We start from the raw sequence: 71100 nt of genomic DNA on the forward strand, positions 1-71100 counted from the left end.
CAGGCTAACTTCAGAGACCAGGCTTTCTCTGTTTGCAATTAGTAACATGCTTAGGAGGAGGCTCCCTGCAAAAAGAGCCCCTCCCTCCAAAACCGCTAAGCAGGTATCAAGAAGAGTAGTGCTGGGGAAAACATATTGAGTTTAGCGAGAAGGTACCAGAGGATCTTGGGAAAGATAGAGCCATAGAGACACCTGGACTGGATAGGTAGGTGACAGCGTCCTCTCTAGGAGAGCTAATTTATAGCGCCACCTATAGTAGCCGGGAGAAATGGGGTGCAGCCAAACGCTGGGATGGGGGTGGTGGTGGATGACCCTCCAGAGAAGCCCTGCAGAAAGAACCGGGGAGCAAACCCACCTGGTCCATCCCACCCCTGTGGACACTTAGGACCTTAATAAAGTTCAGAATGTTCAGGGCTTAGGTGTAATTAAAGCCAGGAGCTGGGTCATTGCATTTCTTCTCAAGTTCCACCTTTTACCTTCCCCCTTCCCCACATACATCTTTTACAAAAGACGTTGAACCACATTCTGGACTTTAGATAATACCTCCACTTAAGAGATGGGCTTAATTCCAGCAAAAGAAATTTAGAATAGACTTTAAAAAGGATTTCCTTAGAGTTAAGGTTGATAAATGCTAGAGACATGAGAAAAGTTGGTAGAGAAAAGAGACATGATAGAATCTCTACCAACTTAAACTCCCCATGATGCACACATACACACGCCAGACAGGAAAGCGAAAGTCCTCCCTCTTGACTGCTATTCTTTTCCTAGGGGATCGTCCTTCAGGTGATGTGTCCCACATCATGGGGCAAAACACAGTCTCTCTAAACATTAGGAAAATAACCCTCTCTAACCCTTAGTTCCAGGAGAGAGATGACTGTTTCCCTCCCCAGGTCATGGCAAACACACTGCAGTATTACACAGCACATATAGTAAGAACCCCACATGCAGACACCTAGTTTGGTGTCTTCTCCCTCTCCTGGCTTATCTCAGTCTCTCTACACCTCTCAGTGTCCATTCTTTGGATTCACCCAGTGAACCCAGTCCTAGAGGAAGGGAAAGAGTGGAAAGGCAGGCGAAAACAGAGCCCTGCTCTCTGGGATATAAGAAAGGAGACACACAAGACAGCAGAGCGAAAAATAATAAAGCTTATAAGTTAATAGAGTGTAAATAGATCCTTCAAGTGCTGAGGGGACCTATGACAAGAAGAGTGAAAATAGAGATTGAAAATGTGAAGCAAGCTCAGAGGGAAGTAAAAGCCAGGTTTAGGGGCTAGAGAGGGTACAAAGGGCTTGGGAGGAGAGAAGCTAATGTCCCCAGCAGGTATGGAGAGAATAAGCTAGGAAGATATCAAAGATGAGGATGAAGATGATATAAAATGCCTAATACATTTAGATTTATAAATCTTTACAACTGTACACAGTTATTTGCATGAATTTCATTTTACCCTCAATAACAAGCCACAGAGCAGGTATTAGTATTGTTGTTTTATAGATAATGAAACTAAGACACGGAGAGGTTAAGTAACTTTCCTCAGGTGGCAGAGCTGGTAAGTAGCCAGGAATCAAGTTGCTCCATTCTGGTGCCAACTCCTGCAGGTTCTGGGAAGCAGCCAGGATTGGAGCCTAGTTGTACAGGAGAGATTACCCCCGAGGGCAAGAGACCTGCCTCCTGGTGCCCTTTTCACCATGTTCTAATCAGGAGACCTCAAGTTGGTTAGCTTGTCTAGGCCTCATCAGTGAAGTAATACCTTACCCTCTGAAGGTAGAAGGCTAAACCAGATAATTTATTGACGATTTTTCAGCTTTAAAATACATAATTCAATCTAGGAGAGGTGTGAGTAAAGGGAATAGCCAGGATAGAGGTCTCAAAGCCTTCCATCTTCCCACTACCCCCTCCCCATCCCCACCTCTGTCTCCCTGTCTCTCTCCCATTTCTGTCTGCTGACCCCCAAAGGCCTCTTCCCCACATTTCATAGCCTGAACATCTGTCTCCACCCAGCCACGGTTCAGTGGCCCATGAAATCCAGGCTCATTCATCCTCATACCATAGGAAGTCACGTCAGGGCCAGGGAAGTCAGCCTGTCTTCCCAGCATCTTCTCACCCAGCTCAGGGTCACTGTAGAGCCACAACAGTGAGACATTTTATATTGCTATCCCATACGTCCACCACCACTGCCACCCCATCACAGAGGCCCTCCAGTCCTTCTCAGTCCAAGCTCTCTGTTGCAGCCCAGCAAACCTGTGCTCCCAAACCCTACCTCCTCCATCCCTCTGCCTCCCCAACACACAGTACCATTCTCCCTATCTTCTAGGAAGCCTCCTGGACTTCCTCCATGTTTTCCTCCATCTTCCCTCCTTTGGTCATTCCCAGTATCCCTGCTGAAATCAAAGTCAGTCGGTTGGTCTTGGGTACCAGCCTCATCTTGCCATCAGCCCAGGAGCTCCTGCAGGGCAGGGCCTGTGCTCCTCCTCCTAGATCTCCCCTCAGTGCCCAGCACAGTGAGCAGCAGTGGAGGAAATTGATCTCCAGTGTGGTATTGCTATTGCTTTGCTTTAGAAATCTCAAAGCGCCTAGGATGTGTGGGTGTGTCTCAGATGCATGGAGGGGAGAGCAGAATGAGGGTATGAGGTTCTAAGAATCTGGTTCTTGTCTGTGAGAGCTGGATTCCCAGACCCACTGCAGCCTCCAAGAGGACACAGTCCCATAACTCCAAATGTCTATAGTGGGTGGCCAGGGCTGCTGAGGCAGGACCAATGCATGTTGGACTTTGGGCATGCCCTTGTCCCTGGCTTGTAATCTGCTCAATCTGGTATACTAATCCACATGGTTTCCTTTGCTCTGTGGTTGAATCCAATCCCCATCCTCCTTTCTTATCTGCACTCACCAGCATTTCCTGTGATCAAGAGCTTAGAGCATCTGTTAGGTTGAACCATATGAAATTCCTGATAGTCAGTTATTTGGGGCCTATAGCGTCTATAACTTTGGGTCTTCTCTCCTGAAAACACTTGTGGTTGTTGTTGTTGTTGTTGTTGTTGTTGTTGTTGTTGTTGTTGAACTCCAGGCTGCAGACTGAGGAGCAGAAAGCAGTAATAATAATAACAAGAGCTAATATTTATTGAGGACATACTATGGTCCAGGTGTGCTGCATTCTTTATCACAGCGCTAATTCTCACAACGGTCCGATGACGCATCTAAAATTACTTCCTACAGGAGAGCAGCCCAGGTTATGAGGCCACATGGTGAGGAACAGGTCTAGGATTCAAACTCAGCCCAAGCCCAGCTGCCACCCACAACCAAGGCAGGCCCGGCGGAGACAGAGCCAGCGCGCAACGCCTGCAGCTTCGAAAAAAGAAGGGAAAGAAACGAGCCACACCAAAAGTCGCCGGCTCGGTCCACAAGAACCCCGACTGGCAGGGGGCAGGGCAAAGCCCAGGGGTCACACCAGAAACCTAGGGATAGAACGGCCAAACAAAGAAGGCGGGCAGAAAGAGACAGAGGGCGGAGAGGGGGCCCGGGAGGCTGCGGCGGCGGCGGGCAGAGCGCGGGCGAGCGGCAGGAGGACGTGCACGGGAGCCGAGTGCTGTGGGCAGAGAGCCGAAGGGCAGCGACGCGGCGGGACCCGGCCGCAGAGCTGGCGGCGCTAAACATCGAGGGCGATGACGGCGGCACAGGGCGGAAAGATCGAGTCGGGGCCAAAGTCTAGAAACGAGAGGGGGCGGGGAGACCCTCGTAAGAGACCTGGGGACTGCGGCAAAAAGAGGAAATGGGGGTTAGAGGCAGAGAGGGGGAGCTGGAGTCAGCCGCAATGAGAGAGGAGGAGGGAGGGAGACCCTAAAAAGAGAGCCAGAAGCTCAAACCGGCCGCTCCGGTGTGGGGAGGGACCTTCATCTCAAGGACACTGAGAAAAGCAGATGGATGGTGCAGAAATGGGGGAGCGGCAGCCCGGTGGGGCGGGCACCGGCCCAGCCGTGCCGCCCCGGACGGTGCTGTCCTCGCCCCTGGACGCCCCCGCTCCGCGCCCTGCAGACCCTGAGCTCGCCCCGACCTCCACCCCCACCCCATAGCCCAGCCCGGCCCGGCCCGGCCCGTGCTTGACGCTGGCATGAAATTGGCTGCAGCCGTAATGAGTCCGCGCTGCGCCGAGGAGGCTGAGGGCCCGCCAGGGAGCCCTGCGCGCCTCGTTTAGCTTGTTTATTGTTCAGGCCTAATTAAAACGTTCCACCGCGCTGCGTTTACATCCGCCCCCCGCTAATGAATTCGCCGCCGCCGGGCGATTTCGGAAACAGCCGCGGGCCGGAAGGGGGTAGGAGGCGGCGGAGCTGGGGAAGGAGGAAAGAACGGGACACCCCCGCACACACACCCTTCCACGGCCAGAGGAGCAATTGACATCCTGCGATTGGCTCCGAGGTCCGATTCAGCGCCCCCAGCCCCAGCGCCCCAAAGCCCGGCAGGCGTTTGGAGGTGATGGAAGACAAGGCCGCAGGGCTCGGAGGAGGGGCGCGGGGAGAGAGGTCAGGAGCAAGCGTGTGTGTTCTGTGCGTGCGCAGACCTGTGTGCCGGGGAGGGTATATGCGCGTGAGCGCACCTGCTCCGTGCAGCGCCGCCACAGAGCGGCCTGTGCGCGCAGACTCTGCCTGTCGGTCGGCTCCGGCTGGTTATGCCAATTTTTCACCCGCAGGAAGAGAAAACTATATTTCTGGTCTCTATGGCTGTAACAGTTTGCCTTTTTGCTGTTTTCCTCCTTGTCACGACCTCAGCGAGGGCAGATGGAGCCAGTGGAGGGAGAGAGACAGACGGCGGCGATGGTTGGGCAGCCAGGGCTCCCCCGCCCGCTCCACTCCTCCAGCAGAAACGAGCATTCACACACACACGCGCACTGCCTTCCGCTGCACATAGCCAAATAAAATACACAGAAAGCAATCGAGATACCATTCACACATGACCACATGGAAACACACAAATGAACAAATGTGCTCAGGAATAGTCACATGCCAATCACACACACAGATAGAAAGACAAGAGCCTGGGGCACAAGAGCCACATGGCACAAAGCCACCTGGATGTGCATGCCCCTACACACACACACACACACACACACACACACACACACACACACACACACACACATACAAGACATGCCAACTTGAATACACACCTATCCAGACAATTGTGTACACGTGCTCTCTGCTTGACACATGCAGGAGCACTCTCTTGGCAAATTCAGATGACCCAGCCTGCCTTCAAAACCTGTGTCTTTCCCCTTCGTGCTGGCTCCCAAGCCTAACTCTATTAGAGGCTGGCAAAGCTGTCCCCAGCCTCACTTATGGTTTGCTCATTCTGCCTCAGAACCATCAGAAAGAGGTACTCTTCCTCTTTTCCAACTCCATTCCATGACCTGTTGGGTTTCTCCTTCCAGACTTCACTCACCACTCCCCTCCCCCAGGCAGCCTTCTCTGATAAACTAGTTCTGATTCTGAATTTGCCCTAGTCATTTGCACTTGTTGGTCTGTGCTGTGGTGAGCGGCACGAGGTTACTTTGCACCAGTAAGCATTATGTTGACAGGGAGGGGGACTGTAAGCTCCCCCAAGGGCAAGACCACTTGTGACCAAGTATTTCCAGCAAATGCCAGGCCTCACCCCTCCAGTACCAGGCTGCAAATGCTCCTGGGAGCACTACCTGGTTTTAACAGACAGAAAAATGAAACTGGGCCTCAAGCAGCCACTAGAAGGTTTTCTGTCACAACCCGCAAGGTTCTCTTTCAGAATGGCCTTTGAAAGGCGCTTTGGAGGAGGGCATACCCTCTGCTGTGTCTTCCCACATTCACCTTGTTCTTAACTGGAAATACTGCTCCCAGCTGCTCCCTCACCTTATTTTCCAGACTTGATTCCTAACACTTGGCTGTTTTCAAAAATTAGATCCATGCCTAAAGGATAAAAATGTGTCTCTAGTGAGGATGCTCAGAGCTGTACTGCAGGCTCTAAAGGTGATCCCCAAAGTGGAATTGCCAGGAATGACCGGGGCAACTGCAGCAGCAGCTAAAAGTGCTACTTCGAAGGAGATGGCATGCATCGGAATAGGTTCTTTGTGCTAATTAAAAAAAAAAAAAAAAAGACAAGGTCACCCTTAAAAAGAAGTACTCATTGACTGTCTCCCCAACTCACTGCAGGGTTTTCAACCCAGCCGAGAACCTTGGGGAGATAGGTGCCCTGCCTGCTTCCCCTCCCCATTTCCCCTTAGTCTGCCTTCCTCTCAACAGCCACCTCTCTCTGCACGCCCCTCTCACCTTCCCTCTCCGTCTTTCATCCACATATGCTTTGCCTCCATCATAGTTCTTCCTCCACCTCTGTCTTTCCCTGACTGTCCTATCAATTTCTCTACTCCCTTTTTCAATATTAATTTCTCTCCCTCTGATCTCTGTTGGGGCTCTGCCATTTCTTTTTCCTTCTCAGTCTTTCTCTAACTTCCATCTTTTTTCTGTCCTCTCCCCCATACCCCACCATAATTGCTCTGAGCGATCACTGCAGAGGGAGGGAGTGTGAAAGTTCAGCACCAGAGGATTCTGGCATTTTGAATAGGGCTCGGAATTGCTGTGTTCCTGCCCACCCACACACAACATACACACTTGAGATCCTCTCCTCCCACCTGAGTCCCAGGTCCTAGAGGGCCAGAAGAGCCATTGACCCAGAGTCTCCATCACACCCTCTGCAACCTCTCCCTGCCTCTTCTCACTGCCCTCCCCCATTTCCTCTCTCTTCTGACAACCATCATCTCCGTTCCCTTCTCTGCCTTCCTCTCTCTATTTCTGTGTACACTTCCCCCGATATCTTCTCAGCCCTGGCCCTGGGTTGGTGTGTCTTTGATTCTGGGTCCATGGCTTTCGGTTTCCCCAGATCTGGGTCTAGCTCATGTCTCTGAGTCCATATCTGTGTCTGCTATCTCTGGTGTCTCTGTCTCCGTGTCAGTCTTCGGTCTTTCTAACTGCTCTCTGAATGCCCCTCTCTCTTTGCTCTCTCTTGTTTCCGGATCTGTCTCTCCTTTTCTACACTGCCAGTGTCTGTCTCTGTTCACTCTGTGTCTCCATCTCTTTCCATCTCCGGGGTTCTCTGATCACTGCCCTATTGGTCTCACTCTGTCGGTCTTGGCTTGAATTTAGTGGATCTTCCTTTCCCTGTCTGTGTGTCTGTCTGCCCCCTTCTCTGCCTCTTTGCACTGCCCTGCAGTTATGGGGATGGAGTGGGGTGGCTGGCGCAGAGGGCTTCGAGCGGGAAGGGGGCGGGCGGCCCTTTGTGTGGAAGATTGACGGCTGCGCGGCGCAGCCTCCGCGGCGCTGATTGGGATGCAGCGCGGGCTCCGACTGCAGCATTCTCCTCCTCGCCGAACGTTCTCCACGACACCAAATGTAGGCCCCTCCCGACTACTCTCCGGCCTCTCAGGGTAGTATGGCTTACCGCGCCCCCCGCCCCGGTTCGTCTACTGGGAGCCACTGGAAATTCTGGGAGGGCACCCGAGGGCCCCCTCTCTCACCCAAGTATCTACACGGCGTGCACATTCTAAGAGAAAAGGAACGAGGAGAGGTGGGAGACCCACTGGAGGTGCTTTGCCGGGAGGGGGATGTGTGAAGAACAGAAGTGTGCCTGAGGGCATTGTCTCAGCGTCCCCAGCCCGGAGTCACCAAGCAGCTCCTTGCACCCCTCTGGCAGACACATGGAGCGAAAAGGCCAGGGAGGAGATGCGGCAGATATTAAAATACAGGAAGGGAAGCAGGAAATGTGTGGCGTGCCCCACTTTTATCCCCTCATAGCACCTATAAACCTTCCCTGTTTATATAGTAAGCTCTTAATAAAATTGTTGGCTCATATTTCACCAGTTCTCCCCAAATCGGTGCCTAAATCAATGGAATTCAATTACCTTAAATATGGCTCCCATTCCCCCCACCCACTCACCCCAGCAACTCAATATCTGCTCCCTGGACAATTTCCCCTACCAAGCCTTCCAAGCACCCCAGTGATCATCTGACCCCAGCTCTACATCCCAGTCATTCCAACCACTACTCCTCCGTCATCTACCCGGTGTCCCTCCCTCACCCACTGGGTTTCTCCCCGAACACAGTCACTAATGAGCATTGAGTACTAGGAAGGGAGGGCCAAGGGCAGCCTGGTGGGTGGGAGGAGATTCCAGAGCTAGCAAATAACAAGCCCTGTCAGCATCTGTCAAATATGCCATCTCCCTCCATCATCCCTGTCTCCTGCCTCCTGTCTCCTGCCAATCCATCTCCCTGCTGATGTGACAGACTGAGCTCAGGTGCCCACACGCACAATGCCTGGTCTGCCCCAGACCCATTTTCTCCAGGAGTGTCACCAAATCCTGATTTCTTTGAAAATTCTCGGCGACCCTAGGAATCTAGGGTTGCAGATGGAACCCAAGAAAGAAGAGAAATTGCCCTTTCCATTCAGTCTCAGCCACTTGTCTCCATCGCCCATTTCCCAAAACCAGAACTTAAAATTTCAGGCAAATATATAAAGGGTTAAATCTCAGGAAGACCTTTCAAGTTTTAAGGAAGTCGTGAATCCCTCCAGGAACTAGGGAAACGACTGGGAAAACAAGCGGTTGTAAACTCAAAATCGACTCGTGTAATATAGGCAATTTCCACCAGGGGGCAAGGGACGCAACTCTGAGGACTTGAGCAGAATCTTCGCAGCAGTGACCTGCGAAGGGCTCAGCAGCCACAGGAGGGCGGCAGAGAACAGCGCTCCCTGCAGAGCCAGACAGAGGCCCTGGATGCTGTCTGGGATTGAGTAAGGCCAGGTGGGCTACCCAAGCTGGGGGAGTCTTTAGCTTGAGCGAGAACCCGTGAATTTCGAATTCAGGAAATCCTTGCAACCCTCTCCACTGGCATCACTTCTCAGGTCTCTATCCCTGAAATGCCATCACCCACCCCAGACCACCTTTTGTTTTCTGGTCTCCCAGCACTCGAGCTACTGGCATAGAAGGACCCTGTGGCTTTTCTTTCATCGTACAGCAAATAATACCCAAGCGCAAAGAGGTGACGCTCCCTAGGGTCCCAACTGACAACTGGAGCCATAACAAAAACCCAAGTTTTCTTGATTCTCAGTGCAGGGGTCTTCCCAGTGTGCCAGCTGCTGCTCCTGAAATAAAACCATACTCTATAGTCCCAGTGGGAAGCCAGCTCACAACCCTTGGTTTAAAATTCCGATGCCAAAGCTTCATTCTTCCTCATGTTTACACATATAACTGGAGCATGTAGGACTTAACCCAGAGCACAGAGATGCACACTGTAAGCACCTTGCTGTGTACCTCTTCATCCTTAGGCACACGCACACCCCTGTCCCTCTCTTCCTACTTCCTGAACTGTAAGAGGAGCTTCTCTTCCTTTATAGTTTGCAGTTTTCAGTGTATTTCCAGAAGCTTCTTGAAGCACACAGAGAAACTCTTTCCCAGTTCTAACCTTTGTCCTTCCTACCACAGCCCTTTACAGATGGAGGAGAGGGGCTGCACAGGGTCCCCAGCTCTCTCTTCCCAGGGATCGTCTCTCCTAGTCCCTTCACCACTCCTTGCTTCTCCCCTCCCTCCACTAACCTATCTAATCCTCCTGATTTTTCTTGCTGCCACTGGCCTTCCTCTAACCTCAAAAGCTTAGCCAAGAGAAAAGAAAAAAGCTGAGAAAAGAGAGAGGAGGAAATGTAGGAGGAACTGAGAAGGAAACCTGTCTACAAGCCAGGGGAAGACTCTGTCGCTGCTCCCTTTATCCTCAGCTGGGAAGCTCTACCTAGTCCTCTGGCTGATCCTTACTTCTTCCATTCTCCTTGGAGCTAAAGAGCTAGAGAGAAGGTGAGAGTAACTGAAAAGAAATGGAACTAGTTGTAGGGGGGGCAGGTGTGCGAGCTCATGGGCTGATGGGCTGTGTGCATACACGCATGTGCCACACACCACCCTTCCTCATAGCTTCACACACACACGTACTTCATGCCATCCCCCATCCAGGGCTCTTCCTTAGAAGACAAGAGGAGGAAAACCTCCCACCTTCTCAGACACCTTGTGCTAACTTTCAACCTCTAGGGAAAACCTAAAAAGACAAAAATCTCACTTTTTCTTTCCCCCTCCCCATGTCCTTATCCCCTCTGGTTTCTGAGATTTCTCCCTAGACCCCTGGGGTGCAGCCCCTACACACCTGCCCCAGGTTCCAGAAGGCACCAGAGCCTCCTCCCTGAAAAGGACTGAGACAAATGCCAATCACGTCAGGGCCTCTCACAGTGCCTATTCTGCTATGAATTCCCAAGGTCAAAACCATTCTGGTGTTATTAAAAACATAAATGTTGCATACCAGGCAGCAGGGGGAAAAATTATAAGGCAGCCAGACGAGAGGGAGATGGAGGGGCTGGTAATTGTCTTCGTCTTCCCAGAGTCAAGCTCCACAGGGCTGGAGCTGCACACAGAACATTGCTTTTTAATTTAACTCAGTAAGGTCAGTAGCAGCCAATGAGGCGGGGGAGGAATGGCACCTCAGAGGGAGGGCGCCAGGGCCTGCAAAGCCAGGGCTGCTGGCCAGGGACTCTAAGAAGTGCCAGGGGAAGCAGAGGGCAGATGACAGGGAGGATTCGGTGACTCTTAGCTCACGAGGGAAGGACCAAGGTGGGAAAGGGGGTGAGTGTGTAATATAGAAGGTTCAAGAATCTTTGTGAGAGCTTCTGAGGACATGGGATTTAAGTGGAAGAAAAGAAAAAGGCTTCAAAGGAGCTCTAAGTGAAACCAGAAGGACTCAGGCTGATAGGGACAAACACTCCCATCTTCTCTCCCCACAGTACCCACTCTACAGACGAGAATAACAAGGCCCACAATTGGAACTCAGAGGTTTCCTTTCCCCAGCACCTGTGAATCCTGAAGCCCAAGTGGAGAGAATTCTCCAGTGAAGTGGATCATTCTGTCCCATCCCCTTCATCTTCAAGGATGCAAGAGGACAGGGGAGAAGAGGATGGGAGGAGAAACTTAAGCAGAACTGCCTTCCCTCAGAACCTTTCTCTGGCCACTTTCCCACTTTCTTAGGATGCCATCTTCCCATCTGCAGCTCTGCTAGCTATATGGTGGCTCTCTCCATTTCCTGTGCTACAGGAAGGATTGGAGTTATACCAGAGAAGGGACTTCCCAGATCAGCATAGGCACAACCCAGGCTGGGGTAGGAAGGCTGAGGAACCCGGGATTTTCTGAACAGGACCAATGAACTGAGCATGATGACATTGAGGAACCTGAAGAAGGTTGGAGAACTCACTGAGGGAGGGTGGGAGAAGTTTTGAAAAAGCTGTGCAGCTGTTGGAAGCAGTAACATCCAAATACACTGTGGGACTTATTGGGATATTCTACAGATCAGACCTCAACTCTTTCTGCTTCAGCGTCAGATGGATTCCTTTTTAGGGTTTTGTTGTTTGTTTGGTGACTGGCCAGTGTGGGGATCCGAAACCATGAGCTTGGTGTTCTAAGGCTGCAGTCTAACCACCTAAGCTAACCAGCCAGTCCCTTCTTTTTTAATTTTTTTTTTTTTCTTTTAAGGGAGGGAGGATTAGAACAGTAGGTTTGAGACTTATCTCTCTCCATCTAAGTGTCCTTGCTACTTGGCTTTCCTCCCTGGTTTCTACTCCCCTGTCAGTTAGGAATTCGGAGGCTCACTGAGAAAACCTCCAACGTCAGTTAGGAAGTCTGAGGCCGGCTACCCTCATAATACACACCCCTGCCTCATCCCTCTCTCCCTTTCCAGGAGGTCCCATTCTCTGCACTGGGAGCCCAACCCTGCAGTTCTCAGTATCTGCCACAAGGTGGCGGCCAATGCATCGATTGGTACAGAGCCAGACATGGGGCCTTGCAGAGCTAGGACCCTTGCCTCCACCCAGATCTCCACTCACCTGGCCTCCCTCCCCATATTGGGGATACCAACCCCAGGTGTCTCATGAAAGGTGGAGCTTTCTTTCGGGTTTTGGGGATAAATGGGCTGAGTGAGGATTGGGTGGGAGAAGGGAAGGGAGGGTGGAAGGGAAGCCCGAGAGAGAAAAGCAGCATGAAGCTCTCCAATGGGGAAGCAGGTGGTCAGGTGTGCTGTGCCACCCAAATCGAGAAATCATAATGGGGCTGCCTGCCACTCTGCACACCAGGCCCAGTCTCCCAGGGGTTCCAGTGCAGCAGTCTAGAGGGTGGGCCACAAGAGGCTGTTTACTGGGCCAGAGGCAACCAGAGCAGGAGGAGCCCCAGGAGCTGGGGGGAGAGGGAGGGTTCTAAGCCAGAATAAACCCCCAGGATAGGGTCAGGGAAAGGGTCTGCACCACCACCTCCTTCCTCAGTATGGGACCCAGTTGGACACCATTATCCCCGCCATTCCCAGAAAACAGAAAAAGGGGAAGGGTTCAGCCAATTCTCCACTGCAATCCTGATCGTCCTGGTGCGTGGATAGGGGTACTGGGAGAGAGGGAAGAGGAAAGAAGGCAGATCCAGAGGGAGGATAAAAAGCCCTGCTCATAGGGAGGTGCCAGTAGTCCAAAGGGTGGAGGGGGACAAGGACAAGGCACACAGTTAGGAAAGAGAAGAACAAGCAGAGGCCTGCAGGCACTTTGGAACTGGTTTAGAAAGAGAAAGTTTGGGATCCAGAACCAGAAGGATTGGTCAAGAAGGGCTTCCCAGAGGAGGAGAGTCAGGGGCAATAGAGTTGGCCCTCCATATCCATGGGTTCTCCATCCCTGGAGTCAACCAAATGAGAATTTGAAACATTCAGGGGAAAATATTGCATCTGTATTGAACATGTACAGACTTTTTTTGTCATTATTCCCTAAACCACAAAATATAACAAGTATTTACACAGTATTTACATTATATGAGGTATTATAAGTAATCTAGAAGTGATTTGACATATACAAGAGGATGTGTATAGGTTATATGCAAATGCTATGTCATTTTATACCAGGGATTTGAGCATGCATGAATTTTGCTATCCACAGGAGGTCCTGGAACCAATCCCCCCCAGATACTAAGGCACGACTATATTGCAAAGGCTGAGAGATTTGTCTGAAGGAAGAGCAGGAGAAAAGATGGTTCAGGCTGGGATAGACTATATGAGGATAGGAGAGGGGGAGAGATGACTAAACATTGGGATGGTTGCCCAGATGGAGCTAAGAGACGAGGGGCACTTCAGAGGGAGAACGGGGAGTTGAAGGAATAGGCATGGTGGGTGAAAGGCCTCAAGGCCCAGCTGGGAAGGACTCATTGCAGGCTTTGGTAAGAGAAAGGGGGGACAGCACCCCAGCCTAGCTGAAGTATTCCTCTCTCTCTCCCATTCCCATAAAGCCAAGAGAATAAATAGGAACAGAATCTAGGGTCCTCCAAAAGGGGCACAAGAAGGAATCCTAGATGAGGAGTCAGGGGCCTGGGTTTTTCAGGGGCAGCCACCAAGTATAAGGGGACACTGGGTGAGTCTTCCCACCTCTGAGGACTCTGTCTCCTGCCTGTAAAGTAAGAAGGTTGGACCTGATGGTCTCTGAACTCCTGAAACTGTCCTTTTGATGACTGCTCTCCTAAAGAATGGTTTGACCCATCTGTGATCCACAGGCTATACTCCAGACCCACTCCCCCATCCAGAAGAACCATGCTGGGGGTAGGGAGTGCAAGGTTCCGACTTCACAAACTTAGCCTGGGTTGGTTGGGCATCAAGTATAACAAGAATTTGAGGTTAGACTGAAGGAAGAACTTCCCGGCACAAGTGGCTTGAAAGCCCCAGCTTGAGTGAAATTCAGTAAGAATATATGCATGGCCTGGAGCTGGCTGGTTAGCTCAGTTTGTTAGAACACAGTCTTATAATATCAAGGTCAAGATTTCAGATCCCTGTACCGGGCAGCTGCTAAAATTAAATACACACACACACACACACACACACACACACACACACACACACACACACACACGGCCTTACCAGAGGCCTCCATGAGAAAATTGTTTTGAACCTCTGGGTAGTGCTAATGAGAGAGAGAAGTTTTCACTGTGGTTGTGATCCTCCCAGAGTCAGAAGGTTTCACACTAGGATTTCTGGGGATTCTACCACTGTAAGGCAGAATGGGATGAGCGTAGAGTTAGGAACTGCAGTCTGGATAGAAGCTAATTCCCAAAACCTGTGGAATGAGGGGTAAGGGAGCGAAGAAAGTAGGCCTGAATCCTCCATTGTCTGGGCACCCTCCCACCCTGGCCCCACCTCTTCATCACCCTCCCCAGTCAGAGCACTCCCAATCCAAGCCCTGAGTGAAGGCCTCAGTACCCAATCTCCACCCAGGCTCAGACCCAGGACCTTGATGCCACCCACCTATGACTGGTAGAGCAAAGGCATCCACTGCTCATGCTCCCCAATCCCCCACATCCCAAGTAGAAACACACTTCCTCTTCTGGCCTCCCATATACCACATCCTGGAACCTACTAGGAATGTCAGCAAATCAAAGACATCATCAGCTAAGTCTTCAGGATCCCCTGGGACACCACATGCATGCACATACACATATGCACACATTCATCTGCATGCACACAGATCCACACACAGATGCACACTCATAGATACACACACATACCCTCAAAACACACACTCATACATCACATTCTCACACACGCAACACAGACACATACTCATAAACTCATACATTTACAGACATGCATTCAAACTTACACATGCTTATACACTCATCAAACACACTTGTACACACACATATACACACATGCACACGGATGCTTCTACTCCTTTCTGCTAAGAATCAAAAGCCCAGGCTTCTAGATTCTAGAGGTTTACAATGTCCAGGGGGACACGTGTAAACCCAAAGGAAATCTATTTTGAGTTTCCTGGCCCAAACTGGCACCCCTTTGCTATAATCCCTTCCCTGCCACCAGAGACCTGCAAAGATAACTCATTTGTTCATACAACAAACATTTATGAGCGCCTATCTGCATCCCCTGTGCAGGAAGCTGAGGTAGACACATAAAAGTGTAAGAAGGCCCCACGGTGTGGTGGAAAGGGCAACAGCTCAGGAGTCAGGAACCTGAGTTTAGAAAAAGAAAAAAAGAACCAGAGTTCATATTCTGCCTTTGTCTCTTAATAAGCTGTGTTACCGTGGGCACATTACACAACTTCTCTGAGCCTCAGTTTCACCTGTAAGGCGAGGTTAATAAAACTTACCCAGTAATGCTGTGAGGGATAAAAGACAGGGAAAGCCTCCATCAGTAACATGCCCACCCATGAAAAGCCACCCCATTCCCTTCCCTAGCCCTTGTGGTGGAGGTGGGAGTAGAGCCGCTCCCCAACACCCTCCCAGTCTGCAGTGGCTGAAATAGAAACCTAGTCTCCCTCAGACCCCCTAGGTGCTCACACCTTGGGAAACTTGATCTCGGACTTGGCCAGCTCGATCTGACACCCCCGCCCTCGGCCCCCGCCCCTCCTGGTCCATCATGCCTCTCGCCCGTTTGCAGGTCGCGTTTTCCGTAATAACCTTTAATGCGGCTGGCCACGGCCCAAATGTTCGCGATGGAGCGCTGGGCCCCGCGCATCAGATGGACGATGAAGTGTTAATCATCCCCCAGGGAGCCGTCCCGCGGAAAGTCGTCATTAATTTCTCTGAATTACACCAATTCCGAGACATTCTTTATGGACAGACAGTGCGGGAGACAGTTATATGACAGGACTTGCTGTGCTAAGCAGATGTGGGAGAGATTGCGTCGCCCCATGAATACTAAACAATCGCTCCGAAGAAACCCCACTAGCTCCTGCGCTCAGAGCTGGGAATGGCCCCAGCCCGCCCTCCACCCTGATGGGCACACCCCTGCAGGTGCCTTGAGCTGGGGGTAGGAGGGGTAGCATCCCCATCCTGCTGCCTAGGTGGCCTCTTCAGCTCCTCTCCAGACTCAGGCCGCAGCCTCAGAGCGGGAAGTGGCCCTAAGGCTCTCACCCTCACCTTTTGGGACCCTCCAAGGACCCACAAACACCCTTGCTTTTCCTACCACAGCCTTTCCTCCCTACATTCCTTCTAGGGCCTGAACTGCTTGTGAATGGCTCACTGTCTTCCCCTGTCTCCCACTGTGATCCTCCTCCAGCTCTCCATGCAAACAACGCACCACCCTGTTCCTCTCTGAGCTTCCATCTAGCCTTGCCCCATCCTGGTTCTCCCACCTCCCCGACCTGCCCCATTTCTCTATCACTCCACCTTCCTGCACCCGTCCTCACGCCACCCCCCCACCTGCCCCACCCGCTTCCCTCTGACCCCCTCTTCCTGCCTGCCTGCCGCTCTGCTCACCTCCCCCCAGCTTGACAACTTTTCACCCTACCCACCCTGCCTCCTTTCCCCTCCGCCAATGGGCTTCACCTTCCCATTTCCACCATCTCTCCAGCCTGCTGCACCCTATTTTGCCCCAATTCAAGTCATTTCTTCTACATCTGCTTTCACGCCTCCCCCGCTCTTCAGAATCCAGGTGGGGGGGAGGCTGAGGTTCAGAGCAGAATGAACGCAAGGAGGCTTGCCCCTTTTCTCTCTTCTCATGACCTCTGCCTGCCCTCCTCCCTTCTTCCTTTTCGGATACTGGGATGGCTGGTAACAGCTGAGACACCTCTCCACAAACAAAGTGGCGGGTGTCAGGGAGAGGGGGAGAAGGGAGAGGGTGAACAGGGACAAATGCGGCACACTCGAGGGAAGCCCCCCCCCCCCCCGCAAGCCTCGCCTCTCCCCAGTGACCTTGGGAGCCCGGCCCGGCCCGGCCCACAGCTCGCCCGCGCCCCAAGTTCGAAGGGCCCGCTTTGGCCGCCCTGGGACCTCGGGAGGGCCAGGTTTCCTGGTCACCCCCAAGCCACTGCCCCTCGGGGGAGGACAGAGGCGAACGCTGGCTGTTCTCCATGAGATCGTCCCACCACCCCCGCCTGCACACCCGCTGGAGGAAAGACCCCCCCTCAGCTGCGCCTGGTTGGGGGAGAGGAAAAGTGCGCCGCCTCTGCGTCTTTTCTCCTCGCAGGTAATTTACGTCTGAGAGCGGAGCAGATGGCGGGTAATTTAGCAATTACCGTGTGCGGGAATGGGACTCGCGCCTCCACATGGAAGCCAAAGATTCCCTGCCGCAGTCCCATCTTATTTTCTGCCTTTCTCTATTTCGTCTCCCCTTCCCCCACACCTTGCTGAATCCCAACGCTCAAAGGGAGAGGATCTCCTTTTAGGGTTCCCTTTTCGTCCCGATCCCTGCCGACATCAGGCATAGGATTTCTGCCTCAGAAAATAAGTAGAGCCCTTCTGCTCACTGGAAGTTCTTCCTCTCCTCTCGTCTTAATCTTTCTTGCTGCTGTAAGTGATCATACTGTCCTGGGAGATTGTGAGGACCGTCTCCTAATCTTCTCCCCTCCCCCCACTTCTTCAGGTTTTCCATGGTATTTCTCCCAAATATCTGGGTTCCAGATCCCAGGTTTCAGAAGAGGCTTCTGGACTCCAAGGTTAACTGAGGGCTGAGGAGTCTGGGTATTTTCAGGGGCTGCAAGGGGAAAGCAGTGATTATTAAGGTGAGAGGGGTCCAAAAGCCCTTTGGAGCTCTGTACATACAGTGAGTGTGTAATAAGTGTGAAAACGGTTCATTGAGAAGCTGGGCTTAGTAAGGTGACGGAGGGGAGACGGAACAGGAATGAGGTTGGAAGGGTGTGAAACGCCTCCTCCCCATTCCACTCCCTTCCTCTCTGGGCCACTTGGAGAAAGCGATGCTGTAAGATAGGCCTAGAGCCTGGAGACCTCCCTAAGCTTGGAGGGTGTCCTCCGCTCCATCTGCCTCTACCCAGCTCAGCCCAGGACACCCAAACCAAGAGGCTGTACCCAAACCCTCTCTTCAGCTTGAGCTTCCAGATCTCTGGCCTTCACTCTATGACTCCTAATCCTGCACTCTAGCCTGAATGCTCCCATTCCAACAGGACCTTAGGTGACCTCTAGGCTCTGAAGAGCTGGCCTCTCGGGCTTTGAGACACCCCCACCATGATCTACCCCCAGCTTCTCCTCATTCCTCGACACCAGAGGAGCACTAATTAATTAGCGTGTGCAACCAGCCATGGGCATGATCTCATTACTCACCACAGGGACCCGCCGTTAACATACCAGACCCCCGGGACGCGGGCACACACCAATTACACAGCCAGCAGCTCGGCTAATCACGGCTCCTGGTGACACTGTGGCTCAGAGGAATCCCAGCTTCCCTCCCCCCACCTCTCCTTACACTCCTGCCTCTGAAAACAGGAGGCTGGAAAAGAGGTGGTGAAGACCGGTTGGGGGAAAGTTGAAACTTACTGGAAAACAGCTCCACAAAGGAGCTAAGGGGAGAGTGGGAATGAAAAGTTAGAAAGAGAAGCAAATTTTTCTACTAATCACTTTGGGCCATTAAAAGCCCCTATGAAGTTAGTGAGTGCAGCAAGAGGGACTGCTGGTTAGACTACAGGAAGGACTTCCTGGTGAGGTGATGCTAGGGTAGAATTGGACCTGAGAAAGGGCAGCCTTTCTCCCTGCAAGAAGGAGGCATGAGAAGGCCACTGAGGTAGGAGAGGAAGGGAGAGAGGGGCATTCCAGGAACTCGGGTATCTGGTGCCATCCTGTCCCCTAGCTGCCGTTCAAGGGTACAGAGAGGAGGTGGCAGACACAGATAGACAGCTTCCCTCCCACACACGTCCCATTGACTTTGCCATTCTGCTGTCACTCCACAGCTTCTCCGAGATTTAACATATTGACTCTCCGAGCTGCAGAAAATTGAATTTTCTTCATTACGACTGTCTCCCCACAAAAGTAGCTCATAAATTCTCCATCTTTTTCAGGCTTCGCACCCCCTCACTACCCAACATCTCTCCAGGGGATTCACATACTTGAACATACAATTCACATGGATATAGAGGCAAAGCATGACCAGCACTACCCACAGACACACCATTCACTAAGACTGGGCGCTCACCCCCATCCCTCACTACCCATGCATAGATCCAGTCTACACCCAGGCCTGGGCCATTGCCATCAGAAACCAGGGTACATGTATTCCACAAGCAAGTCGGTCCATGTATATGGTACTCGTGTGCCATAGAGCAGATACAGTTGGTACATACTGGGGGACCGAAAGGTCCCATGCCTCAGCCCATGCATGTACTTCTCCTGTACCCTAATAGCAGTCTCACAGATGCCACTCCTACATGGGACAGATTCATATGTCCTCAGATGCAGTATTTACTCTAGGTCCACCTTGGTGCTGCCTGGGCACAGCTCCCCACCGTACTGAAATCCCTGCCCACATTCCCACCTGGGGATATGCCCACAAGTATGAAGCATGAGCAAGTCTGCATGCTCTGCACAGACATGGAGGGGAGAGAAAAAACATCTCCTAGGACCTAGTGAGGACTCTTCCTTCACACCATAGCAACCGCTCCTACCTCCTCCCAACACTCCCCTGCCCCATACACACACTAAGCAGCTGGTCTTCCTCCATGGATTGTAGCCCAGGACCTCAGTAGTACTCCTCAAGGCACAGACACCCCCTTCTACCATCAAGGGATGTTGGCCATGATTCCCCACCCCAGAATGTGCTCTCCCCATCTGACTCTTTGCCACTTCAGCCTCAGGAACAGAATTGAGGGAGGGTAGAGGCTAGATCTTTTGGTACCTGTGCCAGCCTGGCAGCTGAGGCTGTAATAGATGGGCAAGCGGCCAGGCTGATGGCCAGCACCATGTGGCTTGTGCCCAGGGCCAAATTGAAGAGGGAAGTGGTGGGCTAGATGCCCAGGCACTCCACCCTCCAAAATGCCACACAATCTGTGAGTGGAAAGAGACAGAAAGAGGGACCCAGATAGATACAGACAAGGACACCCCCTGAGTCCAAATTAAGCCAATCTCTGGTTCCTCTACAGCTGCTCTCTCTCCCACTACTCTGACCCAGGCACAAAAGGAAGTCACCATGAACAGACAAGAGGGAGGCCAACCAGTTATTTTCCTTTCAGGTATGACCAGCCCAATCTTACACGGAGTTAGGGATTGTGGAGATGCAACCAGGAGAAAGCATAAGGATGATTCCTCTATTAGGAGAGGGGCTGAGACTTGGGGGGGCGGGTGGGGGGTCTCCATGCATTTTTATGTGAGCTAATTAATGTGCAAATGTTATGTACGATGCAGATGGATATCTACTGTCTTTGCAAATCCAACCCTGCTCCTCACGGTACTAATACATACATACACACACACAATCTTTACCTGTGATTGGCTCCCGTTTCTCCCATCACCTGAGTTTCTAAACCATCCTGCATCTTCTCCTTTAAGAGCAAGTTTAGAACTAGGGAAAGATGGCCAGAGATGTTGAGCGCCACAGTGCAAGGTTACTTCAAAAAGTTGATAGAAAGATTTGTATTCTTTTCATTCTATTTTTCCACAAACTTTTTGAAGTACCCTCGTACAAGGAATGGCTTTCTGAAGGCTTGGTGATACTTCAAACCCTTTTTGTCTGGAAGTAGAAGTACAACCTCCCCCATCCCAAATCCACCCAGGCCCACCCCCAAACCTACTCCTTCTGCCAAGGCCTCCATCTCAGGGAGAATCTACCATCCACTCAGGTGCCTAAGCCAAGAACATGGAATCAGCCATGACTCTTCCTTCTCCTGAGGTTGGAATGGGACAAGGGAGCCTGTTGCGTGTATTAAATGACTTAAGTGATTATTTTTAAAAAAAAAAAAAAAAGCTAAAAGTTTAACTTATTTTAGGGTCACGTGTCTACAGGCATCAAAATGTCCTGCTTCCTTCCCCTTCATCCCCCACATCCTGCCCATGCCACCTTCTAAATATCTTTTGAATCTATGCACTTTGCTCCATTCTCTCTAGCAGATGATTCGGTTCTCAGCAAGGTGAATGAGCTGCCTCCTTATTGCATTCCCAGCCTCCAGAGTTAACCCCCTCCACCCCCACAGCAATGGGGAGGCCAAGAAAACATAGGGAACATGCCCAGCCACACAGTTGCCCAGAGAGAGGTATTTTGAAACTGCCAGAAAGGAAACAGAACTGCAAAGTACATGAAATCAGCTACTTACGAGATCACAACACAGCTATTTATTTTGTGACGGGGTAAAAATTTTCAAACTTTTCTTAGATAGAATATAAAAATAAAGAAAAACTATATGAATAACACACTCTTGAGGGGAAAAGGCCGCTTCCACAACCAATCAGCCTGTGTCCCGATGCCCCACCAACATTTTGGTGGGCCGGGCTTCAATCTGTTCTTCAGCAGGGGATCTTTGCCTGTGTGTGGTTCACAGAGTTGGTGCTCTGTAAATCCCAGTGGAATGAATGAGAAACAAATAGAGGTATAAGCATGAGGCCAGATTAGAATCACTTAAAGGTCTTCTCTTCAGAGGTGTCTCTTTTCCCAGGACAACTCTACTAATTCTAGAATGTTGACTCAACCCATGTTGATAGAGAGTGGAATGGGCACATGGCTAAATTCTATCTCCAGTCCCTTTGCAACAGGGTGAGACCAGATAACTGGATCTCACCAGTGGAAAATAAGTAGAAGTGATGTATTACTTCCAAGCTGTGAAGTTAAGAGTGGCTGTGCCTTCTCTACATGCTCACTCTTCCCCATCTGCCAGTAGGATGACACCTGGTCAACCTGAAGCCACATATTTAAAATGACAGGTCCACCGCATTAACAGATATGGATTATTGAGTCACCTTTCCACAGATATCCACATTAGACTTATGTGATACATAAATCTTTATCACGTTAAAACAGAGATCTGGGGGTTGTCTGTTGCAGCCGTTATGCCTGCCCTAATCTACGAATCAAGGTAATGAGGCCAAAATGGCAAGAAACCAGGCTTGAGGCACTATGATAGATGTAGAGGGCACAGGAGAGCACTTGGGAGTCAGAAATTTTTTATTTAAATCTCATACTGGCTATGTGACTTTGGTCAAGGTATTTAATATTTCTGAGCTTTGATTTCTTCATGATAAAAATTACATAATAATAATATGACCCACTTCACAGTATTGGTTGTGAGGATCAAACGAGTCCAAGAATGTAAAAGGTCTTTGAAACTAGAAAGCTACAAATGTCACTGGCTACTATTCCAGCAGCTGACCCATAAAGCTTATTAAAAAACCTGTTTAATAAATAAATATGAATTAATGAATGAATGTGAATGAATGGATGGGTGAGTTATCAGAACTGCATCTTGCTCCCTTTTAATAAGAAAGGACCAAGATGATCTGAATATTTTGATATTAGAGTGGGTCTGTAGGTCAACAGAATGAAAAGAGGAGCTGCAGATCTGAGTTTTATTGAGAACTCTAAACCACCCTTTCACCCAGCTTGAGGTAAACGGAGCCAAAGTACTAAGAAGACAAAAGAAGATGAGCCAGGTGCCTTAAAGAAAAATCCAAAATGATCAAAATTTGCCCTAAAATTATGTTAATTTTGTCCTACTTCCCACAGAGTCCACAGTTTGGAAACATCAGTAACAGCCTACGATATCTGATAGAGCTGCTTCTGTGTGTTTGTAAAGCACCCAGAAGAGTGCCTGGCACATGGCAGACACTCAGTAAATACTAGCCATCACTATTTTCTGAGACAGCATCTTGTTATATTGGAAAAGGTATAGGTTTCAGAACAAGGTTGTTCTGAGAGACCATGAGCAAGTTACTCTTAAAGTCTCAGTTTCTTCATCTCTAAAATTTGGATAGCACTTTGCATAGTTATTGTGATGATTCAATGGGTGAACAAGCACTTCTTGCATAGTAGGCACTAAACTAGTGGTAGCTCCTCACAGCATTACAAGAGTCCAGGACCAGCTTCCATTCAACATTTATTATGTATCGGACACTGAGTTAGATGAAGCAATACCAGAGTAAGGACTTTTATAAAAGAGAAAAGAGACATAAAGCTCTTTCCTCAGAGTCCTTCTCAATACATTTCAGGCAGCCAATACCAATAATCTGAGTTTGAAAAAAAAAAAGTTGAAATTCATGTGCTATTCTTATGTGACTCTCTAAGCTCCAATAAATATTTATTCCCACTTCTGTATCTTTGTTTCAGCCTAGAATAAGTTTACCCTTCCCTGTCCCCATATTGCGAGACTATCCAAATCTTATTCATCCTTCAAATATCTATGTTTTATTCTTTCAATAAAATGTATTGAACACCCAGCATATTACCTTACACACATATTTTTTGAATCAGTCTGTTTCACATTACCTTGTGCCTTGCACTGAGCACATAAATGCTGTGAACATCTGTCCTCTGATTAATTAACAGCACTGTTCTTTAGAACAATGAGAGTACCACATATCAGAGTTTCTGGTGTGGGAGTATGGTGTACTGACTACTTGTGCTTGAATCCTTATTCTACCACTTACTAGCTGGATGATCCCAGGCAAGTCACTTAACTGCCTCAATCTCATCATATGTAAAATAGGGATAATAATAGGGCCTATATTAGGCTGTGTATTAAATGGAAGAATTCTCAGCACAGTTTAAACACATTGTAAGCACCCAAAAAAAGGAAGTTATTATCATTTTTAGCACCTTTTGAGACTGAGTTTTCTTACAGGCCTTTATTCTGGTGGAAGACAAAAACCAAGAACACTTGAGACTTGGGTCCTTGAACCTCACTCTTGGCCTCACTCTTAACTCACCCCAGGACCTTGAGCCATCTCCTCATCCAGCAGTTTGTTCTCTAACTCATAAATCCTGACTAATGAGAGACACATCACCTTAATGTTTGTGCAGCCCAGTAACTTATTGTTAAATGCTTGGAAATCTTCAGATGAAATGCACCCAAGGGCAGGCAGTAGACACCTCATTCAGTCATAAAAGCAAAACACTACCAAAAAAACTTGGAAAAGCAGAGACCCCATAATCTGGTGCAGCAGAGAATTAAAGCAAGCACCTAGGAAGAGGAAATCAATCCTTAGGCTGTAATCCCTTAATACAGAGACAAATAATTCTAAATGCCTTTTACTGGAAGTATGGAGGAGGGGGAAAGGGATGCAGGATGCCCAAGTCTTTAACTGACTTGGGGTGTGAGAGGAGCATGAATCTCTCACCTCTCCTAAATAAAAACCGGAGTAACAACATGCATTGTTATCCTAATTAATTTAAGCCAGTTAAAAGGCTTGGGCAAACAGGTATCATAAGTGGCTTGTGACTTGTGACAGGTCCTGAATTATGTCAGCTTCCCTTTTCAACTTCATTCTTTTCATTCCACCCCACCACCACCGCTTCCACCCCCACCACCCCCGCTTCCACCCCCACCTCCCCACCCCCCACCCCTCCATTCCCCCACCCCCCAGCAATGTATCTATCCTCTTCCTAGACCCAGAAGCTCCTCTAGCGGAGCCCAGCCCTGATGGTCTCAAGCTGGAAGAAAATGGTCAGCTGTGTAGAACAGTTTTTACAGGGTCTGTCCCTGAGTTTCAGGAAAATAAGAAACTGCTACCACAATTATGAGTTTCCTATCCCCTAAATGGTGAGTAGCATTGGTGTGTGGTGGCAGGAGCACGTGACGTGGGATCGGACAGCCCTAGTGGAGTTCTACCATTTCATCATTTTGACACTTCAGACCGATTACTTAACCGTTCTGGGCTTTAGTCTCTTTGTCTGTAAATTGCGGATAACAATAATACCTATCTCACAGGTGGTTGTGAAAAGTGAACGAGGGGCCGCACCTGGACGTGTTCTCCCCACTGCAAAGCGTTCTGCAGAAGGCGTTAGAGCCCTAAATCCTCCCCACCCCCTCCCAACAACGCACGTTACAAACCAGCAATCACCACTAATGCTGCCCGCCTCCTCCTAAAGAATCATGGGCCGTGAAGTCCTGTGGTGGCCACTCCTTCGTTTGCTCTCACGGAAGTGAGAACTACGCCTCCCAGGGTGCTGCGGGGACGCCCCGGCCACGGGCTCCCTCTACCCCTCCCTCCTTGCGCGCAGCCTCTTGGGATGTGTAGTCCCAGATCACAGCAGGATCAGCGGCAAAAGAGCGCGGAAGAACCACAAACCCCAGAAGCCCTGGCGCCCACTCTTCTCCCTCCCCTCCTGGAGTCGGAGTGCTGTTTTTGTTGGTGGTGTAAGGTGAGGGGAACAGCTGATCCGTCTGTGGGGTAAGAAACTTGTCCTAATCGGGGGGGCGATCTTACGGGAATCACCCCACTTTCCAGTCTGTGAAAGGATAATCTGAGGGGACTGTAGAAGGGAGATTCAAGAGCGTTTGGGTTTTAACGCTTTCCGTACTAGAGAAGCCACCCTCGCCGTTTTGGGAGTTCTTGATTTCAAGGGGACCCTGAGCAAGCCCTGAGAGAGAGAAAGAGTAACCCCTCATTGTCCTCATCTTCTCTATGCTTTTCAGTAAAGCTTGATAAGCTTAGGAGTTGGCGGGGCTGAAATCTTTGCGTATTCTCTCCCTGGCAACACTTGGCCTCCACAAACCTTATCTCTGTCTCCCCCAAATCCAAAGGCCTTTTACTATGCTGAATTCCTGGGGGATAGGGAGAACTTGCAGACTGCAGAATGTCAAGGCTCTCTAGAGCCTTACAAAGTGGAGGAATGAGACACCTCCCCCATCCCCAACCCCCGCCATGTGGACATCTGAATCTGGCTACACACATACAACTTAGGTGCCAGAACTTTCTTTCAGGCATGGAGAATGTTTGCAGCTGTTATGGATTTTCTTTGTGGAGAGTATTTGGGGGTTCCCCAGGCTTAGATCTTTGAAGACACTTCACCGCCCGCCCCGCCCCCCCCACCCCCCTCCTTTTAGAAAGCCAGAAGAATTGTATTTGGAGAAAACATGGACTAGTTTTAACTAGGGATTTTTCAGCGAGATGAAAATCCAAAGAAATACTCCTGTCATCAGTCAGTATTTTGAGGGAGAGGTTGTTCTTTTTTGTACTGTTGGTCCACCTTTCTTTCTCCACTGAGTTTCTGTTTTCTTTTAAAGTTTCTGTCCCCTGACTTCAGCCTTATGTGGGTTTGTGATGTTTGGAGGCGTGCACATGAGTAGTGGCAATGGCTGATTGGACGCATCAGCTGCGGCTGACACAGGAAGCAGATTAATGGGCTAGAGAGGAGAAATAAATAAGAAGGGCCGTCTCACAGCCCTGGGCTGAGGAGTTCTCTTGATTGTTATTATTATCTGTCCTTACTCCACCCCCATATTTTCCAATTAACTCTCCCCAGCTAACTTGGAACACCCCTTCCTCCCAACACTATCCTATAGCATGTCTTCAACTCCCAATCCAAACAGATGGAAAGATTGAGGCACTTAGAACTGAGGCTAAGGGAAGCAGAGAGAAAATGGGGAGGGAAATACCAGAGCTGGATTAACATCCAGTCAAACTAGCAGGTTTCTAATCCTGCTCTGGGCAAGATCTGGAAAAAGAATGTTAGGTTCTTTTTGAACTATCTCTCCCTTTCCTCAATATTAAATATACATTTCCCCTTCTCAGGTCCCCTTGTTTCCCACTTTCCAGTCTGTCCCCTGTCCAGGGGTGGGGCTATCCTGGCTCTAGGCCCCCGCATTCCATCTCCCCACACCACCACGTTCCTGCTGAGTGTTTAACTCCACCCTTGAAGCTGCCGCCTACAGAATTCTTGACTTCCTGGAATAATGAAGTTGAGGGACAGAACCTGTCTTTCCTTATATCTTCCCCTTCTCTTTGTTTCTTGGATGAGAGCAGAAGCTTTCTGCTTCCTGAGAATTCATGGGGGTAGACAGCTCAGAGAGGGGTAGAGGACTGGGAGCTCAGGAGCCTGAGGATTGGGCTGTTGGTCTCCCCATCACCACCACCACCGGCAGCCATATTCCAGCTCTGGAGACTTAACCATTCCTTTCAGAGATTAGTTGCAGCATTCAGGTGTCATAACTCATTCCTGGGTACAACTAGGTTAACAAGCTTAGGAGTAGTTAAGGAGACCTGATCAGAATGAGAGGGTCCCATACTCGGTTGAATTTTGAATTTAAGAGCCAGAAGGTGTGAGGGATGGGATGGGGAAATGGAGGTGGAGAGTTTGGAATGCCCAAGGAGGTTAAGAGGTGAAAAAGGAGGGACTTGGGGGTGGGGAGCGGAGCCTGGGATACTGAGACTTGGTCAATGGGACAGTGAAAAGGAAGCAGAAATTAGAGATCTTAACTCTAAGAAGGGTCTATAAGCCAGAGAGGGTACAGTGTGAGACAAGGTGGGGATTGGTAAGGCCAGACCTTTGTTCTAGAGACCAAGAGTGATACCTCTAAAAGGTCCTGTTAACCCTCAGGAGCTGGAAACTAGGTATGCCTTCATTTCCAGGTACAGTGGCAGGGGCTGTGGGTTGGTGGAGATGGAGCGGAGAGACTTTATGGTATCAACCCTTTTTCTCTTAGGAGGACAGATATATCGAGGCCAGGATGGAAGAATCATCACTAAGCCGGGCACCATCCCGGGGTGGAGTCAACTTTCTGAATGTAGCCCGGACCTACATCCCCAACACCAAGGTGGAATGTCATTACACCCTACCCCCAGGCACCATGCCCAGTGCCAGTGACTGGATTGGCATCTTCAAGGTATCCCTGGAACCTCATTTGGCTTAGGTTTATGGGCCGTAGTTTGGGTGGAATAAGGGGAATGACTAGGCTCTTGGATTCTCAACCTCAGGTCGATAGAGAAGAGAGAAAGATGTCACAAATGACAGAGGCCATCTGTATAAGCAAATTTCATCTTCTCCCTATCTTAGCCTTCCTCTCTCCTGACATATTAGTGTTCCTCCACTTTCCCTGTCTCTTATTATCCTTGCCACTGTAACTCCATCTTATCCCCCTCATTCAATCCATCAGCCCCTTCTACAATCCATAGATAGTGGTTCCATCACCATACCCCTTTCCCACCTTGGACTTTCACAGGTGGAGGCTGCCTGTGTTCGGGATTACCACACCTTTGTGTGGTCTTCAGTGCCTGAAAGTACAACTGATGGTTCCCCCATCCATGCCAGTGTCCAATTTCAAGGTACAAAAGATGAAAACCTGGGAGGGAGAAGCCAAGGGAGTAGAGGTTTGGAAAAAGGAGTGGGCTCAGAAACATAAAATTTAGGTACAGAGGACAAGGAAAAATAAATGCAAATAAATGTAATTAAACTATATCCAACAAAGCTCAGCAAATATAGAGTCATTGGATTATCACAGAAGCAGGGACTTACAGATGGAAGGAACTTTAGAGGGCACCTAATCTCACCTCCTACTCAAAGAAGGAGGAATTCTGCTTATGGAACTAGGGAGCGGGGAAGAGGAAAATCATCATGTATTGAGAAGAGGGTAATCATAAGATTCTGAAAGACCCGGGTTTGCGTCTCAGCTCTAATACAAGCTGTTTGACCTTGGGAAAATTGCTTAACTTCCCTGTATCTGTTATCTTGACAGTAAAAGGGGATGATGCCTGGCTTATAGGGACAATATGAGGATTTTAACTGATACAGGTAAAGCTGTTAGCACAGTGTCTGGTACATGTTGGGTGCTCAATAAATGGTAATTAGCACTATTATGATTATGACAGAGGGGAGTGGATTTGGGAAAGAGAGGAAGGAGAAGGCTAGGCAGAAAGGAAGGAAAAGAGTATCTCAGGGTACAAAAATAGTCTGTATACAATGAAGAGTCTCGAGAGAAAACACTATACGGAACAGGGAGCAAGAAGCTGGAGCCAGGGACAGTAGATAATGAGTAGCACTAAGGGGAAGGGGTACCTGCTGGGCACATGAAGACCTGGGATCATGTTGGGGTCTTGGGTCCATTCTTCCCACAGCCAGCTACCTGCCCAAACCTGGAGCCCAGCTTTACCAGTTCCGATATGTGAACCGCCAGGGCCGGGTTTGTGGGCAGAGCCCTCCTTTCCAGTTCCGAGAGCCAAGGCCCATGGATGAACTAGTGACCTTGGAGGAGGCGGATGGTGGCTCTGACATTCTGCTGGTGGTCCCCAAGGCAACTGTGCTACAGGTAAGAAAAGAGCAACAGAGTTGCACCCAGGCAAGAGAATGCAAGGACGGCATTGCGAGGGGCCCTTTCCTACTGCACCCTCACCTTATCTGTAGTCTCACCTGAAGACCTCACTGGGAGTTAAACAAAGTCCTGCCTTCAAAAGAATCTCAATCTAACACAGTCATGAACATGTAGGGCAGGAAGACAAGTCACCGACAGGCCAGTGTAACTCAAGATCTCATGAACTTTTTGAGCCTTCCTTCTCCAAGTGCTACATCCTGCCCTGGGCACTTCCAAAAGGTGGAAGAAGGCTACTCTCGGGAACATTCAGAGGAAGGGGAGAATGAGACCCATTTCCAGGACAAGTGAGAGCAGATAGGCAGGGCCCCAGACCTGCACCATCCAGTACCAGAGGCGCTAACCACATGTGCTCTTGAGCATTTCAAATGCAATTAATCCAAATTGAGGTGTACTATACGGCTAAAATACTCACTGAATTTTGAAGACTTAATATTTAAAAAAAGAATGTAAAAGATCTCAATAGTTTTTATATTGATTACATGTTGAAATGCTAATATTTTGGATAAAATATTATTAAGATAATATTAAATATTTTAGATAAAATATTTAAATTAATTTCATCATACCAGCTAGCTGTGCCCAAACATTAATTTCATGTCTTAAATGGCTACTATAAAATTTTAAATTATATATGTGGCTTGTATTATATTTCTTTGGGGCCAAATAGAGAAGAATTAGGGAGTGGAGGCAGATATTAGCAAGGAAGACTTTCTGAAGGAAGGCAAGGGACTGGGCCAGGTGGGAAGGAAGTATATTCCCCAGATAAGAGGAAAGGCCTGAGAAAGGCTCAGAAGGTGAGAATGAGTAGTTTTTCTTGATTTAGACAAACCCCTGCCCTCTAGAACCACAAGTCTAATAAAATACATGGAATCAACACAATAGGAAAAAGATGCTTTGTGGGAGCTCCTACTTTGTGCTCTGTTTTCACGTTCATTATTCTCATTTAAACCTTACAACAACCCAGACTAAAGGATCATTTTACAAATAAGGACACAGAGACTCAGACCTTAAATAACTTGTTCAAGGTCACATAGTAAAAATTGTTTTGGGGATTTGAAGCCAAGTCTACCCAGTTCCAGAACAGATACGGTAAAATTAGGGGAGCCATCCCTTTTGTCTGTGTCCATTGAGAAATACTTGTTCCAGATGAAGGATTCCTGCAGTTGCTAGGTGAGGAGGGGGCCAGCCTAGAATGGGAAAAGGTAGGAGGGGGCTGGGCAGTTAGAGTACTGTGAGCTGGTGTGTCTGACTGGGTGGTGGGCAGGATTCAGCAGCACACCAAGCGTCCCCTGATTCGCCTCTTTACAGCCCATACTGATGTACTTCCCAACCCCAAGGGCATCTGAAGAGTGATGGGGATGGGACCTTAGAGTGGGTGCTTCACAAGCACACCCCTTCTTGCCCTGTCCCTGTAGAACCAGCTGGATGAGAGCCAGCAGGAACGGAATGATCTGATGCAGCTGAAGCTGCAGCTGGAGGGGCAGGTAACAGAGCTGAGGAGCCGAGTGCAGGAGCTCGAGACAGCTCTGGCAACCGCCAGGCAGGAGCACGCGGAGCTGACAGAGCAGTTCAAGGTGGGAGTTGGGCCAGGTAGGGGATGTGGTCTGGCTGCTCACCCAGTGTCTAAAATCTGAACCTAGTGAAGAGAATAAAGGAGAGATGTTAGTGGCCTTCTAAGATGGTTTCTGGTACCAGGGAAATAGGTTTAAGGGGTAACAAGTGGGATTAAATTGATATGACAAGAGACATGTCCCAAATTGGTAATGAGACTCAATTCTTTGAACATAGGAATGCTAGGGTAAGGTGCAGGTGACTATGTTCACAAGTAAGGGAATGTTCCCTTGCCATTCCTTTTTCAAGGAAGGCAATGGGATGGGAGGGTGGGAGCTGCCAAACTCTGTGCTCTTAAGCTTTTGTTCTACCATTTGAGAGATGAGTCTCAACTTCCCTATTCTTCTGGTGAAACCTTAATTCTAGGGGATTTCCCGGTCCCATGGGGAGCTCACAGAAGAGAGGGACATCCTGAGCCGGCAACAGGGAGACCATGTGGCACGCATCCTGGAGCTGGAGGATGACATCCAGATCATCAGTGAGAAAGTGCTGACAAAGGAGGTGGAGCTGGACAGGTGAGGGGACCTCCTCTAGCCCCATTACTTCCCTTGATTCCCCGTGACCCCCGCACTCCAGCCTCCTGTTTCAGGCTCAAACCTGCTCTCTGTCTCACATGGTTTCTCACTCAGAGTATTTCAATTACTGGGGATAGCTTTTTCTGTCTAGCTCTCTTACATCTTTTCTAACACTATTCTGTATTCCTCACCTTCAGAAATAATCATAGTTACCATTTATTGTGCATCAAAAGCTAAGCAAGAGCTAAGAGTGAAGGATTTGGAAGAAGAGAATGGATAGAACAGTCAGCACAAGATAAGAGAGAATGGATTTCAAATTTTACCACAGGAAAAGATAAGATTAGACTCTATTCTCACCATTAAGAAGTGTTAGAACTGGTGTTTCAGAAACGTTATAGAATTTCTCCCTCAAAAGAATGTATAAATCGTAGAATCTTAGTAAAAGAAGAATAGTATTTTGTGTCTTGAAAATTATACAAAATTCAAATCTCAGTGTCCATAAATAAAGTTTTATTGGAACACCCCTCATTCATTTACACATTGTCTACAGCTGCTTCTGCATTGCATTGGCAGAGTTGAGTAGTTGCCACAGAGACCACAGAGACCACATGGCCTGTAAAGCCTAAAATATTTACTGTCAGGCCCTTTACAGAAAAAGTCTGCCAACTTCTGCACTGTTTATTTCTAGATTGTGCTCTAGAACCAGAGATCTTGGGTTCTTGGGGCTTAGAACTAGATCATCTGGTTTGGGGACTTAAGCATCCCAGAGTGAAGTGGAGGTCTGGGCCTAGAAGAGCACATGACAAGAGGTCCAAGTGCTTCATTTCTTCTCTGCGTGACCAGATTATCTGACATGTCACCCCCCAACTCAAAGGGTCAGAGACGCAGTGAAGGCCCTGACTCGGGAACAGGAGAAGCTCCTTGGGCAACTGAAGGAAGTACAAGCAGACAAGGAACAAAGTGAGGTAAGGGGCTCAGAGTTGGTTTGCTTTCTCAGTTGTTCAGCCAGTGTTTATTAGTCCCTTCTGAATTCTGGGCACCAAAGGGGATAAAAATGTAAAGAAGACATTGTGGGCACTCTACTAGGGAACATAAGACATGTACCCAAATCAGGATTAGTCAAAGTGGGATATAATAAGTGTCACAAGACAAATCCAATAAAGTATTATGGGGTTCCAGAGAGGTAGATGAGAGCACATCTTGTTAAAGACATTAGAAAGGCTTTTTAAAAGGGGGCATGAACTAGCCTAGTACTTTCAAACATTTTTAGCAGGAGAACTCTTTCCTTCCACACACCAGTGAAGTTTTACATCTTATATGGAACCTCACTGAATAAATAAAATGGGGGGGGGGGCCTGCCAGGCAAAAAAGCAATTATTTTACTACTATAAATTTATTTTTGTAAATTCAAATGTATGACATTTATTTATAAGGTAATTTTGATGGATACCAAACTTTGAAATTACAGGGTATGGATGACTATTCTGCCAGCCCCAGTGGCTAATGTATTTCTGTATTTTGCTTTAGTTGTACAATATTGAGAACACTTTGAGTCACACACAAGTAGGTGCAAATGATAGCAGTTTTTAAACTGTCCACCTTGCAATCTCAGTTTACTCTTCAATAGAAAATACAATAGAAACCTTACTGTGAAGTTTGCACAAAAATGAATTTACCTGGAAACACATGTCAATGGATTGGTGATCTCTAATGTGTTAACTTGTGAGTTTGTGTGTTGTCCTTCAACATAATTTTTAATAATTTAGAAGAAGTTCAAATATTTGCAGAACCCCTAAATCTCTTCCTCAGAACCTGGGCTTCTGTGGAAGATGTTTTTAAAACTCTTTGCTTGGCAATCAGAATGGGTAGAATTTGAGTAGATACAGTTGAGAGGGACGTCATTCTAGGAATAGAGAAAGACATAAGCAAAGGCTTAGAGGCCAGAAGAGAGTCAGGGAAGCTGAATGTGTGGGTGAAGAGCTTGAGATAAGGCCCAGGTCAAATTGTGGAGGATCTTGACTTTAGTGTTTATTCTGTAAGCAATGAGAGGCATGGATGATTTTAAAGTAGGGGTGACATGTACTTAAAGAACTGTCCTTAAGGGCCGGCCCATGGCTCACTTGGGAGAGTGTGGTGCTGATAACATCAAGGCCATGGGTTCGGATCCCTATATAGGGATGGCCAGCTGGCTCACTTGGGAGAGCGTGGTGCTGACAACACCAAGTCAAGGGTTAAGATCCCCTTACCGGTCATCTTTAAAAAAAAAAAAAAAAAAAGAACTGTCCTTAAAGAATCAGAACTATGCTTAAAAATTAATCTGATTGCCTTGTGGAAAATGAACTAGTCATGAAGTTATTCAGTAGTCCGAGAAAGAAATGACCAGAGCCTGAGTTAAAGTTGTGGCTATAACAGAACAGAGGAAATGGCTGTGGCCAACATGGAGGATTAAGAAGCAATAGGATTTTCTGCGGGCCACTCGGGAGAGAACAGAGCCAGGCATGGCACCAAAGTATCCAGCCTGAAGTGACCTGGGACAGAAATGAGAGTGGAAAAGACTGGGTGGGGTGGAAGGTAGAATATCCTGAGTTCAGGGTAGAATATCCTGGAGCCTATAGGACATCCAGATTGCATTTTGGTAAAAGAGGAAGGGTGGAGAAACAAAAATGGGAAATGGGATACCTACATGTAAGACCCCAGGCTGTGATGCTGGAGACTAGATGTTCAGGATGAGTCCCTTTGAGCTGAGAACCCGGGAAGGGCTAGCAAGAGCTAAATACTTCAGTTTGTGTTAATCTGAAGAGTGGTACCTTGACCTCTCTCATCACAATGGTTCATTTCCCTGGCCACCCCAATACACATACCCTTTTCCTTACCTACTTTCCACTTCCATCAGGCTGAGCTCCAAATGGCACAACAGGAGAACCATCGTTTAAATTTAGAGCTGCAGGAGGCCAAGGGCCGGCAAGAAGAGCAGTGTGCTCAGGCCCAGCGACTGAAGGACAAGGTGGCCCAGATGAAGGACACCCTAGGTCAGGCGCAGCAGCGGGTGGTGAGTGAAGGCCCCCAGGCAACAGAAAGCAGTGAAAGCTCCAAGGGCTGGTTGTTGAAGTCTGGGTGGCCAGAGAAAAGGGGGAAAGACATGCCTAAAGACTAATAACACAATCCTGAGTCTTGATGCAGTGTGGGTGGGGGGAGCCTAGTTACCTCCCTGATTCACTGTTTATTCTCTGGGAACCCTGATCTCCATCTCCTTTCTTCTGAGGCTGAGCTGGAGCCCCTGAAGGAGCAGCTTCGAGGAACCCAGGAGCTTGCAGCCTCAAGCCAACAGAAAGCCGCCCTCCTTGGGGAGGAGTTGGCCAGCACAGCAGGAGCCAGGGACCGTACCATAGCCGAGCTACATCGCAGCCGCTTGGAAGTGGCTGAAGTCAATGGCAGGCTGGCTGAGCTCAGTCTGCACTTGAAGGAGGAAAAATGCCAGTGGAGCAAAGAGCGGGCAGGACTGCTGCAGAGTGTGGAGGTAGAGGGATGGGGGGACCTGGCAGTCTCAAGGCCACTGCCCCCACCTCCATGGGGACTCCTACATGTGGTCAGACCCTCTGGGAAGAGAAGAGGGGTTGAGAACCTTAGAGGATTTAGGAGTGGGAATGGGCTTTGAGGGAGGTATACTTTACTTTCCAGGTATGACCCATACCTAACCAGGGTATCCCAATCCTGATTGCCACATTACCTTCTTTAGTTACCATCCTTGGTACAGAAACACTTACCATCCTAGGCACCAGGCCCTGCCATAATGCCCATTCCTGATCAGTGCAGTACCTTGCTGTCACGTGCAATCCTTCATTCAGAGGGGTATAGAAAATGAGGAAGGCAAGAAGGGGAAATTGCTCCAAAAACAATTTAGTTAAATAATGGAAGGGACACAGTAAGAGATGGCACCGTTGCCAGTGGCATTCCTTTTCTTTCACCTTCATTCTCCCATTTTTTCTTTTTGGCCATCTCCCAGGCTGAGAAAGATAAGATCCTGAAGCTGAGCGCTGAGATACTTAGACTGGAGAAGGCAGTTCAGGAGGAGAGGACCCAGAATCAAGTGTTCAAGACTGAACTGGCCCGAGAAAAGGATTCTAGCCTGGTGAGGCACCCAGCCACCACAGGTCCTGTTCTATGGCCTCCTGAAGCATCAGTGCCCCTTCTCTCTCTGTGCTGGATGTGGGCTCAGAAGTTCTAGGTGCCCACATCTATGTTGGGTAGTATCTCACTTGCACTCCTCCTAGCCCTCATTGGTTTGAAATGTGCAATGTCCCTTTCTGCTCTCAGGGCACACATCTGGGCCTAGTAGGAGTGACTTAGGAGAACTACAGAGTGCCACCTTGGTATGACCAAGGCCTCTGCACCCCAGCCTAAAGGGTATCATCCAGGTCCACACTCTAGAGGCAGAAAGTAGGACTCAGATGACTGAGTCTCCGTGGCCACAATAAGGGACTGATGGAGGAAGAGTGTTGGGGGTTCTCCTGTGTGTGTCAGGGCAGGAGAGGAGCAAAGACCTAAGAAGACCTGGTTCTAGATTGTTGGTCCAAATCCCAGAGCCCAGGTTCTTAGAGGTACATTCCAGGCTCCAGATTCCATCTGGCCCTTTCCCTAAGGTGCAGTTGTCAGAGAGTAAGCGAGAGCTGACAGAGCTGCGGTCAGCCCTGCGTGTGCTGCAGAAGGAAAAGGAGCAGCTGCAGCAGGAGAAGCAGGTGAGAACCCATAACTCAGGCCCCTGGATGTCAGAGTTGAGGATTTGAGGGCTAGAAACTTTGTATCTTCTTTTTTGTCTCTTAGTTTAGAAACTGGTATCTCTAAGAGAACCCAGAGGTAAAAATGGGACCATGGCTACCCTTATTAGCTGACAGGAGGAGACTGCTAGGGGAAGAGAGGGATGGGATGTAAGGGGTAATGGAGGGCTCCTGGGGGAAGGGGTCTACTTTAAGTTGTCCCACCCTTTGGTGAAGGCATCTGATCCTGAGAAGCCAAGAGTTCATCCTGAATGCAAGGAAAGGCTCTGTAGGCCAGCAGTGTTGGCATCTCCCCACCTCTAGCACCTGCCTCTTTCCTCCCCACTTCCAGGAACTGCTAGAGTACATGAGAAAACTGGAGGCCCGCCTGGAGAAGGTGGCAGATGAGAAGTGGAATGAGGACGCTGCCACAGAGGATGAGGATACTGCTGCAGGGCTGAGTCTGTACACCCCAAATCTTGTGACGCCTCTTTCCCACTCACCCCTGTTAAGGAAAGCTCCATGTGACCCCTCTAAGAGCTGCCTCTTCCTTCTCTGTGTCCTGCCTTTTTCCTTCCCAGACCATGGCCCCTGTTTAGTTTAACTGTATTCCTCATCCAGAGGAGACAGAGCTGACGCAACCCTCTAACAACACATCTTAACCTACAGGCTGCCCAGCAGTACTGACAGACTCAGAGGATGAGTCCCCAGAAGACATGAGACTCCCACCCTATGGCCTGTGTGAGCGTGGAGATCCAGGTTCCTCTCCTGCTGGGCCCCGAGAGGCTTCTCCCCTCGTTGTCATCAGCCAGCCAGCTCCCATTGCTCCCCACCTCTCAGGGACAGCTGAGGACAGTAGCTCTGACTCGGTGAGCAGTGAGAGGATCCGGAGCAGAAGCAGTAAGGAGGGGGTAGAGCCAAACCCAAGTGTCCCAGCCTCCAGAGCAGGAACTCTTAGCCATGCAGGGCTCTCTTCTTTTCCTGGGGGAGGGAGGTAGGCCCAGCCTCTCTTCAAGGCCACCAACAGATACTACTCCAAAACCCAATCCAACCCAGTAGCCTCATTGCTTCCAGCACCTGATCCCATACATTCCTTCTCTTTTTATCCACCAGCCCCCATCAAACACCTCTCCTGCCTCACTCTTCCTGCAGCCCCTCTGTTCACTGTCCCAGCCTTGGCTGCTCTTCCCTTACTGTCCCAGTGTGCTGCTCCCCTGTCTTGGGACACCACCCCAAAACCCAACCCTGTCTCTTTGGTGCCCAGGAAGCTGAAGATGAGAAGTCAGTCCTGATGGCAGCTGTGCAGAGTGGGGGTGAGGAGGCCAACCTGTTGCTTCCTGAACTGGGCAATGCCTTCTATGACATGGCCAGGTGAGTGCAATTGGGGAGGACAGGAGGGAGGTGGGAAGAAGTCAGTGGAAAAGGGCATCCAGGTGGAACAGTCACCATGCCCTGCCCCCAAACTCTCCCTTCTTGGTCTCAGCCAAGAAAGGGAGATACAGTGTGGTTGACACAGAAAATTACTCACGACTCCAAATCCCAGGTGCCTTCGGGTAGTCCCTCCCCCTATCTTATCAGTGCACTCAGAGGCCCTGCCTTTAACTGGCTTTTGTGTTGTTCTAGCACCATCTTCCATGGAGCCCAAATTGCTCTGCATTCCCTCTCTCCTGCCCCTACCCCTTCCCTAACTACCAGGTAGGTACCTAGGCTCCTCAGGGGAGGAAGGGAGGTAGCCAAGTCCCCCAGGAATAGGAGCAGAGAGAAAACTGGGATCCAGCATCCATCTAGCTATGCCTGAGATGCTGTCTCTCTTCCCTGACTTTCCAGGGAACCCTTTGGGACAGGAACCTACAGGGTGAGGGATTCAGGTATCAGATTGCCCTTCTGCCTTCTCTTTTCTTCCCTGGGGCAAGAAGTCAGGGCACAGGGAAGAGAGATTTTATCATCAAGCCCCCAGCTTTGCCTGGATGTGAGATGGGCTCAGGATGAGGAGGGGGTGATGCTGTCATCCTTCTCAGCTGGAGCAGGAAGATGAAGGACAATGTCAGACTCATTTTTAGCCTCATTAGGCAGCAAACGGAGATGGAGTCAGGAGAGCAGGAGGTTGGGGGCTGGGCTCTGCACTACAGAGACCAGCAGGGACTAAAGAAGAGAGGACAGGGGGAACTGGAAAACTAAGGTTTCCAGTATTGTGGGGAGAAAGGTGCCATAGGAGAGATTGGGAGAGGGAATTACCACAAAGCTGCATTTGGAACAGGATAATCTGGGAACCCAGGTACGTGGGTCCCGCTCCCTGAGGTCCACAAGTCAAGAAGGCAATGGAACACATTGACCGCCTCCTTTTCCCTTCTGTCTCTCTTTAGTGGCTTTACAGTGGGCCCCCTGTCAGAAGCCAACACTGGGGGTCCTGCAACCCCCCCATGGAAGGAATGTCCTATCTGTAAGGAACGTTTCCCTGCTGAGAGTGACAAGGATGCCCTGGAGGACCATATGGACGGACACTTCTTTTTCAGCACCCAGGACCCCTTCACCTTTGAGTGATCTCACCCCTCCCTAGTACATGCACAAATACACACACACACACACACACACACACTCACACACACACTCACACACTCACACACTCATGCACAGACGCACACTTAGGTCTCATACCTGTTTTCTACCACACTGGGTTCCGTGATATTCTGTTCCCTAAGAACCGCTCCTGTTTGCCCCATTTTCATCCCAAGCTTTCTGACTTCATCCCTCCTACCTGGCTGTTTTGTCCCAGGAAGGGTTCCTTCTTGGAAGCAGTGGCTGAATTTACTCCCTAAAAGCAGTTTTGGAGGAACAGAGATAGAGGCAGCCTTCCCCTGTGAGAATAGAATCATCCACTCCCAGCCCTCATTGCTTCTGATACTCACACAGTCTCACACACACACACTCACACCGACACTCCCCTCTCTGATGCCCCAAAGCCAATTCCTGGGGCACCCCCCTCTCCGTTTGGAGTTTACGTTTGCTTACCTGAGTTTTCTCTGGGGCCTGCATGGAGGCAGCAGCATGGACATCAGGACCTCTTCAGATCTTGTTCAGTTCTCAGCTTCAATGCTTCCTCTTTCTGTTCCCCCATTGCCTTCTGCATGCCACCCCAGCCTTGTCCATAGCCTTAGATAAGTTTGGAGGTCCCTTTTGTATTTTTGAGGATTCCTGTACTCTGTCTCCTGCCCCTCCCTGTAAACACACGCATGCACGCGCAGACGCACACACACACACACACACACACACACACACCGTATCCTCACATGGAATGAAATGATGTATTTGTGCCTTCTGTGAGGGATGGGGGGACAAGTAGTCCCAGGTATCTCCATTTCCCAGCCCCCCTTCCTCTCCAGTTTCCTCCCACAGCAATAAGAGCTTCCCCCCTCCATGTCCTCCTCTCTATCTGTAGTTTGGACAAATATATTTATATGATATGTATAACTGCTGTCATAAAATGTGTTCTTATGAGGTTGACTGGGGCAAAGAGGGTCCAGACCCTTTTCAACCTTGGAGGAGGGGAGAGGGAGGGAGGAGACTCATCTCTGCCTCGTGGGGGAGGGTGCTGGGCAGTTTTTTCCCATTGTGCCTCTGGTGTGCTGGCCACCCATGGGAAGAGGAGGAGGACAAACCTTTGTCTCCACTGGGAGGTCTGGCTTGAAGAATGCTGCAGTGGGGGAGGAGCAAACCCATGGGTCTACATCAGCTCTACCCATGGGAGCATGTGTGAAGAGTGGGGCGAGGTCTCCACTGCTTAGACCTTCACCCTGCATAGCAGCCATCACTGTACTTTGGGCCAAAGGGCAGGCACTACTCCTGTCAAGAGTGCACCCCTTTGGGCCGAGCCCGTGGCACACTCGGGAGAGTGCGGCGCTGGGAGCACAGCAACGCTCCTGCCGCAGGTTCGGATCCTATATAGGAATGGCCGGTACACTCACTGGCTGAGTGCCGGTCACGAAAAGAAGAAAAAAAAAAAAAAAAAAGAGTGCACCCCTTTGAGCATCCACTTAGTAAAAAAAGCTGTAAGCACTATATTTCTGAAGACTTTCTATTTTCCCCATCCCTACCTCCCTCTCTCCTTACTACCATCTTCGCACACCGGTATGCACACTCTGACTCCACATCCATCCACTCTAACCAGCTTCACAGGCTAGACACACACACACAGAACATCGTAAAGCATTTATTAAAGACCTGCATGCTCACCAAGGCTCTCAGCAATGCCCTGCACGGGCACATGCATACAGCCCGTTTGTTCTCCATCCCAGTAGCTCCCTATCAGCCACCTTCATTCCCTTCAGGGCCCCTGGGTAGACCACCCCCACCATTCTCTCTTTCCATCCACCTGAAACCCTCTGTCCACCCCCACTTCCAGCCCCACCTGGATGACATCTTACATCCTTCCTTCTTCCCTCATGTCTCTGTCTCCTAGCAACCCCATCTCATTCCCTGAATCCCTTCCAAGGAAATTAGAGATAATGGATCTCTCCTTTCTCCATCTCAACCCCTCTTTATTGATCCTCCTTTAATGAAAGTTAATTATAACAATGATTTAATTAATAGAATCCCTCTCTTCCTTTATTGCTTCCCGTATTAAGACTATTAATAAATACGAGCTGGGCTGACAGAGGCATCCATCACCCGCCTGGGATTCCCCCCATCCTTCTTTTTACCCTCCTTCTCTCCCCCTCCCTCTCTTGGCCTATAAACTTGCCGGGGTAGTGGGGGTTAATCAGAGAGGAATTATGAGCCAACATCCCCAGCAGGAGGTGCATTTAATGAAATCACTTGTGATTTATGTCTGGGGGAGGTTGGGGAGGGAAGAATCTGGGACCCACACATCCTGCTTCCAGAAAGGTGGCCCCCTAGTGCAAAAGAGGAGGAAGGGAGACTGAAACGGACACAGGCCCTCTGCTCCCATCCCAAAGCCCCTGCCAAACCCCACACACTCCCACAGGAGCCACATGGCTACCTGCACAAGACCACTGACATAGAAGCTATCGGGCTAAAAGCTCTTATGAGGACTGCAGTGCAGGTTTTGTTCTTTCTCACCTCCAGTACTTTACATGTGTCCTTCTCACGTCCTCCTTTTCTCCCCAGCCCTGTTCTGCTTCACAGTCCAAGCCTGCTCCACATCCCTGCCTCCGTGAAGCCCTTCCAGTTCCTCACCAGACCCCTCAACACGTATATCTAGAGTTTCCAGCTGCTCCTTTCTCTGCCCTTTGTGTGTCTTTCTGGTGTGAAATCTACACTTTCACAATGGGAGTTCTGCAGAAGTCTGGAGCCATTTCTCCTCCTTACTCATGATTTACCTACCTACTCCAGTATCCAAGGCACGGCCCCCCGACACAGATGGAGCTCAGGGAAGGGTAATTGCATGGGCAGGGAGGGAAGACAGCTGTGTTCCAATTCTAGTTCTGTCTCCTACCCACAGTGTGGTATTTGGCAACTCAGCCTTTCTATTTATTTCTTTTCTGTAAAGGATTATCTCTTTCCCTCCCTGCTTCTCAGCATCTATGCAGAAGCTGATAGACCTGAATGGGCTTGAGAACCTAGTGTGAAAGGGAAAAAGACAAAGTAGCAGCAAATAGGAACTCATGTGTCCATATGTGGTGGCAGAAGAATGAATCCAAACACATCACTCCCCATTTATAGAACCTCAATGGCTGTTACAGGCAGAACATGAAGTGCAGATCACCTAGTGTGCCAGTCAGGGTCTTACCATCTGGTCACAACTTGCCTCTCCATTTCCCATCCTACCCTAAGCAACTCCAGTATAATGGAACCATTCCAAGAAATGTGCACTTTGGCATGCCTCTGAGCACGTGCTTTCCTCTCAGTTCAGATGAACCCTTACTTGACTTCCCTCAGTTATGTTCCAAGATACCACAAATAGCACTTTGTAAAAACATGCTACATCATGTTTACAAGTTTTTATTCTCACTAGATTATAAGCAACTTGAGGGTAGGTTCTGTGTTTGTCAATCTCTGTGTCCCCAATACCCAGCACAGAGACTGGCGCATAAGTCCAGTCCTCCAAAAATATTTTTTTAATTATTTTAATAAAATATTTCATACGTACAAAACAATAATATATATAAGGAATAATAAAGTGAACATCGTTGGATTCACTAATCAGCCTTGAATAATCAATCTCTACCAATATCATTGACATGCCATGTGTGGCCTGAAAGAACAGAATGTGATGTCAGTTGGGATAGAGATGTTTCTGTTAATTCAAGAAGGTTTATGGAGTGCTCTTTACAGGTCAGGTGCTGGAAAACAGAGATGGAATAGTCAAAAACCCAGCCCTCAAAAAGCTCATAGTCGGGCCGAGCCCGTGGCGCACTTAGTAGAGTGCTGCGCTGGGAGCGCGGCAACGCTCCCGCCGCGGGTTCGGATCCTATATAGGACTGACCAGTGCACTCACTGGCTGAGTGCCGGTCACGAAAAAACGACAAAAAAAAAAAAAAAAAAAAAAAAGCTCATAGTCAATGTAAATCACCAAATACAAGGAAGCAAGATAAACACTACTTCAGAGATATGCACAGCATGCTAGGGGACCACTCAGGAGGGGTACTTAACCATGACTGGGGAAGAGACAAAGCTTTCCATGGGTGACGATGTGGGGCTGAGTCTTAAAGAATGAGTAGATGTGAGTCAAGCACGAGCAGGGAGCAGGAACAAAATGTACAAACACAGCTTGCTCAGAAGTCTAAACACTCAGGTAGGGCTGCTGAGTGAGGATCATACACAATATGGGAAGTGAGGCTGGAAAGGTGGACTACTGACATATGTTACTCATACATTCACTCAACAAATATTGAGTGCCTACTATGTGCCAGGTGCTGTTCTAGGCACTGGGGAAACAGCATGAACAAAACAGACAGGAATGTCTACCCTCATGGAGCTTACAAGCCATTGCCAGATCATGAAAGTCTACAGAAACCAGTTAGGAACCTACTGCAATAACCCAGGCCAAAATGGTGAGCACCAAACTTAGGCAGTGTCGAGAGGAAAAGAGGCAGAATTATTTAGGTCATATAATTAATGGGACTTGGTGGTAATTAGATATGGAAAGTGAACAGAAGGAGTCAAGTTGATCCCAGGTCTCAGGTTTCAATGACCGGATAACTGATGATGCCATTCACTAAATAAGTAACACAAATGGAAAAATACATTTGAAGGAAAAGACAGTCAGTACAATTTCACCTTGTGGGATTCCCAATGTCCTTGGGATCTTCCGAAAGAGAGAGAGAGGTCCAGTAGGCAATTGGAAAAGTATTTAAGTCCAGGGATCAAAAGAGTTTGAAGCTGGAGGTAGAGATTTAAGATCTCTGAAAGTGAAGGTGATGAAGGTGAAGAAAGATTACCCAGGTGTCCTCACATGAAGAGTGAGAGGGTAAGAGGGTCAAGGGCAGAACCCAGAACATCAACATGAAGGAGAAGTATGGAGAATGCAGAGTCATGGAGAAGACTGAGAAGCATTGGTCAGAGAGGTAGAAAGCAACTCAGAAGAGATGAGTCAAGGAGGGAAGCTGCAGCGGCAGAAGTAGCAGAGATGCCAAGAAAATGACTCCTGGAAACCACCGGACTAGTAGCCAGGAGGTCACTGGTGGTTCATCAAGAGGAGCTGAGGAGAGTGTTAGAGGCGGAAGTTACTGCACAACTGGACTTCACAGAGCCTGCAATTGATACACAATTCTTCTGATCTGCGGGAATTGGGAATATGTCATCACACTCACATAAAAACAAGAGTTCTTAAACCAAGAAACTGAGATATCTGGGACTCCAACATCAAAGATCCTGTTGCCTCTGGCTAGCCAGGTGTAAGGGCACACTCTAAAGTAATTTACTCATAAAGCCTAAACCTGTGCTGTCCACTAGGGCAGCCAGCAGCCACACTATTGAACACTAGAAATGCGACTAGTCCAAACTGAGATGTTGTAAGGGTAAATTACATAACAGATTTCAAAGACTTAGTACAAAAATAATAATAATTAACATATCTCAATAATCATATTAATTGCAGGTTAAAATGACAATATTATGGATATATTGGATTAGATAAAATACATTACTAAAATTAGTTTCACCTTATTCTTCTTACTTTTTTATTTTTTGTTTTTTTGAGGCTGGCTGGTACAGGAAACCGAAATCTTGGCCTTGGTGTTACAAGGCTGCACTACAACCAACTGAGCTAACCAATCAGTTCCTTTACTTTTTTAAATGTAGCTACTAGAAAATTTTAAATTACATATGTGATTTATATTAAATTTCTACTGCACAACATTGACCTAAGCCCTACCACAGAATAGGACCCTCACATCCTGGACATGCCTAGACTCCACGTTCTTTAATCACCCCAAACTCCCAACATCCCTCCTAGCAGGAAGACAAATGTCTGGAATTCCCAAGACTGCATTCTTTTTTTGGGGGGGGGAGGCTGACTGGTATGGGGGTCCAAACCCATGACCTTGGTGTTTACCAGCACCACACTCTCCCAAGTGAGCTAACTGGCCAGCCCCCCAAGACTGCATTTTTTTTTTTTTTGTCTTTTTCGTGACCGGCACTCAGCCAGTGAGTGCACCAGCAATGCCATTCCTACATAGGATCCGAACCCGAGGCGGGAGCGTTGCTGCGCTCCCAGCGCCGCACTCTCCCGAGTGCACCAAGGGCTCGGCCCTGCATTCTTGATTTACCTCTATATCCCATACTCCCAAACTCATAATCTAAGGCCAAAGATTTCAGTCCTCAATACCCCATCTCCATGGTTCCCCTGTACTGGTCACTCATATTTCTTCTTTCCCCAGATCTATTTTTACTCAGGTGAGAACAGAGATAACCTGTTCTAACAAAAGTGGATTTTTCCCCTGGCTTAGAGTACAAAATCTTTCTCCCAACCCTGAATTTAGAAACCATGCTTCTCCCTGTTTCCTCCATTTCTCAACTCCCTCTTTGCCTTTCTGCTTTCTGAAACTATGGAAAGCTCCCAAACTGGTAGAAACATGGTGTCATGGAAATCACCTAGGCTTTAAAGCCCCATAGCTCTGGTTTGTCACACTTCCTAATCATGCGTCCTGGAACAAAACGCTTCATCATTCTGAGCTCTCATCTGCAAAATATGGATAACACTCACCTGGAAAAGTTATCATGACGATTAAATGAAATCTGATGTGCAAAATGCCTTGTACAGAGCCTGGCACACAGTAGGTTCTTTGTAATTTTGGATCCCACTTTGCCTCTTACCCCTGCATATTTGGAGAAGCAGGGAAAGAAACAGAATAAAGTCAGGTTCATATATATGGACTCATAGCCTCTCAAAACCAAAAGGACTGTTACAGATATATTGCCAGCTTCTCATTCAATGCAGACATTGCCTGGACCACATCCCTCATTGGTAGTCATTCAACCTCTGCTTAAACATCTCCAGGGGCTATTCATTGGTTCACTCAATAAACAAGAACAAGGCACTATGGGAGCCACAAAGAAAGGCAGACACAGATCTTGTTGTTAAGGAGTTTATATATTAGCAAAAAGACATATAGAGAAATAACTATGACATAAGCACAGTATGTGCCAATTGAGGTGCCATGACAGAAAGCTGACAACCTTGCAGGTAATTCATGCTCAACAAAGGGTAGCTCTAATATTTAAATCCCTCCCAAATCTCAGATCTCTTGGTTTTCCCATTCATTTCATGGGACATGGAACAAGATCCTTTTCACACCAGATCACTGGTCGTCTTTAGGGAGGACATTTCTGCAATACATTAAAACTCCAGAAAGGTGTGGCATGGAAGAGGCTGGCATGAGTGAATAACAGCACAGGTATAGGAAGAACTGAGATTAGCTGCAAAATCCTCCAGCCTCTTCTGTATCACAGAATAATTTCTGGGAGTCAACTGTCTGTTCTACCCTCTATCTACTAAAAGCAATTCATGCTCCCCACTGAAATTCCTGACCCCCCAAAACCCTGCACATCCTTACTATCAGGACTTATCCAAATGTTTTTCTGCCTGTGCTTTTCTCCCTCTTGACTCCCCATCCCTATCACATTTTTTTCATCTTTTATCAGCATCTCTATAATTTTATTTGTATTCATCTCTCCCTCAATCTGTCCCTCTCATCATTTTGAGGCTTGGTTTCAATTATTCTTGGGGGTCTTTCTGCTTCTGTCTCTGTCTCCCTCCCTTTACTCTTTCATCGTTCTCAATTTCTTGGTCGGTTTCCATTTTTCTGTCTCTGGCCTCGCTTTCTCCCCAGCTGCCGCAAAGCCATAAACCTAGCCGGCCCTGCAGCAGGCAGCCGCCAATCACTGGGCTCCAGGAGTTCGGGGGAGGAGGAAGCAGAGAGATGGGGGGATGGAAAAGCTGGGGCACTATTGCTACAGAAGGGGAGGGGAGAGGAGCAGAAAAGAGCAGAGAGATGCCCCTCCTAGAAGGCAGCCACAGCTGCCTCCACAGCTGGTGTCTGGACCCCTTTCCTGCAGAAAGCAGACATCTGGCCCCTCTTTCTGTTGTGAGGCAGGGTATCTGTGTCCCTCCCCTGTATTCCCCAAACCATGATTTCTCATCCACAACCACTAGCCACGGAGAGGTTTGCCTCCTCCTTCATTCTTAGGCCCTCCCAAGATGAGAGAGCTAAAGGACCTGGATGCCTGGGACAGACGGTTAATGTTGGGACAAGAAAAATTGGCCAAGAAAAAGAGTGTAGTGGAGGATGCTGAGATAGGTTCTTGGGAGGCACTGAGAGGAGGAAGAGTCCTAATCAGCCAAGGGTGAACTAGAAGGTTGGGCACTCCAGGATTCTGACCAGTTCCCTGGCCATTGTTAAAGCAGGACTGACAGAATTCCTGGTCCCTGGTCTAGGTTGGGGTTCAGCAGCTTAGGGTACTACATAATGGGCCACTACCCAGCTCACTGTTAGAAACCCACAGGATCTGGGGGGTAGGAGGGGAAGGAAGGAAGGGGAGGGATTAGAAAGATACCTTAGGAGAAGAGCACAGGAGGAGGAACATTTCCCTCTGGTTGGGGCAGAAGGAGACAGACCTGGAATGTAGTAATTCCTGGTATGCTGGCGACCCCTGCTGGCTGTGCACACCACTGCCTGGGAGATGAGAAGTTACAGCCAACCTGCATGAGTCCGGGTTTGTGTTCGATGTGACACTGTTTTATGTGAGTGTGTCACTGTACAACAGTGACAGTGTGTGTAGCACTGCCATGATTATGTGTGGGCAACCCTGGGTGAAGACAATAATGTGACCAAGTTCAACAGCCCCAAAGTTCAGGCTCTGAACTCCTGGCTTCCCTCTGGGGACTCTGGGTATCTAGGAAGGGTGAGGTCATTGAGCCCAGGATATCACCTCACCAGTGTCATGTCAGTAGTATAAATCCACTCAGTGAGGCACTGCTGGGGTCAAAGTAAGTTTAACCAGTCCAGGTATAGGACAAAGAGTGCAGACTTTGGAATCAGACTTACATGGGTTAAAATCCTGATCCCCTGGTTACAGCTGTATGACCTCAGGCAAGTTACTTCACTTCTTTGAGCCCAATTTCCTCACCTGTAAAGGTGTAATAATATCTATTTCAGAGGATTATTGTGAATGTTCAATACAGTGCCTAGCAATGGTAAGCATCTAACAGATGCTAATTTTCTGCCTCCCTTTTCCTTTATCTACCTTCCACCCTCAAGGTCGGGCAGGGATTTCAAAAGGCAAAAAAGTGAGGTGATGTTGACGATGATGATGGTGGTGGATTATATTTACAACACTCATGCAAATCATTTTAAACATATTTTTAATAACATGGCTTTTTTCCTTTTTATTAGCCAAGCACATCATGATCATGTTTTATTGGGATAGAAATATCCTGATGTTATGGCAGGTATCTAGAAGGATGGCCTTATGAAGTGATAACAAGGCATGACAAATCTTTCTTTATTGTGATACATTTTCATTAGTCAGGTTAATCAGGAATTATAAGTACATGACAGTCATCTGTGGAGATCAAAATCTCCTGATTTTCCAATGGGTATCTAACTGTTATTGCTATTGTGGGGGGGGACAATTAATGCTTAGACTAAACTGGTCTTAAAACATTAGAATAAATCAAGGAGATATGACAGGTAGTTAGAAATAGTATATTCTGAAATTTAAAAGAAGACGGATTTCAATTCTATCAAAGAATATTCTAACCCAGTGACAGGGGCTGACTGCTTACGAAGTAAAGAGCTCCATTTCAGCAGGAGTATTGAAGCAGAAGCTGGCTGACTCCCTGGCAGGCTTATTGTGAAAGAGATGCCATCTGCAGAGGGAGACTGAATAAGAGGCTGTCTGATGTCCCTCTACAAACACACTCAAGTGTATGGTGAATACTTAGCTCGGTAGAAGTGTTGTTCCAAATGGTATTACTGCCATACCCACAACAGCCATTGTTTGTCACCATTGGGTGGAAATGGGAGAGTAGTAATAATAACAGTAGTGTTCTTTTCTTCTCTGAGACTTTACTCTTCCCAAGAAAAGGCAAGCGTCCAGGATCATTCCCTTTCTAACCATCCTCACGTTTCTCTTGATTTCTTCTGCAATCCTCATTGTTTTCTGGCTTCAGAGGATCCATCTTCAAGTAACTTAAAGAAAACCTTACTTAAGGAAAGAGGTTTTTTATCTTTTACTTTCCTGCCTCTAAGAGGTGGGTGGGCAGTGAGGGAGGGAGAAGGGAACAAACATTGCTTGAGTTCCTATTAAGCACAGTCACTGTAATTTTTGCATTTGATTAAGAGAGGTGTCTATCTGCTTTCATGCAAGTAAATGTGTATGTAAATATTGTTTTGCACATGTGGACGTGAATGTGGATGGGTCTGAAGGAATTCGTTGCTTTTTAAGCCTCTTTGATGGGTCTTGGTATCCAGCTTGGTATGGGGAAATCTGTATGAAGCTCCTCTGAGCATTTCAATACCTTCTGTGTATACAAACACTAGCCAGGAGTTACTCTTCTGGCTTCAGGATCTTTGTGCATGACACTAGGTGTGTCTGTCTCCATCCTCCATCATGGGCACAGGTGTGTTGACATATCAAGACTCCTTGCCTCCTTGCCTTCCTTGTGTGCAGTATTGCGTTTCCCATCTCTGTCACATTGTGTTCAGATTCATTCATACCTACCCCATGTGAAACCCTGTGTGTCCCAGCCCTTCCTCCCAAGGAGAATTCTGTGAGAAGTCCTTGGCACCCTCCCCTCCTAGCCACCCCCACTCCCCACTTTCCATGCCAGGAGAGATCTAATTACACAGAAATTAGTACAGAGAAGGATCGTTTGCTTTTATGGCATCAGCGCCGGGGCAGCTGTAAATCTGGAGCTGCCACTATAGCCGCCTCTGGGCCTGGGCAGGCTATGGGGGAGGGGCTCTCCATACACCCCTTTGCACCTGAGTTTCTACCTCTGCCCAGGACCTGAGCTCCTTCCAGGAGCAGGGGTATGAAAAGGAAGAATGTCATCAATCAAAAGAAGACACATAGTAGGTGCTCAATAAATATTCACTAAATGATTAGAGAGGGGTGAATCTCAGCAATACTAACCACTATCTAACTACCCAGACCCAATGACCTAAAGGATGAATATTCCCAGCAAAATTTCTCTCAAAATCTTTAAGCTCTTATCAGACAGTTTTTCCCACTTTCTCATGAACGCAGATGAAGAATAGAGGGCAATCAGTCACCCTGGCTTCTTTTTTAGAGACTCTGAACTCCTCCCCAGGCAGTATCAGATAGTGAAGTCAGTCCGGATTCAGATCTCGATACTTTTATTTACTAGCTAAGTGACCTTGGGTACCCTCCAATCCTGAGCCTTCGTGCCCTTACCTGTGAAATGGAAGTCATGAAACCTCTCTCTCAGGTTGTTTGAGACATCAAGGAGAAAGCACTAGACCAACAGCAAAGTGTTCCACTAATCATTCCTAGCTAACACTTCCACCTCCCCACCACTACTTCTACCTCCTCTCCCCCATCATCCCATAACCTAGCTTCTGACCCAACCAACCTCACTCAAGCACTATCATGCTTTGGGGCAACAGGATATTCAGACAGGCTGTGCCCAATGTTTCTTTGAGTTTTATTAAAAGACAAGGGTGAGGACAGGTGACCCTGACAATCCTTGGGCACCTGGAGGCCGTGTTTCACCCATAGCCAACTTTCCCCAAACTCCCACCTTGTAATGATTATTTTTGATCTCTGTTATTTTCATGGAGGGTGTGAATTTGTTCCTTGGGATCTGATTGTAAATGATTGAATAGAAATAATCAAGAATTTAGGACATTAGGAGGGAGCAGGAGCTGGGGAATTGGGGTGGAGATAGGAGGCTTCAACTCATCCCAGTGCAAGGCCAAAGAACCTGTAGGGAGTGGCAGAGACAGAAGCCAAATGTCTAGGCTCCCAACTACCTGCCAACACAGTCCTCAAACTCAGGGATTTGGGATCTCCCTCTTGTCCTCTACTACTCTGATGTCTCCAGCCCAAGGCACTCGGCCAGGAATTCCTGAATGTACTTCTATGAGGATAGCCCTGGAGAGCTCTACGTGGTGTGTAGGTCAGGAAGGGAAGAGCCAAAGAAAGAAACGGGTGCACCCCTCCCCCAACCCCAGCCTGCCCAGATCTCCAAGCACCATTTGGGCAGGACCCCATTCAGGGGCAGGGGGAGGCGGCAGGAGGAAGCTGAGGCACATCTGTGTCAGGCCTCTCACCCCTGATCAGCCTCCCAGGGAGGGCGAGGATCTGGCGTGAAGGGCAGAGCGGCGGGCCCCCGCCTCCCCCCACTGCCAAGCCCAACTCAGGCTGCAGTCTCTCCTCGTTGTAGCAGAGCGAGAGCAAAGGGACGGGCAGTAAAGATGAGTGATGGCGCGGAGACAAGCAGAAATACACCATCATGAAAATGCTAATGACTCCTTGCTCTCTTTCTTTATGGTTGGAGTAATACAGACTTCAATCATAAAAACAATCTCCCAACATTTTAATGGGCTCCATCATGCCCGCACTTGTCGGTATATTTGAAGAATAAATCACCCTCCCCTCTCGGAATGAATTCGCTGTCAAACTCGGCTCCCTCGGAGAAAACGGATGGGGAGAGAGGATGGAGTTTTTTTTGGTTGGGGGGGGTAGGTTGTGGTGGTTCTCTCCCTAACTCCCTCCTAAACCAGATTGCTCTGCGAGATGCTTGGATCCTGAGTGAAAGGAGGGGGTAGTCTGGAATTAGGAGAGGTGAGCCCGAAGGGAGCATTTTGAGAAACGGGGCACTCCACAAAGGGAGAAGCCGCCTTTTGGACGTACGTGGAAGAGAGAAAGGGGCAGGAACAGTGGCGGCATTTGGAGGCAAGGGGAAAAATCTTGACCTTGAACTGAGAGAATGCAAACAAGATGCAAAACATGCAAATTCACATTATTTCTGGTTATTTAGTCAGATTTCTTTCAGACCAAGACCCGGGCAGGGGGGCAGAGGGAAAGAGAAACAGGGAAAAGCTCAAGAGATCTCTCTGGAGGAAGAGGAGAAAGAGCAAGAAACAAGCCTAGGAGTTGCGGCTCTGAGCTTGCACGTTTCAGCGCAGTAAGCCACAGGTCCGCACAGCGGAGAAGGGCCTGAAGAGTGCCGGGTAATTCTCATTTCCATACGGATGGCCATCAGCCAATGAAAACTTGGCATGCACACACTGCAAGCAGCCAATCCCAGATAAGGATGAGCTGAGCTGGCAGGTTTAATTGCATCTTGATTGGTTGTGGTGTTGCTAGGCAGAAATCAGATCCTGGAGATTGATGCGAGCAAGACTGAAGAGACAGGTGAACGTGAAAATATCTGGAAACCTAGACTTTAGGATTGACACATTTTTTTCCCGAGCTCCTTCATTCTTAAAGGATTGATGGCGTCAGGGGAATGACTGTCCCTTTTCTCCTTCTCTTGAGTAGGACAGAGCCAAATAGTTTTTTGGTTTTGGTTTTGGTTTTTCCCCCGCAAAAGCCTTCGGCGAATTCTGGCTACTTCGAGGGTCTTCATAATCCAAAAAATCCCCAGGGGGTATTTCAACGTCACCCTGGGTCTTCCTGAAGCCTATCTTCAAGCCTTGTGGCTGTAGTTTAGGGCCAATTTTCTCTAATATGCTTAAGAAATGGAGACACCTTGCGCCACATTCTCCCCTCATACTGAATGACTCAAAGAGCAGGAGATTTCCGTACCTCCTAGCTACTCAGCCAGGACCCAAGAGTGCCCCGCAGACCCTGCGAGGGGTCAGGAGCCCAAATCCAAAGGTCTGTGTAGTGACATTCCCAAACCCTCTGCTTCTGAGCCCTCATTTGCATCTAATTTGCATGAATGCCGTCCTTTTCCACACCCATCCCCCCGAACAAACGCACCCGTCTCCCCCCCAGCCCCTGCCCTCCTATCCGCCACCCGACATCTGCAGGTCCTCTCCCTCCGCCTGACTCGCCCTCCACACACGACCCTTCTCACCAGCCCGCTCGCCCCACCCCGACGCACCCCAGCTTGCAACCCCCCTGCTGGAGACAGGTGCCCGGACCCTCCCACGGCTCCTGAGTCACAGCCTCCCCGGAGGCCGGAGGGGGACGGTGGGGGAATGGCTGGGGCTGCCTCCTGGAGCCGCGAACATGCTGGGCTGAACTAGACCGTCCGCGAACAATATGCCACCATTTAAATCTGAATGCGCGCCAGCCGCCGATTGTGATGTTAATTCGGGGATGATTTAGAGGGGCGGGACGGAGCGGGGCTGGCCGCCTCTCTGTCAAAGTGCTGTCCCGGGGCTTAATATTTGTAATTGAAGCTGATGAGGGCTCCGTCTCTGTTTCCACTGATAAAAAAAGGCAGGGAGGAAAAAAAGAGCAACTAAATTATGGGGCCGGGAGAAAAACATGATTAATCAAAGGTTTGAACTGTCTTCGTGTTCGAGGTCCAGTAAATCTCGCCCGGCCGGGGCCTGCGGAGGCCTAAGGATAAATCTGAGCCGCCCGCGTTTGCCGCCCCTTTCTGTTTGTCTCTCGGTTCGCACGTCAATTAATTCGATAATTGGATTTGAAGGGATGTCAGGAGATTATCGAGGGGGAACCGGGAGGAGTGGGTGTGGAGGAAGGGATATGGGGATTGCAAGAGAGGAGGCGAGAGCCCGCGGGGGTCAGGTGGTGGAGGGACCCGGAGAGCCAGGCCTGCCCAGGGGCACTTCATCCAGCTTGCCTTGGCTTGGGGCTTATGAGGAGAGACAGGAAAGGGCGGCTGGCCTGTACCTTGACCTCAGCTACGGTTCCCAGCCCATGTCTCCACACATCGCTCTCTCCAGAAACCTTTCCCAAATTCTCCGCTTTAAAGTCCAACCTTTCCGGGGCTTATCTGTTAGCTCAGTTGGTTAGCAGGCAGCCTTATAACCCCAAGGTTACATGTTCAGGTCCCTTGCACCAACCAGCCGCCGAAAAACAAAAATTGAGTTAAAAAATACAGTTTGCCCTTGTGCACACACTCCTTTCCAATTCAGCTCTTTTTAAGCTGAGAGGTTTCCCTGCGTGAATTCAGCTGCAAGTGTTCCTGTGCTGGTTTGTAAATGATTTTCCCTGTTTCCCCTGCCACTTGTGAACCTCTGGATTACATCATCTGCCCCTATGTTTTTCACCAATGATCGGGGTTCCCAGAAAGGCAGAGACCAAAACTTCTCCAGAATTCCCATCCCCAATGGTTAGAGCAGGACTTTTTCTTCCTCACCCCGCAACTCCCTCTACACACACACACACACACACACACAATTCTACACTTAGAATTCTAACCTAGGATCAAAGCTACCTTCTGCTTAAGGAAAATACCTTTACAAACACATTACATACACATGCAGACTGATCCAAAACCCCTAGTCACTAGGCCCTCATGTGCAGCCTGACATAGAAGTAGATGCTTCACCAAGGTTTCATCCCTGTACTGGCCAGCCACCAAAAAAGAGAAAAAAACAAAGTAGAAGTTGCTTCAGAAGTTTAGCCCTTCAGCAACCTCAGGTGGATCCCCAAAAAGGATGGACCCATCTCTTAGAAGGGGAGTGAGGGAGAGAGAGAGGATTTCTACACCCTGGTTTCTGTAGAATTTTATGCAGAGATGGAGAATAAGGTTTAAATAAATAAATAAATAAATAAATAAAAACATACAGGAGAACCATGCAAATGATTCCAAAAATTGACAAGATGAAATTGGAGACCAAGGATGGTGGTGAGGGAAGGGACACAAAAGCCATCCTGCCAGGTTGCCTGGTGGTAAAGAAGCACAGGAAAAGACACCAGCGGGCACCCCTGTGGAGGCCACTGCCAGAGGCTGCCTTGGTGAGAATGTAACACACAGCTACCCTTGATAAACAGACAAGGGGAACTAAGGGAGAGCTGAGTCAAATAACAATAGGAGGAATACAGCAACCAATTTTTATTTAAGCATACGAATTTAAAACACTGACTGATGCCAGCCAACCATGCACACTTGTTCAGATCGTTATCATCCTTTGTCTGCATATGTGGGAGGCAAAATCCCATGTATGAAGGGACAAAGTGGAGGATTTAGGCAGCTTCAGTTTCTATGTGGGGTCTCCTCAGAGAAGTCAGCCTTTGCCTACCCTTGTTACCTGGTCTCTCAGTCTCTTGACGATGTTGATCCAGCTCCACACTCAGAAAGGAATTGGACTCACCACCTGCCTTTCAGTCACAGCCTGGTTTTGGTTATGTGACCAAAAGGTCTCTGAATGGACCCTTGACAACAAGCATTCTATATACTGGGAAATATTCTCATTTAAACCTAAGAATTAAGGGATGGGGTCACAGGAAGAAAGCAGGATCAGGGAGCCTTCTTCTGCAGCTCTCTCCATACTCCCCATCAGCCAAGCCTTTTTTTTTTTTTTTTTTTTTTTTTGTCTTTTTCGTGACCAGCACTCAGCCAGTGAGTGCACCGGCCAGTCCTATATAGGACCCGAACCTGCGGCGGGAGCGTCGCCACGCTCCCAGCGCCGCACTCTCCCGAGTGTGCCACGGGCTCGGCCCAAGCCAAGCCTTTCAAGAAGCCATCAAAGCCTTCATATATAACCTCTCAAAAAGGACACCCATCTTATGAATTACAATACTACAAGCTGTGTGGTATCACAGGGAGATGAAAGATGAGATTTAGGAGATCATCACCACCAGATTTAGACAGCTGAGGCTGATAGAAAGAGCACTGGACTTTAATTCGGAATTAGCTTTAAGTCTAGTGCTGTCACTGTGTGATCAAAAGGGGCTAAAATGACTTCTACAGGTCACACAGTGAGTGAATGGTAGGACCAGCTCAGTTCTCCACTCTCCCAATTCTTTGCGTAGATAGTACAGTGCAGACTTCCTGTATTCAAATCCTGTCTCTCCCACTTACCTCAACTTGCTCTCTATAAAGTGAAAATAATAGTAGTACCTACTTCCCCATACCAGACAGCCGCCAAAAATAATTTTTTTAAATATATATATACACATATATAGATATAGATATAGATAAGCTACTTCATAGGGTTGTGGTTAGGATTTAGATAATTCATGTAAAGAAATCATCACAATGCCTAGTTCATAAGTATTCAATAATAGCTGTTTTTATTATGATGATGGACTTAGCTCTCATAACCGACCAGTCTGAATGACAAAATTGGCAAAAGTTAATCACCAATGCCTGTAAAATGCTTTGCGACTTAATTAAGAGGTTCTATGGAAAGGAGTTAATGCTGCCTTGAAAAAACAGTAGGCTCTCTGCTTTGATGACTCTAAAGACCATTTTTCCTCTCAAACCAGTCTTACACCTTTATGTCTGCTACATCTAGGTTCATATAGGAGGGGTACACCAGGAACAGCTGTATCAGTGACTAATTATTCAGTCATATCATTCATTCATTCATTCATTGGATTCATATTGGAAAAGCAGTATGCTTCATCAATCCATCAAACCTGTATTGAAGTCCCATTATGTGCTCAACACTTTTATAGGCAGTTATCAAACCATGAGTCCATTACATTATTAGCTCCTCCAGTGACATATATATATATATATATATATATTTAAACGTGTGTGTGTGTGTGTGTGTGTGTGTGTGTGTGTGTGTGTGTGTGTAATCTTTGAATCCCTGGCACCCAGCACAGTTCAGGCACACGGGAACTTAATAAACATATATTCAATGAATACGTAAACACATGGGAAATGAAAGAGAATTAGAAATATAGTTCGTGCCCTTAATAAGCCTAAACTCTAGTTGGGGAGACTTGCACACATGAAAGAGAAAGAGAACAATATAAGACAGTGAATATATTAAGACAGTAAATAAGTTCTAAGTGATATAGACTAGGAAGAGTTCAAGGGAAGAGGTGGGGGACAATGGGCAGGGATGCTTTCATAGAAGGAGTGGGCCTAAAATAAAGAATAGAATCTGGAATGGCTGAGAAGGAGGAAGGGCATTCCAGCTGCAGGAGCAGCAAGAGTGACAGCATGTGGTAAGAATCTATACATGTTCAGGAACAATGACTAAACCAACTTAATTAGAGGGTTAGTCTCTGTATCTGAAAGACAACCCGTATGTTTGCAACCACGTGTTTCTCTGACTGTATTCCTGGTCACGAAAAATGATGTTTGGGTTTTCTATTATTTTGGATTATTCACACCCTCTACCTCTGTCTTAACCTGAAAACCAAGAATCAAAACAGTAACCAGCTGCCACCCTCAGCAAAACAAACAGATTGTAAAAGCAATTATGCCATTACCATTTCTCATTTATCTGCATAAAAGACAACTTTGTCTTCCTCTTTCTCGCACATAGTTCCATCCTAAGCTGGGATTATTATGGCCTAGATTATCACTGCCTCCATTATAAACTCCTTTTTCCCAGACCCACTTCTGCAAGACAGCCTTACCTAAAAATAAATAAATAAATAAATAAATAAATAAAAGCTTCATATTTTTTCCCTAGCCTCCACGATTACTTTGAGAGAAGTAGTGAGTAGGAAGAAAACCAGTGTGAACTGAGTAATGGTTATTAAATACCAGGTGCTTTGCACATATTAGCTCATTTAATTCCCCCAATAAACCTGTAAGCAAGGTAAGGAAACTGAGGCTCAGAGAGTCTGGCCCACGTTCAAAGAACAATAAATAAATATCAGAACAGGGATTTGAACCAGGTCTATATGATTTCAAAGTCCATGCACTTAGACCTGGCAAGAGGGACTCTACCTAGGCACCTGTTTTTTGTGGGGTTTTTTTGATAGCTAGCCAGTATGGGGATCTGAACCCTAGACCTTGGTGTCAAGCACCTGTTTTAGAGGGCCTCCTCCTACAGACTGAAGATAACTTAAGGCCAAACAGATGTGCCTACCCAAAGCTCATGCCTGCCCCTCCTAGACCATGCTCCAGTTACCAGAATCCCCTGCTGAGCAGAGCAGCTAGGAGCTCACTTCCAAGGCCTCTGAGAACACAGACTGAGCTGCTGGAGGCATACCCCCAGTCCTGTTGGCCTGGAGAGTGGATGGAATTTAGATGTGTGGCTGCACTGAGCACACCCTTTTGTGGGAGGCCCCTCAGGTAGTAGAACAGAACCAGGAATGGAAAGAGAACCTGAGGGTCAGACAGGGAGGTGGAAGAGTCCCAGAATTCTAAATATAAATCTTCTAGTTGATATTGATATATTTATCAAGATAAGAGTAGAACATGTTTTATTTAACAGTTTGTTAGCTTTGATTTATAACTTTTACATATTTAGACATTTGGTATGTGAGCCTATATTTTTATCTTGCCCTGGGCTCACAAATATTAGGGGTGGGCCTGTTCATCTGACTCCAACACTCTGTTTTTCTTTCTGCCCTTCCCCTTCTGTTCTTTATGGCTAGAAAGACCCCAGATGTGCCCACAAAGCAATTCCCAGACTCTCTTCATTCTCACAGCTTCCCAAATCCATCTTTCACCTGAAACTTTTTCAGCTTACTGCAAAAGGAGGTGCTGATTCCTCCCCCCTCTTCTTTCACAGCTGCTGTGACTTCTGCTATTCCCCACCTAAAAAGGATGTAACTAACTTACAGTGCATACCCATAGTCATTGCACTGTCTTTCCTACCATTCTGTCTTTTGTGTCTGGGAATCTTCAGGCTGTTTATAGTACTCATCAGTGGCTCCCTTGAGCCACAACTCTGTCTATAGTCTCTGTGGAGAGATATTTGGGAAGATCCTTTTTCTCAGATGAGCTCCCAATCAAATACATAAATCAGGGCCTACTGACTCAGGCAAGGTTGGAAAAATAAGAACAGGACCAGGGAGGTCTAGAGGGAGGGCTCAATTCCATTTACTGGGGGAGAAAATGGAGGGAGTAGAGCCCAGAGAAAAGGTTAGATGAATGCAGGGTCACTGAGTACAGGACCAAGCTTGGTGGAAGGTCCGCCTCAGAGGATAAGGCTCCTAAGTTATGAAGCCTATGGGGTGGTTCCTAGATTGTGGAAATGGAAGAGTACTATGCTTGGGAGAGAGTCAGAGAATGGCACCACTCAGTGACCTAGGCCAGAACACTGAGCACCATCTTCACCTCCCTTCTCCTTCATCCTCGACAACAATCAATCACTGAGGCCTGCCAGTTCTTCCTTCTAAACCTCTCTGAGCTCTGCCTACTTCTCTCCATCCCCACTATCACCCCAGAGCTAAGGCCACTACTGTCCCCCACCAGGATTATAATATCTCCCTTATTGCTCTCTGAGCCCCCAGTCCTGCCCGCTTCTCATCAGTTCTCCACACTAGAGCTAGAATCATCTTTCTAAAATGTAAATCAGCCTCTCACTCTCCTGCTTAAATGACTCCTTGCTTTTTTCTGGAAAAAATCCAACTGCCTTAGCATGATGTTCAAGATCCTTCACGATCTAGACACCAACAACTAGTCTCATCTGTCTGCACCCTGCCACACCCACAACTGTTCATTCTAGCCACACTGAATTATTTGCCCTTTGTGGAAGAGATCACTTAATCCCTCACTTGCAAGCCTTTGGTATTTATTGCTCCTTTTCTGTGGAACATCCTTCCATTCCTTCGCTATACAGATCCTTTAGGTATCTTGTAAATCACCTCCTCCTGGAAGCCTTCCTGGACTACCATTTCTCAGGACTGGGATGCATGTCCTTCCTAGTACTCCCATAGCCCCCACTGCTTACTCCTCTTATAATACTATTGCACTATGCTGAAATTATTTGTCTTTTAACTCCATGTATGTCCTCTTATATTATAAACTTTTTAAGAACAGGTACTCTATTCACTGTTCAACCATTCACAAAATTTATACTGAGAGCCTATTATGTGCCAGGCACTGTTCTAAATGCTGGGGATACAGAGATGAACAAGGTCCTCACCCTAGTGGAGCTTATCTTCTAGTGGGAAATAAAGCAATAAAAAATAAAACCATGATAAGTGCTAAAAAGAAAAATAAAGGAGGATAAGGGGATAAAGAAGGGATGGTGGTGACTATTTAGACAGGGTGGTCAGAAAAGGCCTTTCTGACATGGTATTTGAGATGAGGCCTAAATGAAATGAGAGTGAGCCAAGGCATGATCTGGAGGAAGAACGTTCCAGACAGAGGGAACAACAAGGGTCCTGAGTGGGAAAAAGTTTGATGTGTCTGAGAATCAGAAGGAGCTTATTGTAGCTGGACCCTGGAATTTTTTTCACAAGTACTAGAAAGGTGTTGGAAGGTTTTAAGTAGCATGATCTTATCTACATTTTAATAGATCAGTTTAGCTATTTACTATGTGGAGAGTACACTGTGGTGAGACTACACTGGTATCAAGAAAACGAGCTAGGAGGCAACTGTAGTGGTCCAGCAAGAGATGTCAATGGTTTGGATCAAATTAGACTTCGGAAGTGGTAAGGGGTAGGCAAATGTGGGATATATTTGTATTATCAGTATCTAGTATGATGTCTGGCTAGACATTTAATAAATATTTGATGAATGAATTAAGAATTAATTAATCCAACTAAATGAGGACTCTGAGCTGGAACTGAAATCATCCATGCTTGGAGCCTCTACTAAAATTCCCACCCATCTACAAACTGGAAGTAGATAGCTGCCACTAACAAAGGATCAGTACTAGGATATATATATTTGTTAATTCCTAAAAATCAATAGGGAGATGACAAATCACCCAATAGGAATATGAGCAAAAGGCATTCCACAGAAGAGGGAATATGAATAGCCAATAAATATGTGAAAAGATGCTCATTAATAAATCAGGAAAATATAAATGAAACTCCATTTACACCCAGTAGATTGACAAAATACCAACTGTTGGCAAGGATAGGGTAACAACCAAGACTCTTACATACTTTAGTGAGCATAAATATTAGAAAACAAATTGAGATTATCTAGCAAAGTTGAAAATATTTATATCTTATGACCAAGCAATTCTCTTTTATATATATACACTAAAGAAACTCTTGCCCATGTATACCAAGGCACATGTTCGAAAATGTTCAAAGCAGCACTGTTTGTAATAGCAAAAGGCTGGAAGCAAACCTAAATACTCATCAGTAGGGAATTAATCAACAAATAGGTGGGCTACTATAACAAATGAAATGAATAAATTACAGTTACCCACATCAACATGGATGAATCTTAGAAACATAATGCTGAATAAAAAGAGCAAGTAAAAGAAGTCTACAAACAGTGTTGAATGAATCACTCTTAGAATGGTTTTTAAAAAGGAGGGGGGACAAAATAAATAATATATGGTAAAAACATGAAGAAAAACCAGGAAATGATAAACATAAAATGCAGGGGTTACTAATGGAGAGAAGCACATGGGGCCCTTCATGGTATTGGTAATGTTTTTTTTTTTTCTATTCTTAAATGGGGGGGTAGTTTAATGGGTGGCAATTTTTTTATTATGCTTCATAATTTATATAAAATGTCAGCTCTGGGAAGGCTAGTATTTTTGTCTCATTTTGCTCATGTCTGTGTTCCTCACACCAAGAACAGTGCCTGGCACATAGAAGATGCTCAATAAACATCTGTTGAATAATTGAATATACATTTCTTGTATTCTTTTATATGATTTGATATTTCATAACTTTTTCCAAAGAAGGAAAAAACCTAATTTAACCGTGGTGTCCCCTTGATTATTCTAGCTGGAAGTCTTACTGGTTCCTCAACTTCGATTACCCACATAGCCTATTAAATCCTGCTGCATATTATAGTTATATATGTACGTGTCTTCCTTACCGACTACAAATTTAGAAAGACAAGAAATTATGTTTCTCCTTTTTTATACCCATTCACAATAGGTACCACAATACCTTGCACATAGTAGATGCTCAATAAATATTGATTATCTGAAGTGACAGGAGACAAAGGCAGACCAAGAAGGTAGGATTTATGCTATTTAATATAAATTTAAAGATGAAAGAAAACTTAGTAATCATCTAGTATTTTCTTACATTTTGCAGATGAGAAAAGTGAAGTCCAGAAAGGTAAAATGATTTTTTCAAAGTCATGTATTAGCAATATCCCAAAATCAAGACTTTGTATCTCTAGCTTGCTGTCCTTAGCTCTTCACAATACATCACAGTGTCTTTTATTTTCTTCTTTTTCTTTTCCTCCCCACCCCACCTCAGCTGACTTTTATTTTCTATTTTGTCTGTGTGTCTTCCTTGACTTGGGAAGGAACTTCCAATGACAGTGACCGAATCTGTTCACATAGACATTTAATCATGCCTTCTAGATAAATATGTAGTACATGTAAAAAGTCCTCATACAAATTCAAAGGAACTTAAGTTCTTCCCCAGCTAATACTTTTTTGGCTATCCTTTTGTCACCAACGGTTCTACTGATCTGTCCCTCAGAAGCCTAGAGACCAATGATCCTTTGTCTTCCTCCCTCTATTGCTTTCATTCTCCAGGAGTAGGGAGGTCTACTGATGGCTCACAGTCTTACTGGCTTGAGGAACCAATTTAGCAAGGGTAAGTAGAAAATCCACCAGTCAGTGCCCACCAGCTCATCACAGCCCAAGAACTTAAAATTAACAATCACGAAAAAAAAAAAAATAGTGGAGCTCAACATCATGGAATAGTACTTACTGGCAGTGCAAAGATACCACTTCAACTTCTACAAAATTGCCTATTTAGCAGAAAGAGAATCCTGGAAAGTTTACACTGGATGGAACCTTAGAGATCACCCACTTCTCCCTGACTTTTCCAAATGAGAAAACGGGAGCTTTGACAGATGAAGTTAGCTTTCATAGTGACTCAACTAATTAGTAGTAGGACTGGGACTAGGCTCCCAAGCTCCTGCCTCCAAGACAGCTGTTCTTTCCATGCCATGTGCTGACAACATGTGCATTTAGCAAAACCCACATTATAAAGTAGCCTCGGCTTAAACCATTAGGAATGAAAAACAAATTATTCAAACCCTTCCTCTTCTCTCTGGCAATATTTTTTTCTTTGCCTTTCTCTGTGACCTAGTGTCTCTGTCTCTTTCTCTCTCTTTTAATCCCTCTTGCGTTTCTCCCTGTAAATCCCTTTCTCTGGGGTTTCAAATTGAACTGTGACATGCCTGCATAATTCTTTTGATTTTTCTTCTCTAAGTTACTGTGTTTCCCGTCCAAAGGCAAACATGCCTAAGCCAATCAAGACTCTTTCTTGGTGACCTTTGTGGAAAAGAACACTTGGAATTTCTATATGAGAGATGCTGAACTTCCCTCCTACACTATCCAGTCAATTAAAATAAGTCTCTGGCCCTCCTGAGGGTTGTTAACCAATCCAAAGAAAGAAAAGATCAATCTCACTTCTTCCTCACGACTGTGCAGGGAGGCTGCTAACCAGTCAGAATCTGCCACTAGTAGTCATTAGAAAAACCGGCCAATCAGGCCAACCTTGTTACATGGTCTGTAGGAAATGAAAGGGACTGATTGGAAAGAATAGTTCTGGCACCACACCCTTTCCTTGCTGGACCCCAGTGAAGTGAAAGAAGGACTTTTCCACAAGCCCATGGTTAAGAAGATCCCTAGACCCTCAGCTAATCTTCTCTTGGAACATCTTTGGTTGTCTTCAAATTCACCCCTCCCTCACATAACTCCATCCACTTTTTGTAGTCTCGCTGCTCCTCTACCGATCGAATTTCATGCTTCAAATCTTGTAGCAACAGCCCCCAGGATTCTCAGCTTCCCCACACATTTCCACCCACCAACGTGTCAAATAACTTGTTTTGCATGACATATGTAAGTGAAAAAGTTTTGATAGTTGAGACTCTTTGAGGAGATACCATCGCAAGGACCTTGCAATAAATAGTATCTAGGGAGATGTGCAGAATTGAGTTGCAATGCTAACTATAACAACAACAACAGTAGTGATGATGATGCTTGCAATTATTGAACTCTTACCGGGTACCAAGCGTCTTGCTAAAAGCTTCACGTATGCAATTATCCCAGCATTGGCTGCGGAGTAAGCACTATTATTATTCCCAATTTGCATAGGAGGAAATCATTTTGAAGGGGTTAAACAGCTTGCTCAAGGTCACACAGCGATTTGGGAACCCAGATTTGTCTGAATCCAGAGCCCACCACTGTGTACGGAGTATTAAACACGGCAGGTTCTAACAACTCTTGGGAGAAGCCAGGTTTAGCTTCCTCACAGGGCCCTTCTCTGATCCTTCTCTGGGATTGTCAGAAATATCTGAGAGTGTCTAAATTGTCGCAAACAGCAGCCACAACCCTTTGGTAGTGGCAGCTCCTAAGAACTGTGGATTTTCTCTGCCTCGGAGCATGTGAAGCTGAGAATGAAAAGGAATTCCGTTTCGGCGGGGGTGGGGGTGTCTAGCGATCTTAGAGAATAAACTCTTAAATTCTTGCCAGCCTGTCTTCCCTTTCTCCTCACAACGCTTACACAGTGCCTGGCACCGTTTGGTACTTGGTAAACACCTGTTGATTGATTCTCAAGGATCCCAGTTCTATTCCTCACCTATCCGCCCGCCCCCGCCCCAGTCAACTAGAACCGGAGAGAGATTTGGGAACTTCAGGGGAACCTGTGAGAATCCTAATCGAGCTGGAATCCTGGATTTAGGAAAGACGGGAAGTCCCCCACCCTCCTTTTATCGCCCGCTTCTCCTATTTCTCCCCACTTCTTCCCCTCCCTTTCAGGAGCTCAGGGCCATAAAAATGCAGATGGAGGATCGGTGTGAAATAACGGGCCCATATAAATCCCTCTGCCGCCCGCCTGCAAGATGGATTGGCCGCATTGAAATTCCTCCGCGAGGATAATTAAACTCGGGGCCTCATCCGGGCAAAATTACATTCCTGTAATGGCGTCGCTCGGGGTCCCGGGAAATTGCTCCGTGGGCTTTCAGCGGCAGTTTTTATCGCCGGCCGGGGTGTGCCTGGCTGCGGCTCGCCTCTCCTCCGGGACCGTAAAGCTGCTGCCATGATTTATCCTCCCCTTCTCCCAAATCCGATTAAATGGAGGAGCTCGGGGCCGGGGCGCCGCGGGGCCCGGGAGCCGGGAGGGGGCGGCGGGAAGGACGGGGCCAAGGAGGGGAGGACAAACGGCTCCTCAGAGGGTGGCGGATTTGGCTTTATTTACAGCCGCGGCTTTTTTATTTTTTGTTTTTTATGGGGGTTTGGTGAGCTTTTCCCGTCTTTCTCGCGCTGCGTTCAAGCACGGTGCCCGGACGGCTGGGGTTTAGAAGTGGGTAGGCCTCGCCGCCCGCTTCTTCCAAAGGGCTAGTCAGGTCCTGTCTGGGAGACAAAGAGGCCTAGAAGAAGAGGTGCGGGCTAGGAAACGCCCACCTCCTTCCACCAAGGGAAGGGCGAGCGAAAGGGCACGCGGGAGAAGACGAGGGCTTGCAGGAGAGCACCTCATCGGGGGGACTACTCATCCCAACTCGCCTAGGTGAAACCTGGGCAAAGGCTCAGACATGTCTGCTGTAACGTCGCAAAATTACTGCAGGTCATAGGTGCCCGTTATTCCTAGTCCGTTCCAGGACTCAGGAATATATTTATTTGGATCATATTTAGCCCCTGTCTTCTGGCTCGCAGATATCGGTTTTCTCATGGCTTACCATCGGAATAAAAGAGGGAAATGGAAAAAAGGGGGAAGACACCAGAAGCAGCTGGGGCATTTTGCTGACTGTTCGCCCACTGAGCCTGTCCATTGAACCTGTTTCCATCCTGGAAAGACAGAGGGCAATAATCCATGATTTCATTATCCTCCTGCTACATCTTACACCCCAATCCCGATCGAATGCTTTTTAACACTGAATATCTGAGGATTTTTTTTTTTTTCCAATGTGACTGCGCATGCTCGAAAAGGGGAAGCGAATCCAAGATCCCAAACGCTGTGCAGTCCAAACCGCAGGCCACGTTACGGACAGGCTTACTCTGCGAACGAAGTTGGCCTTATTTCTGCAGTCAGCTCCGCCTGTACTTTCTCCTCTCCAACGCCAGGTGGAGCGACTGGCCGGATGCCGCCACAGGGCGGGCAGGCGGCGCTGTGGCGTCTGAGCCGACCCTCAGCATTGCAATCACTGCGTAGCGGAGCGACTCGTTGGCCCCGGCCACGCATGCGCCGATCCTTCCTTTTGCTATTCCCGCCCCCGCGCCCCTCTCTGTCTTCTCTGCACTGGGAGCAGGTAAGGCCTTGGGGCTTCGTGCCCTCTGCGCCATGCACACGCGCGGAACACCCCACCACGCGCAGATGCTTTGAGGCCCTTACCGTACTTGCTGCCGCCTCGGTCTTCGCGCCCTCCCTGGCCCGCGATATCACCGCGCCTTAGAGCTGCCCCTTCCGCGTGCCGGTGACCTCCAACCGCGCGGGCCTGGCGCCATCTTTGGTATCTCGTGGGGGGAGGGTGCCTTGGAGCTGGCGAAAGTAAGGAAGCGGATCGCTCATTTTCACCTGCTCCTACCCAGACCCTACAAACGGTCTTTTCACACCCTCTTGCCCTTTCAGAGTTGTCACAACCGCCATAATCTCCCTTCCTATCCCTGCTTTCTCCTCTCTCATCCCGATTCGTGCCTTCTTTATTCTGAAATCTTTAGTCTTTTGCCCCAGGACCTCAGGTGCTCCGAGCAATGGAAATAGGGGATGGTCTAAAGCCACCAATCCCTCTAGTCAGCACCCCTCAGTTTAAAAAAGTTAACCCTGTACGTGGAGGAAGAGAACAGCCAAAACAGCCCCTCCTGTCAGGCTGTGGCCTGGGAGAGTTAAGGCAGAAGAGAGAGGCCGGTTTCTTTGGAACCACTGGTTGCTTCCCAGTACCATTCTCTTACTTCCCTGGCACTCCACTGAAATTGGAGATCACAAGTGATGGGTTAAAAGTGAATGTTTCTGTTAGAGGGCTGCGGGTCCACAAGGGTGGGGAGGGGCCAGCATGAGAATCTACACCTGCCAGCTTTCCTGCGAAGAGTGTATTAACCTCCCCAGATAAGGTTTAAGGAAGGGAATGGTTAAGTCAGCACTTCTATAACTCTATGAATTCATCTTCCCTGAGGAAGAAATTCATGGTGATTCAGGAGCTCTGATTCTGGATGGTGCCTTTGTCCAAGGTATAGGCTAACAATTGCAAATTTGCCAATTTAGGTGACCAATGGAAGTGACCAATGTAGGTGACCAGTGGAAGAATCTACACTTTGTGCAGTTTTCCTTAATTGCCACCCTCTGTTGTGGGCTTATTACCTGCCCACACCACATTAAACTCTTTACATATGTTAATTTGTAAATTAAAAGTATTGGATTTTGACCCAAGAAAATCTGAATAGTTAGGCAGCAAAATTGAGTTAGAGTTAGGCAGACATCAGAGTTCTAGGCAGACGAGTTGAAGACCTCCATTAATCTAAAAGTATGGTGGTTAAGTGTTACCAACTGGAAAAAACTTAAAGTAATTAAGATTCTGGATTTTGAAGTTTTATAACCTGGGACAGTCTGAGTACAGTTAATTTAAGGAAGTGTTGTTCAGCAGGCCTAAGCACTCACTGAATATTTCAGCCTGTAGTATTTTAGAAAGCATGTTAACTTGAGAGTGGAAAGATTTAATTCGAGTCCTGCCTCTACCACTACCATAATTTCAATACTGGTTTTAAAACTGTATTCTTACAAATAAGTGTACCTAAGAATCATTTGAGAAACTTGTTTGAAATATATGGCACTTGAGCCTTATCCCTAGAGATCTTGACTGGGAAGGTCAAAGGTGGGGCCCAAGACTGTGCATTTTTAATACATTCACCACTCCCAAATAATTCCAGATCAGGTAGGCTTTTTACTGCTTCATTCTGAGAAACCCTGCCTTTAGGTCTTTAACTTACCCTCTCTCAGGTAAGTTCGGTTCTACCAACCAGGCACTTAAATTGTGTCAGGACTTCTTTAGATCTTGGGGTACAAAATGTAGTACCCCTTAGTATGACAGTGAAAATGAATACTTTTAACAATCATTGTTAATTAGAGTAATGGCAGAGTTCCTCATTGGTCTGCCTCATCCTGTTAATTAATGCAGGAAATTGAAGTGTTTTGAGGAATCAAATACTTCTAGATACAGTAGTACCCCCTTATCCATGGGGGATATGTTCCAAGACCCCTAGAGAGGATGTCTGAAACCATGAATAGTACTAAACCCTATATATACTGTTTTTTCCTGTACTTATATAACAGTGATAAAATTTAGTTTATAAATTAGGCACAGTAAGAAATTAACAGTAACTAATAATAGAACAATTATAACAACATACTGTAATAAAAGTTATGTGATTGTGGTCTGTCTTGCAAAATACTGTAATATTTTTGGACTACTGAGGGTAACTGAGACTGTAGAAAACGAAACCACAGATATGGGGGGACTACTGTAATTCAGTAGAAAGATTGTTGGAGACCTTCCAGTGTCTTGGCCTTCAACAAATATTTCTCAAGAGTACAAAGACTAGTCTTTTATTTATTTTTATTTTGGGGGGTTTTTTTGTTTTTTTGTTTTTTCTTTTTTGGTAGCTGGCCAGTACAGGAATTGAACGCTGGACCTTGGTGTTATCAGCACAACACACTAACCAACTGAGCTAACTGGCCAGCCCCAAAGACTCTAGTCTTCAAAGGGCAACTTTTTCAGGCCCAGACAATGAAGTCCTGAGAAAGGTTCCTTTTGAATAGAGACTGAGAAAAACTTAGGCAAAGGACACTCTAGAAAAATTCCTCTGATAACTCCAAATCCTAAGACTATGGGAAGGATAACAGGTCTTAAAACTGGCACCAAGCAACTGCTTTTTCAGACCTGGAGAAGTCCATTTGATTATAAGGAAATCTTGGAAGTTGTGTAGGGTTTCTGGAGGAAATCATGACTTCAGTGTTCTAATTCCATCTCTGCTGATGACACGGTCAGTCATTCTGCTCTCTGGGCCAATTAAGCTTTCTAGAGCACTTTTTCTGCTAATAAGGATGTAGTTTAGTGAGCAAGGACAGTGTTTACAATACTGCTTCTATAATTCCAGCTCTCCTGCCACAGCCCCTCACCCCCTGAAAATGTATGCTTGCTCCAAGTTTGTCTCCATCTCCTCCTTGGTGAGTACATGCTTTTTCTGGGAGAGTTTTTAAAAAGGGGCATCTTGGGGCCAGCCTGTGGCTCTGGGAGAGCGTGGTGCTGACAACACAGAGTCAAGGGTTAAGATCCCCTTACCGGTCATCTTTTTAAAAGGGGGGGGGGCATCTTGTCTCTTCCTTCCTGTCAAACCCTATTCTTCACAGCTGGGCTGGGGGAAGGTGAATGAGATTCTTGGGAAGGGAAGGCCCTTTGCTATGGCAGCCTAACATGGGAGAGTGAGTACTTGCCAGGCACTTCCCTGTCCCATATCCCTTGGAGGCCAATTAATTCTTCTTATCCAAACATCTTAAAGTATACATGAGAACTAGACCAAGATCAGGTTATTCCTAATCCTGAAACTATATGTTCCTGTAAACTGGAACCCAGCCGGAAGTGATAAACATAAAGTAGATTACATAATTTGGACTGAGTATGCACTTTGTATAGGATCTTGTCCTGAGTGAGCCATAGCTAGGAGTTAATTCTGGGACTTAAATTTGGATAGGAAGCTAAAATTCACATAAATATACATTGGAAAAGTATTTTACTCAGAAGCAACAGCATGGAAGAAATTAAAAATTATTAAATGGTGGAGGCAGTTGGTTCATAAGTAAAAAGGAGTGATGCTGTTAGTAGGTACCATTTATTGAGCACTTACCAAGTGCCTGGCATTAAGTCTACCAGTTTGTATACATAATCTCATTTATTCCTCAAATCAACCCTGAGAGAGATTATTCCCATTTGATAGATGAGAAAAGTCTTAGAAAGATTTGAGTGACTGATCCTGAGATCAAACTGCTGACATAGCGTTAAGATTTGAATCTAGATCCATTCGACTTCAAAGCCGTGGCTGTTAATCACCATGTCATCTGTTTTGGAGACACGGGCTTGGGGTTATTCAGAAAAAGCTACCAGGAGTGGGTGGATTTTGAGCATGGATCTTTGTGCCTGTTTTCTAGATGGTTGTGTTCAGGGAAAGATTCCCCAATTGCCTTGGCTTCCTTCTTGTGGACTGGCCATTTTCTATATATATATATGTACATCCCTTGTTGCGTGAAGCAGTTACTTCTGAGACTTAGATTTCTTCTCATTCTGAAGGTCTGTAAAGGGGTACAGCAAGAGTGAATAATCCCTTGTGGCCCAAAAGGAAGTAGACTTTCTTTCCTTAAAGCAAAGCTGAAGAAGCAAGAGAAATGTTGTGGTTCTTGAATCCAGAATTTCCTAAGAGTGAGAAAGAATGATCCAAGATTCTGTTTTAAGTGTGAGAGAATGGAAGGGGCAACAGAGGAGAGAAGATCCTATCTGATGATACAAACAGCTTGGCATGGTTCTGAAACTCCTCCACATCCTTTCTTGACCCTTCTGCCCTTATGTCATTCCTGCTAGGTCAGGAGCACCTCTCAGCTGCTGAGCCGACCACTGTCTGCATTGGGGTTGAAACGACCAGAGACACTGACAGATGAGGTATCTTACAGGTGGAGTTGGGACTGTGGTTTGGGGGTGAGGGGTGGAGAGGGAGTGTGCTGAGGGCAGTAATCACAGACTAAAATTAGTGAAGGATCAGGGCCATTGGCTTTAGGTAGAGATGGAGGACAGTTAATAGGATATATGCTCTAGTGCTCCCATTTTTGCCATTGGCAGCACATGCCCATGGTGCTGCTGCTAACTCTCATTACTCAGCCTAGTCTACTGACTTCAGTTGGGAGAATCTAGTCTCAGGAAGATGATCTAAGGGCACCAAGAATAGGCTAGGGCCTCAGTCTTACAAGTTTAGACTACACATGAATCTTAAAGGCATTTTTGAAGCCCACTTGCTACATTAAAAGGTTCTACTTGCAAGCATTTTAGGGAGTTTTCTAAGAGTTAAATGCTTTTCCATTTGGGGGAGAAACCATGGGATTTGACAGTATAAAGTGTTTATTTTTTTGTTTGTTTGGTTTTGGTGACTGGGCAGTATTGGGATCCGAACCCTTGACCTTGGTGTTACAAGACTGCACTCTAACAACTGAGCTAACTGGCCAGCCTGTGTAAAGGATTTAAATGGTACAAAAGTTTCCAAAGCAAAAACGGAGTCTCCAAAAAACTTTACCTTCTACCTGCCTCTTCTTCACAGAGCCTCAACAGCTTGGCAGTCCCGCGTCCCCTGACCTCACTCATCCCCAGCCGCAACTTCCAAACCAGCGCCATTTCAAGGGACATCGACACAGCAGCCAAGTTCATTGGGGCTGGGGCTGCCACAGTTGGGGTGGCTGGCTCTGGGGCTGGGATTGGGACTGTGTTTGGGAGCCTCATCATTGGTTATGCCAGGTAAGAAAAGTTGGGCCTTCCGCTGGCTCTCTAATATACTTTCCAAAGGTCTGGGCAGAAGTGTTTGGGAGTCTAGAGCTGCACTATCCTATTTGGTAGCCACTAGCTACATGTTACTATTTAGAACTTAAATTCTAATTGGTTAAAAATACATAAAGTTTAGGTTTTCATTTCCTCAGTCACACTAACCATATTTTAAGTGCTTAGGATCCAGTAGCCACATGTGGTGAGA

General features: G+C 47.4%; 2 protein-coding genes across 4 annotated transcripts in view; both read left to right on the forward strand.

Moving 5' to 3' along the window:
• The first annotated feature begins 25084 nt into the window (after positions 1-25084).
• On the forward strand, positions 25085-39424 carry CALCOCO1 (calcium binding and coiled-coil domain 1). 3 transcript variants are annotated; one of them, XM_063075659.1, is made up of 16 exons: positions 25145-25159; positions 27267-27322; positions 27415-27594; positions 27931-28033; positions 28823-29013; positions 30492-30650; positions 31054-31202; positions 32077-32167; positions 34096-34251; positions 34465-34719; positions 35206-35331; positions 35843-35938; positions 36309-36417; positions 36626-36825; positions 37221-37327; positions 38320-39424. In XM_063075659.1, the coding sequence occupies exons 3-16, from the start codon at positions 27439-27441 to the stop codon at positions 38495-38497; spliced, it is 2076 nt and encodes a 691-aa protein (XP_062931729.1). In that variant the 5' UTR covers positions 25145-25159; positions 27267-27322; positions 27415-27438; the 3' UTR covers positions 38498-39424. The 3 variants fall into 3 exon arrangements, with proteins under 3 accessions (XP_062931728.1, XP_062931730.1, XP_062931729.1); XM_063075658.1 differs by lacking the exon at positions 27267-27322 and having other exon boundaries at positions 25085-25159; XM_063075660.1 differs by lacking the exon at positions 27267-27322 and having other exon boundaries at positions 25085-25159; positions 35849-35938.
• A 26118-nt stretch (positions 39425-65542) lies between these two features.
• Positions 65543-71100, forward strand: part of ATP5MC2 (ATP synthase membrane subunit c locus 2) — a 7576-nt gene continuing 2018 nt past the window's right edge. Inside the window, exons 1-4 of the mRNA XM_063075781.1 lie at positions 65543-65633; positions 68473-68542; positions 69948-70025; positions 70675-70868. Of these exons, the coding sequence (XP_062931851.1) occupies positions 68504-68542; positions 69948-70025; positions 70675-70868 (311 nt within the window). The 5' untranslated portion in view covers positions 65543-65633; positions 68473-68503. The remainder of the gene's footprint in view (positions 65634-68472; positions 68543-69947; positions 70026-70674; positions 70869-71100) is intronic.

The sequence above is a fragment of the Cynocephalus volans genome, chromosome 12 (assembly GCF_027409185.1).
Source record: "Cynocephalus volans isolate mCynVol1 chromosome 12, mCynVol1.pri, whole genome shotgun sequence".
Classification (NCBI taxonomy): Eukaryota; Metazoa; Chordata; class Mammalia; order Dermoptera; family Cynocephalidae; genus Cynocephalus; species Cynocephalus volans.

What these genes read in the sequence shown, in the direction of transcription:
- CALCOCO1 (XM_063075658.1), top strand. Translation starts at nt 27,439, where the DNA reads ATGGAAGAATCATCACTAAGCCGGGCACCATCCCGGGGTGGAGTCAAC. An exon ending in CCAAGGCAACTGTGCTACAG is followed by an intron (nt 29,014 to 30,491) that starts GTAAGAAAAGAG and finishes CTGTCCCTGTAG; the next exon opens with AACCAGCTGGATGAGAGCCA. An exon ending in CAGACAAGGAACAAAGTGAG is followed by an intron (nt 32,168 to 34,095) that starts GTAAGGGGCTCA and finishes CACTTCCATCAG; the next exon opens with GCTGAGCTCCAAATGGCACA.